The 72,089-nt window shown below is 41.4% G+C and overlaps 1 protein-coding gene and 1 long non-coding RNA gene across 2 annotated transcripts; one reads left to right on the top strand and one right to left on the bottom strand.

Moving 5' to 3' along the window:
• The first annotated feature begins 33,191 nt into the window (after positions 1-33,191).
• Positions 33,192-35,987, top strand: LOC115289281. The gene is made up of 3 exons (XR_003907532.1): positions 33,192-33,274; positions 34,652-34,793; positions 35,794-35,987. It is a non-coding gene; the product is annotated as an uncharacterized LOC115289281 (long non-coding RNA).
• A 6,215-nt stretch (positions 35,988-42,202) lies between these two features.
• Positions 42,203-60,072, bottom strand: SLC10A2 (solute carrier family 10 member 2). Its single transcript, XM_029938410.1, has 6 exons — positions 59,696-60,072; positions 52,614-52,732; positions 48,851-48,939; positions 47,626-47,801; positions 45,501-45,658; positions 42,203-42,447 (listed from the first exon to the last, which is right to left on the bottom strand). Exons 1-6 carry the CDS (start codon positions 60,070-60,072, stop codon positions 42,320-42,322), a joined length of 1,047 nt encoding a protein of 348 aa, XP_029794270.1. The 3' UTR covers positions 42,203-42,319.
• Positions 60,073-72,089: the final 12,017 nt, after the last annotated feature.

Raw genomic sequence — 72,089 nt, 5'->3', positions numbered from 1 at the left:
CATGTCCTGGCAACTGTGAATAGTGCTGCAGTGAATAGGAGGATGCAGAGATCTCTGCTGACTTCATTTCCTTTCACTATAGACCCAGGAGTGGGATTGCTGGATCACATGGTGGTTCTATTTCTAATGTTTAGAGGAGCCTCCAGACTGTCTTCCATAATGATTATACCACCAACAGTACACAATGCTTTTCTTTGTGTCCTTGCCAATACCTATCTTTTGTCTTTTAGATACTAGCCAGCTAACAGGTGTGAGTTGATATCTCAATGTGATTTTGTTTGTATTTCTCTGATGATTAGTGATGTTGAGCACCTTTCCTGTATCTGTTGGCCATTTGTATGTCTTCCTTAGAGAACTGTCTATTCTGATCTTTTCTCCATTTTTTTAAACAGCATTATTTTTTTCTTACTGAGTTTTTGGGTTCCTTTTATATTTTGGATATTAACCCTTTATCAGATACATGGTTTGCAAATATTTTCTTCTATTCTGTAAGGTAGGTTGTTGATTGTTTCCTTTGCTGTGCAGAAACTTTTTGGTGATGAAATATCACTTGTCTCTGTTTGGTTTTGTGCCTGTGTTTCCCAAAAAATATCCAAAAAATCATTGCCTGGACCAATGCCAGGCTTTTTTGCTATGCTTTATTCTAGTAGTTTTACAGTCTTGGGTCTTACATTTAAGTCTTTGATCCACTTTTAGTTGATTTTTATATATGGTGTGAGATAAGGGGCCAGTTTCATTCTTAATGGGTATCTGGTTCCATTATTGAAGAGACTGCCCTTCCCCATTGTGGGTTTTGGCACCCTTGTTGAAGATCAGCAGATGGTGAATGTGTAAATTGTGTATGTGTATGGTGTGAGGTAAGGGTCTGAATTTATTGTGTGTCACATGGATACATAATTGTTCCAGTCCTATTTGTTGAATTCAGGGGGAGTCTCTGTTAAGAATCAATTGATCATAAATGTAAGGATTTATTTCTGGATTCTCATTTCCTTTCCATTGAACTATTTGTGTATCTTTACTCTGGATATATTTTCACATTAGTCTTATTCAGAACTAGGTTATTACCAATCAGTAACTATTTCTAAGATTTGTGACACTGTCTATCCTAAATAGGCATTCATATCTCTTGTATTTTTGTTTTAGTAGCAAAAAACAAAAACAGCCCTTTAGAATTCTCCTCTGTCATGCACTCACTGTATAACATTTTCTAATTTCTGGTTAAATGCATGCATACATACATTTTGAAAGGAGAAGACGTAGGTGTTCAGCGGAAGACCAGGGATTGCTCTAGCAGTTTGGGGACTTCCCTGACCAGGTAAAACAACAGATATCCTGTGAGGACATCTTAGCTGGTTGAAGATTAAGATTAAAACCTCTGGGGTATTGTTAGATTTTCTTTTAATATTGTTTGTACATTTTTTCCCATTATGCCTAAATGTTTGCTTAAGTTTTGAATAGTTGCCTTAAATTCCCAGAATTTGAAATACCCAAATCTAAGGAGGATAAATATTTCATTATGTCAATATGAATATAAACCTTTATTTTTCTGGCTCAAATGAGCCACCACATGCCCAATATATTATAAAAAGTAAAGCAATAGATATGGATATTGAAAAGTAAAGTAATTGACACTGTATATGTTAATTACATTATGCACAAATTATAATGTAGGACCATAACATAATGAAACTGATCTAATGAACATTTTTGTCTTTTGGCACTTATTTTCACACACTTTTGAGAGCAAGGTACATCTTATATGTGGAATGGATTTTAGCTGATAACAATAAGGCTTGGACTGATCTCACCCACTTTTTTATAATTGTCCTCCTTAAAATGGCATAAATTTTCAACAAATTTTCATTGAGTGTACACTGTGTTTTGGGTACATCAGAAGGCTGTGAATACAGCTGTGAATACAACCAGGATCCTGGACTCATAGAATTAACACCCTAACAGGAAAGACAGATAACAGGAATGAAGATATGTGTTATGGTGATAAGTACTATGAGGATACCCAAAACAGGGAGGGTCAGGAAGAGAGAGTAACAGAGTAGAGGTTGCAGGTGGATGTGTTAGAAAGGGTTGTCAGGAAAGGCCTTTTCAAGGAGCATTTGAGTGGAGACTTGGATAAAGTGAGGGTAAGTTGGGTGACTATCTGGTAGTGAATATTATAGTTAGAGTACAATATGCAAGTGGTTGGATAGAAGTTTCCAGGGATGGGCAGTGGATGGATCATGTACGTTGTGCTTGGTCATAGTCAAGAGTTTGGGTTTTATTACTGGAGTAATGGAAGGCCACAGAGGATTTGGTGTGTTCAAGAGTGACATAATATTATTTGAGCTTTTAAAAGTTGCTCTGGGCACTGCGGGAGGCAGGAAATCCAGTTGGGAGACTATTTTTTAGTCCAAGTGGGAGGAGTTAGTATCTTGGACTAGGATGGTGGAAATGAGAAGAAAATGCTGGTTTTGGTTAGGTCTTGAAGGTAGAGTCAACAGGATTTGCGGAGAGGTTGGACATGGAGCATGAGGGTGAGATATCAGGGTTTTGGTCTGAGCAACTGTTGGGGCGATGGTCTCATTTCCTGAGATCTGAAAGATGGAAGAGAACCATATTTGGGAGCAGAAATGAAGAGGTGAGGAACTCTGTTTTGAATGTGAAGAGAGTGAAATTCTGAAATGAAGTAAAAATCAAGCTTAATAATGTGCCCTGAAGGAGCTAATGCTTTGTTTGATAGAGCTTTTGAGAAATTACTCAATGGTGGGATTCCATTCTCAATAAATTGTTTATCTGAAATGTAGTTTATCCTATTTTAAAAGTTAGTACACTTTTTATCCTGTCATATTACAGACTCATTTGTTTATTGGATATTTCACTTTAATAGGATGCTGGTTGCTTGTTTAAGGAAAAAAAAAACTACAAGTCTGGGTTTCTTGGGTCAGTGCTTTTTATGAGGAATATATGGACTTGAGATATGTCAATTCTATCTTAATCTACCTTTATCCTCTTCAGTCCCCTGGAAAACATAATAATAATCTGGAATCAGTGGTGGATATATGCGGTGTTTATTGACTTCTCCTCAGGCTTAGATTTTGTAGGTTTTGGTTTTGGACCTAACAGCATGAATGGCATGAATATAAACCCATAGTTGTATTGAAACAGACTAAGGAATCCTGCCAGATGGAAATATAAAAGAAAAAAATTTTTTAATGTGCATTAAAAAAGAATGCTTTCTGGTGTCTTTTCAATTAGTTTCTTAAGGAGCATACACTCCTTTTGAGTAGCGTGGATAACCTCCCTCCTCATATAGAAGACAGAAAGCCTTGCATTTATCTTGAACGAAGAGTGCTCTGAAAAGATATGTAAAGACCTTAAGGCTAATTATCACTAGAAAGGAGGGCTACAGATCCATATTCTAAAACCGAAGTTACTATTTTGAGTACTCGCTCTTCAACATTTAATTGGCCCACCAAAAATAACCCAACAAGAATTTTATACACTAGAGTGTTCACCTTACAGCTTGTTTCTGAGGGTGCCTCTCATTGCTCTTTGCAAGGTTCAATGTGTGCGTTGCTGACATTTTTCTTTGAGCTTGGTGAATTATATTTAAACCTCCTCGGAAGGCTTCCTAGCCTGAAATGTGACCGGAGAGGAGTAGACCTCTGGGTTCTGGGATGCGCATTTATTTTTATCATTCATAATAATCTTCTAAGGAGACTTTTGGTCCTGCCTGTAGTTAGGCTTCAGCTCAGGTTCTCAGAGAGAAGCAATGGTTTTCTCGTCAAACTCGGATCCTTATCCTCCACAGTTTTTAGAAGGAACATCGGCTTTACCCCCAGCATGCTGGGAAGGCATATGCGTTTGTACCTAAGGAAGAACACAGACTGACTGCCTTGATATTTTTGAGAAACTCAGTGAGGAGTGGATTTTGAAGACTATGCAGCCCATCGGTTCCTTGTGATATCTAAAATCTCTCAGGTTAGTGAGAGCAGCTGTGAGCTGGGTGCCCAGACCTTCTAGTCCTGGCCTCTCTAAAGTTGCTTTAGTATAACTTTGGTAGAAACTCTTAGTCTACCATGATGACTAGCATAAAAGAGAGCCATTTGAAACATAATTATTTCAACAGTAAGGATGGAGTTGAATATCTTTCTCAACATGACACCACGACATTTTCTCATTTTCTTCCCAGCTCCCCACATACACAATTGTTCTCTAATTTCCCAGAAGCCAGAACAGATTTTCAGGTTACAATCTGCTCCCATCTAAATACCTTCAGTTCTGCAGCTCTATTAATTTAAAAAAAATATATATATATTTTTTTTCCTCAGGGGTTCTTGCTTCCATTACATATTGATGTGGATTTTCCCTCCCATTTTGTTACTGTACTTGGGAGAATGAGGGGGTAATTTTTTCTTTTCCTCACTTCTACATTTGGGCAAGAAAGATTGTATTTTCAGGGCACCTGGGTCGCTCAGTCGGTTAAGCATCTGACTCTTGTTTTCAGCTCAGATGATGATCTCGTGGTTTGTGGGCTCAAGCCCCACATCAGGCTCTGTGCTGACAGCAAAGAGCCTGCCTGGGGTTCTATCTCTCCCTCTCTCTCTGCCCTGTCTCCACTTGTATGTGAGCTCTCATTCTCAAAAAATAAATAAACATTAAAAAAAAGAAAGATCATATTTTCTCAGTTATTGTTAAAAATGTCTTGGTTAAATTGCTAAATTGTTTTTTTGTTGCTGTTTTCATTTTCACTTCTTTGCTTAATTACTGAGGTTATTTTTTTCAAATATGTATAAGCCACTATGTCCTCGTTCGTGAATGTCATGTTCATGGACCATTTATCTACTGGATCTTAGTGTATTATATTACATAACCTCATTGTATATCAGGAAGATTATCTTTGGTGCAACATAATTATGTAAATATTTCACTTTGTGTTATATCATCTGATAAGCTTGTATTTTGAGAAATAGAAGGTTTACATTTTCATGTAGTCAAGTCAGTCTATCTTTCCCTTTGTGATTTCTTCCATTGCTTTTATGCTAGTTTTCTTTTCATGCAATTTAAAAAAAAATTTACTCCTTGAGGGTTTGGACACGGTAGTACATAATTTTTCTAGGTTTGTTCCATAAACAGGCCTAGTATAGTGCTTAGGGCACAGAAATGCACAATAAATATTTGTTGATGCATTGATAAGTTTTACTTGATTAATTTATGAAGATTATATTTCCCGCAAAGTTATACTGCAGATTTTAACAGAAACACATATTCATTTGCATCAGCATTTCCTTTTGGACACTTATCGAGAATTTAAACAAAGTCATGCTTTTGGGCAGCATTTAGCAGAAAGCTGCTGCCTTATCACTATTCTTGGTCGAATAGAGGGAGAACTCTTTATCATATCTTTCGATTTGCCTGGCTTACCAAAAATCTCATCTCACTTGTGTGGAGGCTCTTGAGTCCAGCTTTACCATGTGAAGCACCTGGCTCAGATATAGGGAAGGATTAAGCTATAACGTGATTTCAGATTTAGTGAATAGATTTCTATCAGGTTTTTTGTGCATAGCTGTGAGATTGTTGAGCCAGTTAGTATTACATTTGGGGTCCCAGATGACTAACTCCCAGAGAGGAGAGAAATCCTAAAGTTGGACGGAAGACTCTAGTCTTCACAGAATTATGATTCATTGGGGAGCAGAGCAGAACAGGAGGGAACGAGTCCCCAAGAATCTGGAAGTAGAGGAAGGAAATTCACATTTTGTGATGAAAAACAATCACAGTTCCATTCTTCGTCCTCACTTAAGCATACTGGTTAAATGTGAAGAGACGAGAGTTTTAGAGAAACCAGGGGCCCTACTTCTTGCCACATCGTAATAAGGTGTGGAGGCAGAGTAAACTGACACACATATTTTGAAAAATAAATATATTTATATGGCAAAATTCGTATGCCATTGATCAATTGATCATAATAACCTCTAAGTTTGAGAAATGACTATAGAAAACTGAGAGGAGTGCTTATGGATACCCTGTCTTGCCCTTGGCGTCTTCATACATGTCAGATCTTGGGTCTCCTACCAGTTGCCCTCAGCTCCCCTTCGTAGACCAATGCTCCAATGAGAAAGGGCATCTTCTACTGAGTTGACTCTCCCAACAGTGTGAATTCCTTTAAGTACCTTGCATCATGAATTTGGTCCTTATATTCTTCCTAGCTTTTGAATGACTTCTAGCTCCCATCTTACCTGGGATTTGGCCTTTGATTTTCCTTTGCAATTTCAGGGCCATCCTGCCAACTGCCAGTTCAGACTTTACCTCTTGTTTGAGTCTCACTGTCCAAGGTAATGGGGAAGGCCTTGCGGTCGTCCTGGGGCCTCAGAGATGGCTGTATCAGGCAGCCTTGGCTCCTTTGGTGCCTTATAGTTTTGACTCCCATTCATAGCTGGGGGCTGGACAATGGCTGGCAAACTGTCCAAGCGTTTGTCAACTGACCCCTTGCTCTCGTGTCCCATAATGGCTAATTGCAAAGTAGCAGTGGTTACCGGTGTCGTCCAGATCTCAGCCCCTTCCACACATGTTCATTCCAAATGACTGGCGACTGGGCGTTGCCACGTACCTTCAGTCAGAGTCACTGTTATCAATAAGAACCCCGCACATTTTGCATCAACCTTACCATTGCAGACCTAGAGACCCTGTTCTCTGCATCTATTCTCTTGAAAATGAATTCGTGTCAGTCCATGGGATGTACCAGATCTTCAGTGCAGTGAGCAACACTTAGGGTTACTTTCTTAAACTGGACCTTTAGGGGAGCTCTGGGGTGCGGCTGGTGCTATCCCAGTCCAGGAACTATTCAAGGCCACTTGTAGGCAAGCTCCTTTTTGAGTTTTCAAGATTTATTTGTTTATTTTCTTTTCCAGCTTTAGTGAGGTAGGGTTGTCCAATAAGAATGGTATATGTTTAGGTTGTACACCATTCTTCTCAAAGGTACACAGCATGATCATTTGATATATGTATACATTGTAAAAGGACCACCACAATCAAGTTAATTAACCTGTCCATCATCTCACATAGTTACCGTGTGTGTGCGTGCGTGCACACATGTGTGTGTGTATGTGGTGAGGATATCAGATTTACTCTTTTAGCAAATTTCGAGTGTATAATATGGTATTATTAACTATAATTGCTACACAATACATGAGGTCCCTAGATAACTGACAGTTTGAGTTTCTGAATCTAAATGTTATCCCTGCCCCCAACTACTAGAGGACAGAGTTGTGGCTGGTAACACACACGTCTTGGGGAGCCTCTAATTTCCTCCTTCATCAGACAAGGCTGGGAGGGAGGCTCAGTGACTGGTAGATCCCAGTCTGAGAATCCTACACCCTGTATTAATTTCTCCCAAAAAGCACCCTCATAAACAGTAGAGAATTGCTTACCTTCAAGGCTGCTTTGGAGATACAGAGGCTGGTCTAGGGCCAGCTGACCTTCAGTGACAGTGCACCCAGACTGTTGCAGCTTCAGGCAGCTACAGCAGGCTAGACAACATAAAGAGGACAACCTTTCCTATTGCTTTGAGTTTCCGACTCCTATTCTGAGTTGAATAGTGTTCTGCCCAAACTCCTGTCTACCTGGAACCTATGAATGCAACCTTATTTGGAAGTGGGTCTTTGCAGACATACTCATGAACTTTCTTTTTTTTTTTAAATGTTTATTTATTTTTGAGAGAGAGAGAGAGAGAGAGAGAGAGAGAGAGAGAGCGCGCATGTGTGAGCTGGATTGCAAGTGGGGAATGGGCAGAAAGAGAGGGAGACACAGAATGTGAAGCAGGCTCCAGGCTCTGAGCTATCAGCACAGAGCCTGATGCAGGGCTTGAACTCATGAACCGTGAGATCATGACCTGAGCTGAAGCTGGACACTTAACCAACTGAGCCACCCAAGTGCCCTGTAGGCATAATCAAATTGAGGTGAAGTCATTCTTGATTAAGGTGGGCAGTAAGTCCCATCTGACTTGGTGCCCTCAGAAGAAGAAGGAAATTTAGGCACACAGGGAGACCGCCATGGGCAGTGCAGGCAGAGATTGGAAGTGATGCACCTACAAGCCAATGAACACCAAAGATAGCCAGGAATCACAAGACACTGGAAGAAGCAGGGAATGATTCTTTTCTAGAGCCTTCAGAGGGAGCATGATCATGCTGACAACTTGATTTCAGACTTCTGGCCTCCAGAACAATGAAGAATAAATTTCTGTCATTTAAAGCCACTCAGCTTATGGCAATTTGTTGAGGAAGTTAATACAGCCTCCCTCAGCAGATGCTTATCTGGAAAAATATGGTTATTAGTTCAACTGCAGAGAACAAAAGCCACTCATGTCTTTGGCAGAGTCATCTCCAGGTTGACGCAGGTAGCTACTGGAGAGGGGCATGGTGCTGACAAGACTAGGTGATTATAACCTGGCCAGTTACTGTGGCCAGTTATCCATTTAAGGCCATTGGCTATGCATGGCCATGTGGAGTTCTGTTGGCTTTAAGTTAAGGCAAAGTGGAGATGTTGTATTATATACCACCTGTGTCCAGAATAAGGGCCTATAATAAGGAAATCTGGAAGACTGTTAATATGGACTTTTTATCTGGTCCATCCCTTTTGTATGTATAGCTAAATATTCGTTTACGTATTTTCTCTCTGTAGTTCTTACACCCTGGCATAGGGTTTGTCTACCTTTGGTGTTTCTTGCTCCAGGAAAATTCTGTGGCCCCAGGGTGGAAAGAAGAAGCTGTCTCCCAAATTTCTGGGTTTTGTTTTTTTGGTTTTTTTTCTAAGAGCCAAAGTCACAGGGGAAGGAATGCATTGTAGAAAGCAGCAAAGTGACTTGGAAGAAATATGATGAGAGAAGAATTTTCCCTAGACTAAAAGAAGTTCCTCAAGCTGGTATGTGAGAGGGGCAGCAGGAATTTTCTTGATCCCCTGAGTAGCACCCAGGGGATGTCTCCTAAAAGGAATGATTGCCTGCTCTGTCTTGGCGGAGAGAACTCATAAAGAGCTGAGAAGTCTTCACCCAACAGAAGCTGAAGGAGTCTGTTGGAGAACCATGTAGAAATGAAGGACACATCTCGGCTGGCTTCCTGTGGAAGGCACTGAACTGTGCACAGCCCTGGACTACCAGAGGGACCCCTGGGATGACTGAGGTTTCCTCCTAGTGTGGAAGAAAGTAGGTGCACAATTGCAATTAAATTGATTTATGGAGAATAGAGATATGTGCCATTTCTTGCACGGTTGATTTTGTGGACTGAAATTCATGCCTCCCACGTGGTGTGTTTTTCTGGTGGAAGTTGACACCTGCTCGGAAGGCACATTTCATTGGCAGTGTGCTTCAGCCACAACAGATGTGTTCTGTGAGTGCTTCCACAGCCTTCGACTGTGTGCCCAGGTTTCAAACAGCAAGCCCTGTCGGTCTCTTGATGTTGCGGGGCACATTTGTATTCGTTGTTCATGTCTCCCATTTATAAAGAAATGGCCCCTGAAAAGCACATAAAATGGGTACCTGATAAACCCTTATTATGGTAATGTCTTTTAGCTATTGGCCTGTGTACCACAAAATAATGTTAGCTGCACCCCATCCGTTCAGATACTGCTTTGGCATCACCCTTCTCTCCTTCTTCCTCCTTCATAATACTATCAACATCCTGGAGGGTGGCCAGTATCTGGGTGAAATGCAGGTGGCTCAAAGGGGATCTGGAAGTCCCTGGGGGAGGACCCAAAATGCAAAGTGGGCCAGGCGGTGGAATCACGTTTTCTCGGTGCTTCAACACCAGCTTCGTATACCAGAGTTTTAGAGTGTTCTCATGGACTCCTACAGGTGGAAGGAGGTCATCTCTGTGGCCTGTAGATTGCAATTGCCCTTCCTGTTATCCGCTCTATCCTGCTTTTCCTGATGAACCGTGACTCTGCTATGGACTGACAGAGAGAGAACAAGTCCAGACAGTAGTAGACTCCCAGTAACGTAGGACAAGCAGTCCATCAGGAAGACTGCTTCTTGTTGAAGGGATTAGGGGGCCCCCAAGGGGCTGACAGAAGCCCAGACCATGATTTCCATGTAATTGTGGGGTGGGAGGTGTGGTGATGTTTGAACCAACACTCCTCAGCACCTCTTTCCCTCCTTCCATGCTTCTTGGGGGAAATAGTAAACAGAGGCAATTTCATTTCATTTCATATCCTGAGCATATGCAATTGCAGGTAGTGCCTGAATCACATAGTTTGGCTCTGATTCATTCCTTCCTTTATTGTTTATTTATTGGATGCCTGTTATGTACCAGGTACTTTTTCTAGGCCATGAGGAAGCATTAGAGAAAAATATGAATGTTGTCTTATCTCTTCCTTATGGATTGGACATACTTGAACAGTTTCTTACTTTCTGAGGCCACCCTGTCCATATTTGCCTTTCTTTTTCCCTTTGTGAAGATAGGTCCAGCTCCTGAGACTCCAGCCTAGGCTACAGCCCCAGGTCTTCTTGAGCTTCTAGATGAAATGCTTGATAGAACCCAAAGCGTACTCAGAGAAACAAAATATGAAGACATTCATAAGGCATGGTTCTTGCCTTGGGTTTGGAACGCATCTACAGTCTAAATAGTGCTAACTAACTAATTTATTTTTTTCTGGGTAAGATTGTTTAAGAGTTGGACAAGGGCTTTACAGAAGGATCCTTGCTGGAAGTTAACAAAGGCTTCCTTCTGTTGAAGCTTGAGAGCTAAAAACATTAATTCTGTTCTCCTCAGTGTGTCTGTCACCTTAGCACTTAGATGATTTATGTAAAAGCCTTTTGTTGTTTCTCATAATATCACAGAACTTTCAACCCAGAGAGAAAAAGGGAAAGAAAAACAAGGGTACTTCTTGTTGAGATGGCAAGAACACCCAGCCAGCCTTCTCAACCTTCACCCAAATGAGATTTTTTTCCCTTTTAATAAAGTGTATGTACTTTCCTAGTCTTTCGAAGGGGAAAAAAGTATGGGTGTTCCCTTGGGCAAACTTTCTGTTAGAAAAGCAAAAAACTGAAGGAGGCCTCTGATTCGAGAAAAGATTTCACTAGTACTTCCCAGAAAGACCTGCTGTACTGCGGAGAGAACGGAAATGTGAGACTTTGAGGTGAAGGAGAGCATTGTTTGTCTGATGTGTGTTCTGATCTACACATCTGTCCCATCTAAGGGCTTGTTGGGCAACTCTTACTCGCGAATGGCCCTTGGGATAGTTGATAGGCTTGTCTGTGCCTCCTCATTGCTGGGATCTGAATTCCGCCTGGGAAACTAATTTTACTTTTACTCAACAATTATTTATTGAGCAAGTACTGTGTTCCAGGCTTAGTGCAGTTGATAATTTGGAAGGCGAAGCTTTTTTCTCATTACGGTTTATGTGCACATATAAAATGACTGTTGAAATAGTGCAGCTGGTTAAAACCAAATGACCAAATCTGAGATAAGAGGGTTGTTTAGTATCAGATGGACACTTTGTTCAACAGCCTGCCAGAATCCTTGGGTGAAGTGTATGAATAAATTTAAGTGTGAAGATGCACCAAAGAACTAACATTGGATTAAATAGAGACAAAACAATTGATGGAATAATAGACCTAACAATTTCTGAAGCTGCCAGAAGTCAGCACCTCTCCAGCATCATGATTGACATGTTTTTCTAAAGCATCTGTTTTTGAGGTGTGTGAGATGTTCATAAGTTCATGCACGTTTTTCTCTATAATGAGTGCATGATTTAGCACATAATCTGCAGGTGCCCATAGGCAGACAGTTTACTTTAAGCCAGGTGTAAAGATCAAGTTTAAGTATTGCTGAAGAAATCTTTTGTTGATTTGTTTGTGTCTATTCTTTAAAATCTGAAGGTCTCTACATAAGGAGTTGGAGTCCTAGATCCTGAATATGAAGAGGACAGGGGGTGTTGGTAGCTCTTATGGGCCATGGAAGCACCCCAGATTGCAACGAGGGACATTTACTTGGCCTTTCCTGCCCATCATAGACAGGTCTCAGAAGATCTTGGGTCTGAAGACATCCAGTCCAGCAAGGCTCATTCTTTATTTCCCTGCTAATGCTGGTTAAAGACCACTCGGTAGTTCCCAATCTACAGGAAATTTTGAGGGGGCAGAGCTGGGTGAAGAATTTGGGAGTGGATTCTCACTCTCCTTATACCTCCTTACTTATCACTGTTCTTAGAGATAAGCTCAAAGAATGTCAGGCAGCATCTGGTTTCTTCACCTTTCCTTATGAAATGGGAGGCCAAGGGATTCTCACTGCATGAGTCATGCTGGCCAGTGCTCTTTAGTGAAAAGATGATGACTTCTCAATAAACAGGCAACTTAATTGTTCAATTTGGACTTCCTGTTTCACACTGAGGATCCTGTGAGCAAATTTAATCAAATAGTGTTCTCTCCTAAGGAGGAATATATAATATTGAATGTCTATGGGACGACATATGTGGGAAGCAACATTAGTGATGAGGTCAGAGTCTATGGACTGGAAACCACAATGTTCACCTCTCTCTGCTCTTGCTGCTCTTCTACCAAGGCCTCTTGAGAGTGATAAGAAAGGGGTAGAGTGATCTTGTTAGTGGAAAATAGCCAAATGAGAGGTGAGCTGACTGAAGAGAAAGACCAGGGTCAGCAACTTCTCCACAGCAAGAAAACATTTCATGCAACTGAAGGTCTTCATTAAAGTTTCAGGGTTGAAAAGGCCATTCCTGTATTCCTTTATTCTGTAACCTGCAGAAGAATGACACATGGTTACATAAAATGAGGAAGATAGGTATAGTAGAAAACTCCTAAGATTGGGAATAAAAATCTGAGTTTCAATCTCTCTTTTGTCACTTACTGATTGTATATTCTTGGGCAAGTCACATTACCTCATATGAGACCCAGTTTTCTTCTCTGTGAAATGAAAATTTTTAATCACTTTGCAAGATTTTTAAATCATTAAGTATAAGTGTACAGTGCTTTGTAACATAGAGTATCTCCTAAAATGTTTGCTATTCTCATTCTAATAATAGTGATAAAGCCTGATCAAAAGCGTGTTTGAGATAGACCTTGTTTTATTGAAGATGTATCCTCTTAGGCTTCTATTTTATTTAGACCAAACATAAACATCAACATCCATTTCTTGAGAGGTTTAATCTCCTTTACTTCTCAGCCTTATGCAAAGCTCAGTTTAATATCGATGTCATACTAATTGTGTGTAGTGAGTTCAAGAGCGGGGGTTGAAGGCAGCCAGAGTATAACCAGAAGTACTCATCTTGATCAGAATTATTCAAAAATATGCACATAAAACCACTACAAATTTAGGTATATGAGTTAAGAAAGATTCTCCAGTGTAGGAACTGATATGTCCAATATCATGTCAAGATAAACTACTATGTGAAATGAAGTTCCAGAACTCCTGGCACGTATATGTAATTCCAAGATAAGTGATCTCTGCCTGGTTTGGTTGAGTCCTCAGGTGGTGGGCATCAGCCAGAAGTTTAGGAAATTGGAGGATATGGCATTTCAACCATTGGACTTCACAAGGTCAGTCTTTACGTAGGACATAAAGTTTATGTAAACAAGAAACATTGTCAATGTCATTAGATGTTCCCAGCCATATTTCATGTTTATAAAGATCATATTAGGTCTCTCAGCTACAGACTGGGCTCACTTTTTAGTAAATAAGATAAATAAATAATATTTTTTCATGTGTACTAGGTCTGACATATGTATTAGTGATTGGGTAGATATCAGGATCTTCATAAGAATTTGTTTTATGTGTCTGGATTCAGTTTGGATAACCCTGGTAAAAAACCCTAAACACCCAAGAAGCGGTATTAATCCTTTAAGATGTCAATATGTCTCTCATTTACCACCAGTGTTCCATCTTTTTACTCCACAGAATAATCTGCTAGTAAGAACATAGTGTGGTCTTAGAAAGGGTTAAAGTATTTTGCATCTGACATGAATGCCTGACTAAATAATTTAATAACTTCCTTCTTTTAACACATGGAGCTAATTGTGCGTCTTCTTGAGAGAAAGTTTGTTTTCTTTAGCTAGGCTTCTGTGTTTGGCTTTAGCATTTCTGTCACCAGCAGCACCCCACTCACCCAACTATTAAGCAGAAACCCCAGCCACAGCACTCAACAAAGAAGTGGCAAACCTCCAAGAAATATATTTCCCACAAATACACAGCTGAGAACATTAAAAATTGGGTAGGTCTGGTTTATGTTTGGTTCACCTCCAATGTCTCACGTATAACTTTGGAGTTGAATGAGCCAGTGACAATTCAGTAAAATCACTCAGGAGCTCTGGAATTACTGTTCTGACATCCACCACTTCAGCCTTGGTCTTACGTGATAGCCTAGGGTTTGCTGACAGGGTACATCAAAGAATGGGGACCAGGTTGAGGACAGTTTGCACTGTCTTTAATCATTTGGTAAAAGCTCAGGAGGATTTGTTCAAATTCAGCTAAGTAAAAATCCTCCACTTCACCACCTCGTTCAGACAATATGAGAACCAGATGGGTATCCACACGCTGCCTGATTGCTACTGTCTGATGTAGACAATCGGAATTCTGCACATCTGTGCCATGACATCAGGGAACGCCGCAGTCCTTCATTTTGCTGGGTAGACCACACTAGAGCTTTTTTTTTTTTTTTTCTGTTCATGTGGGAACAAAACCGTCATTCAAAAGGCACCTTGTCCTAACCATTTGTGAATTAATTTGTTAATGAAACATTACATCAGGGTAGCACTTTACAGTTTACAAAGTGCTTTCATTTCCTCATTTAATCCTTAAAATAACCTTGAGAAATAGGCAGGAGTCTTGAAAGAGGGCTAAACAGTTGAGAAAATCCAACGTGCTACTATTACCATCTTTAAATGTTTGGTGTTAACTCATATACAGACTAATGTTGACTCGTAGCAAAGAATAAAATATATGTGAGCCCCACTAGAATACGTTTCTTCCTAAGGGACATATCCTTTTCCAAGCATTAATTCATGGAGCCCTGGATTTTCTGACATTTACATTGTCGCCCATAACGGTATCGGAGAATGACTTTGGCTCCTGGGAGTGGGGGGGTTGGGGTGCGTGTTTGGGGAAAAGTTTGAATTAATCTTAAAATATCATGTTGATTTTGAGAAGTATTTACAAGCTTATTTTTGCCACACCGGTCTGAGCAAATTTGACATCCCAGGAGGATGTGCCACACTTATATGCACGTGGGTATCTCAGTTTGCCAAACTTAGGTGATTTGTTCAAACAAGAACAGGTTTTCATACATGACAAGAGGCCAGCTCCCAATATTAGAGTAGTTTGGGGATGGATTTTTCCTTAGATTGTTTGGGTCTTCAACCAGCCTTTGTACCGAAGATGACCATGCTGATACTATGGCTATTGAAACAATGGCGAGCTGGCATCTCCATAGAGAAAAACTGCATATTCTTCAGGCTCTGATGATTAGATGCAGTTTTCTTGAGTCAGGGGTCTGAGGTGGGCTTTGCAGCAGCTTTTCACAAGCAAATACGTTAACAATGCCTCTCTTTGTGCAATTCTTAGTTTGTGGTATCAAGTGCAAATTTCTTTGCAGGGAACACAAGACTTCATTGCCCGCCCTTCCTCCACATGTCTGTTTTCATCTTCTGCCACCTGTGCTTTCTCTCCTCCAGTACTTGAGTTCCTCTAGTCTCTGAACACATGAGAATTTCTTACGTCTCTGTATTTTTGCACATTTCCACATACTGTTCTCTCAAGCACTCTCTTGCCCTGCTAATGAGAATGGTAAACTCCCCATTTTTAAAGTATTACTTCAAGCATGACTTCTTGTTAATCTCTTTCTGATGCCCTAATGCAGACTGAGGTGTTCTTTTATATCTCCCCTACGCTTGTACATCTTCCCCTGGTCCCAAGCACCACTTTTTCATTGCTTTTTTCATTGTTTGTCCATCTCCTGTGTAGATTAGAAAATATGTGAAAACAAGGCATCTATCACAGTATTAGGTGCAGAGTGGGCACTCAAGTGATTGGTGAAGGAATGACCGTGTGATTATGCAGTATTTTATTTATTATTTTATTATTTTTTTAATAGTTTATTGTCAAATTGGTTTCCATATAACACTCGGTGCTTCTCCCCACAAGTGCCCCCCACCATGACCATCACCCTCTCCCTCCCTCCCCCTCCCCCTTCAGTCCATGGTTTGTTTTCAGTATTCAGTAGTCTCCCTTGATCTGTGTCCCTTACTCTCCCCCACTCTCTTTCCCCCTTCCTCTCCCCATGGTCCTCTGCCAAGTCTCTCCTGTTAGACCTATGAATGCAAACATATGGTATCTGTCCTTCTCTGCCTGACTTATTTCGCTTAGCATGACACCCTCGAGGTCCATCCACTTTCCTACAAATGGCCATATTTCATTCTTCCTCATTGCCATATAGTACTCCATTGTGTATATATATACCACATCTTCTTGATCCATTCATCAGGTGATGGACATTTAGGCTCTTTCCATGATTTGGCTGTTGTTGACAGTGCCGCTATGAACATTGGGGTACATGTGCTTCTATGCATCAGCATTTCTGTATCCCTTGGGTAAATCCCTAGCAGTGCTATTGCTGGGTCATAGGGGAGTTCTATGGATAGTTTTTTGAGGAGCCTCCACACTGTTTTCGAGAGCGGCTGCACCAGTTTACATTGCCACCAACAGTGCAGTAGACATTTTAAAGTGGCTTTTTAGAGGTCATCCTAAAATAGCAGTAAGGAAGAGAATATACCTTGTTTTTTTCTCCTGAAGTTATGGAATATATTTTTCACTTAGAAAATTATAATCTTAAATATCACATTAAAAGTTATTTGACTTCACTCTTGGGATCTACCAGAAGGAATATTTTAATGAAATGTCATTAGGAATGTCATATAAGGATAGAGGGTGATAAATATCTTTATAAAACACTGAGTTTTAACAAATCATGATATGTTCACTAAGTTATCAATTAAGTGGATTCATTGATAGTTGGATTTATAGGTTAAGATAGAGAAGGAGAGATCAAATTATAGAAAATATAGTGTCATATAAATAATATGAGTCATTTCACCCAGATTATTTCTTCACTTTATTGTTGTTGTTGTTATGAATGGAGCCCTTGTAGGAACTAGTTTTTCTTAATTCTTCTAATATATTATCCACTCATCTCTCCCCTCTCCATTCTTCCATTCATACATTATCCACCCATTTATCCATCTAGCCAGCCAGCCAGCCACTTTTGTCAGGTATCAAACAAATAGAGGAAAAGATAAGATATACCAAGATTATGGTATATATTCATCCATCCATCCATCCATCCATCCATCCATCCATCCATCCATCCATCCACCCACCCAATAAACAACCTAAAATATCTGTTCTTTTAAAACCTTAAATATCAGGAATAGACGATAATTCTTAGTTGATTATAAAGTCATAAATAGGGAGGCATTTTATGGCATTGGGTAGGATGATGCACGTATTTTTAAAAAGTAGATTAGCCATTGTAGTATTTCTATTTTCCGATAAAACCCTGAATAGTACAGCTTGGAGTTCTCAGAAGAAAGGTGCCAGCGGAACAAAGCACACGACAATTAATGCTCTCAGTGACTTACAGTTATTGCCCTAAAGCAAAAACCGAAGCTGATAATTCAAGTCCAGGGTACTAAATTCCATAATAATCCTCCTGAGAGGAAGAAATGGAAGCAAAGTTGCACCAAAAATGATTTATTCTAAATAAAAAAAAGAAAATTATTTTTGGCTGTGATAGTTTCTTTCTGTCTGTCCATAAGAATGGGGATGGTGGGCCATTATTGGTTGACAGGAAGAAACTGAAGCAAGCTGCTGAATTTACAAGTCGCTTTTCAAAATAAGTTTTACAGCCCAGGGAATTGGAGTCGTTCGTCTACTATTCACGGTCACTGTTGAAACTTGGATACTTAAAAATGCTGGGAAAAGGTGAGGAAATGAAGTAGTTCTTTAGGCTCAGGTTCAGGAAAGAAACCTACCCAGACTCTGGATGTAATGTCTGATAGGAAACAGTGTATTCCCTCACTGCTTGTGGAAATGCCACTTGATAATGAGTTTTGACCTAATTTCTTTCCTCATTACGGCACAGTAATTTAAATCACTGGAGACACGTTCTGAAGCCTTAAGAAAAAGTCATTCTCTTGGATTAAACAAAAATAGCCTCCCTAATCCAACCTAATCTTATACTCAATATATATATATATGTGTGTGTGTGTGTATATATACATACATATACACACATATATATATATTTTAACTTTTAATGTTTTATTTATTTTTGGGAGAGAGAGAGAGACAGAGACGGAGAGAGACAGAGTATGAGTGAGGAAGGAGCAGAGAGAGAGAGAGAGAGAGAGAGAGAGAGAAAGGGAAACACAGAATCCAAAGCAGGCTCCAGACTCTGAATGTTCAGCACAGAGCCTGATGTGGGGCTTAACTCATGAACCATGAGATCATGACCTGAGTTGAAGTTGGACACTTAACCAACTGAGCCACCAGGTGCCCCCCACCCCTTCTCTGTATATTTGACTCAAGATTACAGTGGTCTTGACTCAGAAAATATTAAACCATACACCAGTTGCCTTTAGGGTTTTCTTGGGACTCATTCCTGGATATGTTACATAGTCATGAAAATTCTATGAGCATAGTATTTGTAGACCATTTATATATGTTCACCTAGATTGATTTTTATTTTCCCTTCAGGTTCCTTTCAAGGTAAATTGTGATCAATGGTATTCTTAAGGCAGTCATTTCCTGACTGGAGTTTGTTGAAGTTTTCATTCATTCATTCACTTTTTTGTTATCATTACCAAATAGCAGATGGGGAAAACATTGAGCATTCACATAGTGGGGACAACCAAAAATCTTTACTGATTTGTGTTTTTTTATAAGCCATGTTTTTTAGACTGTGCAGTGTGATTCCCATTTATATGAAGGCAGCAAGGTCAAATTTTGTAAAGAGTCTCCAGTTTTAATTTGAGTTCCTTTGGAAGAAAGTGTTTGCAAGGAAAAAAGAGAACAGATGTGGAAATGTTATCAGAACTAGTGGGATCTGGTGCACAGTGATTAGATCTGAAGGTGGGTGAGAGTTGAGGGCAGGTGCTAACTCGTGTTACCTGTATGCAAAGCCAAGTCTCAACCTCTGAGCCTCCTCTTCCTTATCTGTAAAATGAAAGTGGTAATTAAATGGGCAGGAGAGACCACAGAAATGTTTCCCAGTTTGCAGGTAGATAAAGATGATGAATCAGATGGCTTTCACATTGATTTACTACCAAGCTAAGAAGGAAATCGGAGCAAAGGATACATGCAGTCCTTTGAAGGTCCCTGCTGCCTACATCATGTGAGAAACCCCCCCTTTCACTTAGGCCGGCAGTGGGAGGGAGCTGCTTCCCTAGTAGCTTTTCTTTTCTTTTTTTAAACCTCGGTTCTCCAGCATTCTTCTGGACCATTCCTCAGCCACTTAGCATTTCCTGTCTTCTACTTGTCTTGGCTTCCATTGTCACATACATTCAGACAGCCACGTACATTCAGACAGTGCTCAAATGAACCGTCTGTCCTCATTCTCTGAAGCCGGAAGTTTGGAAATTACCCAACATTCCTCACTGACTTGTCCTTGTTCAGGCTCCCTCTGTGTCCACACTAGCTTGCTCTTCCTTCCTTCCTTCCTCCCTCCCTTCCTTCCTTCCTTCCTCCCTCCCTCCCTCCCTCCCTCCCTTCTTTTCTTTTCTTTCTTTCTTTCTTTCTTTCTTTCTTTCTTTCTTTCTTTCTTTCTTTCTCTTCTTTTCTCTTCTTTTCTTTCAAGTTTATGTATTTTGAGAGAGAGAGAGAGAGAGAGCGAGAGAGAGAGCGAGAGAGCGAGAGAGAGCACTTGCACAGGCAGGGGAGGGGCAGAGAGAGGGAGAGAGAATCCCAAGCAGGTTTCTTGCTGTCAGTACAGAGCCTGACACTAAGCTCGATCTCATTACTGTGAGATCATGACCTGAGCTGAGATCAAGAGTTGGACTCTTAAGTGACTGAGCCACCAGGTGCCCCCTCACTAGCTCTTAAACCCATTCTGTATTGCTGCTGCAGGGATATTTGTAATATTCAGTTTAAATGGTATACTTTCTTTGAAGGGCTACGATGACCCTCCACTACCCTAAGGACAAAGTCCAGATTCCAGGCCCTCTGTAGCTGGACCACTGCCAGCTGTCTATCGCTATTCCCTGACACCCAGTGTGTAACAAATGCTCTGTCCATGGCCAATGAGCACAGTTCCTTGAGCTCAGCATTTTCTCCCTCACTTATGAGCCTTTCTTTTCACCCTGCCTCCTCTGCCTTAAATGTCTTTCTCCATCTTACCCCCATGGCCAACTTCCTCTTGTTTTCAAAACTCAACCCAGGGTGTCTTTCTTGCATTATAGACCCTCCTTGGCCAGAGTTCCTATTTTCCTACAGCATTCTTGAACTACTTCTTTCTTTTTCTTTTTTAGTTTCTTTCTTTCTTTCTTTCTTTCTTTCTTTCTTTCTTTCTTTCTTTCTTTCTTTCTTTCTTTCTTTCTTTCTTTCCTTTCTTTCTTTCTTTCTTTCTTTCTTTCTTTCTTTCTTTCTTTCTTTCTTTCTTTCTTTCTTTCTTTCCCTTCCTTCCTTCCTTCCTTCCTTCCTTCCTTCCTTCCTTCCTTCCTTTCTTTTTTCTCTTTCTTTCTTTCTTTTCTTTCCTTTTCTTTTCTCTTCTTTTCTTTCAAGTTTATGTATTTTGAGAGAAAGAGAGAGAGAGAGAGAGGGAGCAGGTAAGGGGCAGAGAGAGCTGGAGATGGAGAATCCCAAGCAGGCTCCACACTGTTAGCACAGAATCTGATGCAGGGCTTCTACTCATGAACTGTGAGATCATAATCTGAGCTGAAATCAAGAGTTGGAAGCTTAACTGACTGAGCCACCCAGGCACCCCTTGAAATACTTCATTCAAAGCATTTGCCCTACTGTCTTACAGGTGCTGATTAATTATTTTCTCTCTCTCTCCCTTGACTTTCAGTGAACACCTTGACAGCAGGGACTCTCCTGTCACCCATTCGTCCCTAGCCCCAAGCATATTGCCTGGCACACAGTAGGAGCTAAGTAATGTTTTTTAGAAAAGTGAATATGTTTAGTAAAATATCACCCTGAGACATCGCTTGCACCATTGTCTTGCAACTGTGTCATTCTTAGCGTTTTGTTTGTGACAAGGTCGTGTACAAACTATATCAAACGTCTGTGTGAGGAAATAACTGTGGGTTGCAGTTCGTCCTCTGCCCTTGTGACACACCAAGCAGGCTCTCGATTTTTCTTTTTGACGAATGAATGTTAGGTGACTGAGAAAGAAGCAGATAGACGACATCGTGAACTGGTCTGTGGCTTCAGTGAGCTGCCGCCACTCTCTTCTCCCATTGCTGCTGCAGGTGAGGCTGCCTGAGAGGGAATTTCACCTCTGTTTGTGCTGCGGGTCATCTGCCCCCGAAGCTGCAAGAGTAGATGCAGTAACAGAAGAGTAAATGATGGGCTAGGACAATAGACAGTAAACAGGAGGAGACACAGAGCAGGTTGGCACAGGTTTTGCTCCATCCAGCTTTGTATAGAGAAAGCGTCAGAAGCAGTAGCATTTCCAAATAGGTAGTTTAGCATAAGTGAAGGGAAACGGGTACCCCTGGGGTGTGTTGATCAGGCTCCATTTGGCTCAGTTTGAGCAAGTTGCGGGGAGGATGCGGTGTCAGGAGAAAGGGCTTCCCAGGCAGGTGGTGGGGCTGAGTCCCGCAGGAAGCTATGCCGGCCCTTACCAGAGTCCGAACGACACAGATCATTCACATGGTAGGGACTGTTTTCCTAGATCTTTTCAAACACAATTAGGTGGATCTGAAATAGAATTTTAAGCTCTCACCACACTTTGACATCAGAAAACCATGAATAAATAAAATTACAAAATCAAAATGCAATTCAAAAGGATTCCACGTGATAATGCCTTTTTCAATAAACGCTGTGGAAAGAAAACTGGGTGATAAACCATATCGTTTCAGTTTTCTCCTCGGGGATTTCATATCCATATGCTTTTATGTGGAAAAATGTGATTTAAAAAAAGGCTCTGCCACCATTAGTCCTAACTCTCTGGTAGGTGCTCACCATGGGACCAGGCATGGAGGGGCTGCGGAGGGCTGGGCCAGGCTGGCTGAGTTTCCTGAGGACATTTTCTGGGGCTGGAAAGTTCTGCCACTCACTGTTCCCTCAAGGGACTGTCAGTTTCATAAGATTTTCCCTGCAGGGAGTGTGTCCTTGGGTTAAGGTATATTTCTAGGAAGTTCAAGTTAAATGACAAAATGTTAGCAGAGACAAACAGCACTCTAATCCAACAGGCAGAAAGTCCTTAAGGCAAATTTTTCTAAAATGTATCTTACAGAATATTATTCCTGAGAAATGTATACAAACAAAGGAGTCTATAGTCAGATGACCTTTGCAAACGCTTGGTTAAATAGGAACCAACTCCTTTTTACTTTGTTCTTCCTCTTCCTTCTTGTTCTTCTCCACCTTTACCCTCTCCTCCTCCACCTCTTTCTCTTTCTTTTTCTTCTTCTTTTTTAAAGCTATAAATTTTCCAAAGCTTTTAGTATAGGTAGAGTAGATCTCCAAGAAAGAAATATACTCAACAAAATTTCCAGAAATTATTTGAAGTTGAGAAGATTTTTGTTTGTTCAGAGAAACATGGTTTGGAAACTTCTGTCTTTGTTTAATTTTTAAAATAATATATATTTTAAAATTTATTTATTTATCTCGAGAGAGAGATAGAGAGGGAGGGAGAGAATGAGTGGGGCAGAGGCAGAGAGAGAAGGAGAGAGAGACTCCCAAGCACACTCTGAATTGCCAGTGCAGAACCTGACGTGGAGCTTGAACTCACAAACCATAAGATCATTCATGATTTGTGCTGAAATCAAGAGTTGGACGCTTAACTGACTGAGCCACCCAGGCTTCATGGAAAATTCTGTCTTTGTAACAATTACGTTGTCACACTTGGAACCTGAGAGAGAAGATGGGGGAAATGAAGGTTCTGATGCCAAGTGAGGTGGGGGCTTCAAGCATGTCACAGCTGTAGAGGGTGGGCCTGACCGCATCTGCAATCAGGAGGCCCTGGGGCATTGGGAGGGGCACAGAGGAGGGTTCTGAGAAGGCAAGCTTTGCTTAGCTTCCAATTTTACTTTCTGAGGAAGGCCAGAGGAAGGGGCAGGGCGGAAGAAACAGGAGTTAGGTATTTGTTCTGGACTTTAGTTTCGGATCTGCTTTTGACTTCCACTCAGTAACTGCGTAGGAAATCTAATCTGAGAAGTGGGCTTCCAGAGGAGTGTGCATCTTCTCCAAATCAACTGCTCCTTTTGGACAGATGATTGGCCTGGAGTTTCTTGGGGTATTTTAGGCCCAGGGGGGCCTCACCCAGGTCTCCTGAGGTGGCTTTGGGTTCCTAATGTCACCTCCAGGATTATAGGCTGGAGAGAAGACAGGCAGGCAGCATGACATAATGAAAAGAACATGGTTTAAGCTTTGGAAAGGACAAGTTCTAAGCCTGGACTCATGTTTTCGTCTGAGTCCCACCGCTTACCCAAGACATGACCTTGCTAAATTCCTTTAACTCTCTTGACTCTATGCTTTTCTTTGGTGAAAAATGAATCTATAAACTTAGGTCTCAATGGTTTCATTTGTTGGATAAAAGCATTATACTAGATGACATGTAAATCACTCCTAGTTCTAATGTCCTGAGTTAGATTTTATAGATCTGGGTCTGCTATACATATGTGTATATGTACATGTGTGTATATAGTACATGGATAAGAATCAATGGCTCACCAATTTTTTAGAAGAAATGATATTGTAATTTCTTTGCTGTGATGAATATACCATTTTCTTCTGCTTACATCTCAAATATATTTTGAATAACTGTAATAAAAACACAGACTCTGAGAAAGAAAGGTTACTTTATAAATTCAAGATAGTATCCATTAACATGATTTAATTAAGCAGGAAATGTTTAGGATTTAAATATGTAAATTTTAAGTTTATTCTTTGAAGGACTCATGTGTAGCCCAATGATGAAATTCTGAGTTAATGATTCCTAAGGTTCCTGATCAAAAATGCTTAATTTTTAAAGGTTAGTTGCTCTTTTGACCATGAATATTTATTCATAATGGTTGTGTGTCTCAGCATACTAATTTTTATGTTTGTGTGATGATATTTTTGCTGGGCTCCCATTATTCACAAATGCTGTCTCACTCATTTACAGATAAAGTTATGAGAAAGAGAACGGAGTTTTTGGCTGTTCCTATTTTGCTAGATATGGAAGTAGGGCCATGTAGCAGTAACTTTCTAGGAAGCTTTGAAGTTAGAGATAGGACTTGGAATTAAGCCAAACTGAGCATAGTTCTTCCAGCTTCCTAGTCTTAAGCCAGTCCATAGGTAAAGACTTAGCAGTCTATATTAATAATGAAGATGATGATTATCATAATAATGCTCAAGTTTCTTATTTTGAACAATTCAAACTGCTCACTCCAAGCCCCTTATTCTTTTAAAAAAATATGAAGACAGGAGCCAAATTTAGGATGCAAGCTGACTCTTCCCTCCCGTCATTCCCTGTCACTGGGTACTTTTGTGCATGTCTTAGCAATTGCCCATTGGAGTCACCTTCTTCTGCTCAGTGCTAAGTTTCCAATCTTTGTCTTTATCACATTATATATGGATTGTAGAAACAGCTTCCAAGCTTGTCTCTCTGCTTCCAGCCTTATTCCTTTCTATTCCAGCCCGCACATGATTACCAAGACATTACATTCCAAAGACACCCCTTTCATTTTGTCCCTTCCCTTAGGAAACTACAGCCAAATCCTTTTGTCTGATTTTTGAGGCTTTCCATCTTTGAAGCTTGCTTTAGTCAACATGGATTGCCATGCACACACACACACACACACACACACACACACACACACCCATGGTAAATGGGGCAGCTTAAACAACAGAGCTTCTGTTCAGAGTTCTGGAGTCCAGAAGTCCAAGATGAAGGTGCCTGCAAGATAGGTTGTATTCTGAGATCTTCTCGTTTGGTTTAGAGGTGGTACCATCTCTCTGATGCTCACATGAACTTTTTGTGCTCACCTGGTGTCTCTTCTTAAAAAGGCATTAATCCTTTCAGACCAGGGTCCCACCCTCTTGACCTCATTTGACCTTAACTGTCTCCCAAAGACTCCATCTCCAAATACCATCACATTGGGAGTTAGGGCTTCAAAATATGAATTTTGGGAGGATGCCAACATTCAACCATTGACAGGGTGTTTTCAGTCTCTTCAGCGTCACTTCTGTATCTCCTGAGATGTAGCCTTACCTTCAGTTTCCTCCCAGGACCCCTCTCCCAGACCTAGTGCTTTTACCTGTGTGCTTCTGCGTCTTGCTGCCCACCAGCCCCCTCTCCCCCAACCCCTTTCTTACCCCTCTCCTCCAGAAGACTTTCTAATTTCTTTGTACTTCCTCAAACTGGACACATCCTTCAAGGTCTACCTCAAATGGCACCTGCTCTAAGAACACTTTCTAATCCTCTGCGATCCATACAATGTCCTTTATTTAAATGTTTTTTAAAATTTATTTTTGATACAGAGAGAGACAGAGCATGAGAGGGGGAGGGGCAGAGAGAGAGAAGGAGACACAGAACCGGATACAGGCTCCAGACTCTGAGCTAGCTGTCAGCACAGAGCCTGATGTGGGACTTGAACCCAGGAATGTGAGATCTTACATGAGCTGAAGTCGGAGGCTTAACCCACTGAGCCACCCAGGTGCCCCTACAATATCCTTTTCTATTAACTCTTGTAGCCACACCATAATTTAGCCCTTAATCATTTTCTGATTCTTTTATGATAATAGTGAAGTATCCTTTTGGGATTTATACTGTACAGAGTAATTGCATATCTATAATCTTCTGTGATGCCCTCAAAATCCCAGTAAGGTAGAAATTATTGTGATTTCCATTTTACAGGTATGAAAACTGAAGCTCAGTGAGGTTAAATGGCTCACCACTGGTTAGAAATCCAGAAAGTCAGGAATGCAATGCTGTTTTGTGATCTTAAAACTCATGGTCTATTGACTCCATCTTCACTCCATCTTCTATATCTTTACCTGAGTTTTCTTCTCTCTCATCCACTCTAATTTAGGTTATATTGTTGTATTTTATCTATATATATAGGCCAAATTTATTATTTTTCTGAGGGAAAAAATAAATACATTGGATTTCCATGAAGAATCACAGAGTGAATTCCAATTGAGTTTCTTTCCAGTAAATCATAAACTAGGTAACTCTGTGATAAATAGTAGTCTCTCCATTTAATAAATTAAGAAATGGACAGAAAGAAAGACATAATCTCTGCATACTATCTATTGGATTAGGCAATTCCTCATTATTTTTTTCCAAGTAAAAAGTGTTAATGAGAAGCTGTTGGCTAAGATAACATATGTGTTCAACAAGGCAATATATCATTTTTGTTTTGCTCTAATTACAATGTGTAGATATGACTTCCACAGTGCGTGATCTCAGAATATTTTGGCCTCCCACGCAGAAGATGAACTCTGAGGTCACAGCCATTAGGTGGGGGTGAGGGAGTGTGAAATAATTTAATAGTGGAAGCTCACCAATCACACCTGACCCCAATCGGTCCAGACATTAGTGCAAAGAAACCACTTACAAATTCCTTTAGAGTGATACCAAATCAGAAACATTTAATGTGCGCTGAAAAAGCCAAGTTAAGAATCAAGTTCAGACATGCAGAGGTGTGATATCTACAACCAGAGCCAAGTTAGAAAAGGGTTAGTCCTTTCAATGGCCAAATTAAACAAGACACAATTGAGGGTAACTCATCCCTCTGGGCACTTATAAAACCTGCACGTGGGAACGTTTGAAAATGAAGTTAGTGCTGATTGTGCCTTATTTTGCTTGGCGATTGAATGGGCTAACCCTTTAGGAATTTGGCTCTGACTGGAGATATCACACTTTTATGTGTCTGACCTCCCCCCTCAAATCCCCTTTTGTGTGTGTGTCTGTGTGTGTGTGTGTCTGTGTATAGAATTTTAAAAATCAGATATGGTGCTAGATTATTAAGTTTAATAAGAGTGAAAGATAAAAGGAAAGTATGGAAAAGAACTGAATGTGCTGAAATAGAAATTAATTAGACTACCAAGGATATATTGCTTTCCCCCCGTGGTTTCCTTTATATTTAAGGGCCCAGTAGCATGGTACTGGTTATGGTCAACAGTGAAGGTTAAGGTCAACAGTGAAGCTACTTGGGAGATTTCCTGAACCCAACCTCACTGATTCACGGCCACTATTTAGCAAAGCAGGCATACTGAAGAGGGGACTGCTGAGTGAGGGGATGCAAGAAGGCACGCGTAGAGAATCACACAGTAGACAGATAATGGAGTATTTGGACAGTGGAGTCCAAAGACGGCTCCCATTCAGCCTCTGCAGGGTTTGAGGCTAATGGGCTGCATGTCATCGCTGAAGAGCTGGCATTTCCTGGGGCTGTGGGCATAGGTGGGAATGAGGATGTTGATAACATGATGAAAAAAAAATGCTTTCAAGGCTGTTTTCCTACCAAGATGTTCTGTGTCATACCTGTCAGCAAATTCCCCTGCTTTGAAGTTGTAAATTTAAATAGCTACTTGACAATGCAGTGTTAGTTGCGTAGATTATCAAGGAAAAATTTCATGGCATTTGATTAACTTGTACATTTTTATTGTGATGCAATAAAGAAGGCATCTTTAACTGAAATTCCTTAAGCACCCAGTTGTGAGCCACTATCCCAAGGGACCACATAATGAGATACCTTTTTATAGAAAAGTCAATAACCAAGTCCTTATATGTTACCATTTTTTTAACAAGACATTCAGTTGAAAGGAACATGAAGTTTACTAAATGAAGATATATGTTTACCTTTTTGTTTTCTGGAGTTAGGTCCTACTACTAAAAGGGAAAAGGTCTTCTCCCTTTTAACATTTGTTTCTCATCATCACTGGGCCTATGTGAGAAAAAGTCTCAACTGCTTTTCATGGTCTGATTGAAGGTCTTATCCTGGGCTTGATTATGACACAAAACTGGTGAAGTGATCTTTTTTTACTTTCAGACATTATGCAAGATTCAATGCTCAGGAGAGGGCACTATAAATACGTGCCTTTGCCTCTGTGCTCAGTCTTCTGACCATTGTGTAGTTAAGGGTACTTGTCTTAAATATTTGTTGGCACTTTTTATTTGGCAGTTTCATGCTGAGGTCAATGTTGGCAAATGAACAAACAGCTTCTGTTCCAGCTTCCCTGTGGTTCTGTTCCAGGTCAATCCCAGGATTCTGGCACAATTTGAGAAGTTTCTGCTGGTCTCCACCATTTCTGACCAAGCAGACCTCTGGGAGAAGAGTTAAGAACAGTAACTGCTCTGCTGATCCATGTCTGTTGGGTGACTAAATCGTACAGCTGTTTTTCCTATGTGCAAATTTCCTGGATCTATCTGTCTACCACTGAAATTCCTAGACAAAAGACACCAATTTATGACTTGACCAGTCCTTGTTGTGTGTGTGTGTGTGTGTGTGTGTGTGTGTGTGTGTGTTCCTTAGGGAAATCGGGTCTGGTTTGTTAAGCATCTGTTACGTTAGTCTTAGTCTCCATTCTCCAGGACTAACTTCTAAAAATCTAAGACCCCTTTGAAGTGGCTCACACTGTTAAATAACTAAACCTTTCCTTTCTGTTTCCACAAAGCTCACACAATGTTTCTACTACTGCTAATGGTCTTTATAACTTTTGTGTAATTGGTTTCTCTCCATAGCAGAACTGTTGGTGTGCCAAAATGTACACTAATAGAGAATGATAGTGTACTGGAAAGATCTTCATGTAGAGAGATAAAAAAATTAAGGGGAATTTTATGCATTCATCAGATATTAATTATGCAGCTGCCCTGTATAAGGTGCATAGTGAATGCATATTTACATTTATACTTTAGAATCATCTAGCTACTGTATGAGATTGATTGGAATGTCCTTTATTCAAGTGAACATCGTGGCTGAAACTATATATAAAAGGATTTCATAAGAGAAATGAATCTTTTGCTTGAATGTAAGAAAAGCGGTCTCAGTTTGCAGAGATAGAGTAGAAAGAATGTTTTCCAAATTGAAGGAGGGTGGCAGAACATAATGAAATATAGTTAAAAGGGCAAAACCAAGTGAGCCTTTCTGGTATGGAGGATGTGACTAACTGACTTTAGCTAAGGTAATGTAGGTGATGTCTTGAAAGACGGAGGAGGGTTAGAGGATGATGTTGGAGAGGCGCTTTTATAGAACACCGTCAGACGCCATGTCTGGGAAGTCCATCTGACCATATAGCATTGTTTTTTTTTTTAAACTATCTCTCTCTCTTTTTTTTTAATGTTTTATTTATTTTTGATACAGACAGAGACAGAGCATGAGAGGCGGAGGGGCAGAGAGAGAAGGAGACACAGAAATGGAAACAGGCTCCAGGCTCTGAGCCAGCTGTCAGCACAGAGCCTGACGCGGGGCTTGAACCCACGAATGTGAGATCTGACCTGAGCTGAAGTCGGAGGCTTAACTAACTGAGCCACCCAGGCGCCCCCCATATAGCATTGTTGTGAGATTGAATTTAAACTCTTTTCCTCACGTTTAGATTGATTTCCAAGAGTGGCATTGTGTTTCTCTTTGATTTGCCAATAGGATCATCTTAATTAAGAATTGCAAATATAAAAGACAGTATAGAGGATCCTTAAGCAAAGCAATTGAAGGACTCCCAATGCCTAGCACACCACCTGGGATCTAGCGTTTGCTCAATAACTAAGTAAAGTTTAGATGAATGACAGTTCCGGGGTGAGCTCACCTTCTGGGGATGAGCATTTGTCACACACACTGAATAATTACTACTCCTTATATTCTGTAATCCTACTCTTAATCAATTCATAGAGACTCAGAAACTTTTCTAAATAGAAACACTCCATCTGAGCGGTGGTAAACAAGATGTTAAAGTCTGTATAATGGAAAACAAATTATGCATAGGAACTGTGGGCAATGACTTAGAAAGAGAAAAAAAAATTCTGACAATTTTTAGCCCACTCCTGCTTCATTAATTGTTTTGGCAGGTGAGAATCAGAGAGTCACTCAGGCATGCAAATATTAGCATCCCAGAGGACTGCCACTTGGCTGCCCACATCCCTTTTGAGTATACCTTTATGTTGCAGAAAGACTCCAGTGCCACAAAGCAAGCAAATATTGTTAGGTTTGAAATGACTGAACGTGGTTTTGAACCTTTTTGCTGAAGCAAGTGTCATGGGTTAAAGACTTTGACCAAGACTGCAATGAACCCTAAAATCATCTCCAGAACCCAGCATATTGTTCATAACTGAGGCTGGATGCCCACCAGCGATTACAAGGTGATATTTGACAGTAAAGACTTTTGCAGTATCATTTGTTTGGGTTTTAAAGAGTGAATATATATATTATAAATGTTTCCTTTCTTTTCTTATTATTGCTTTCCTTTTATGAATTTGGATGAAAACCTTCAGAAATTTGTAGTGATGAGACTGTGCGTATCTACAGAGGGTTTATTGGGACAGTTAAGTTTTCTTACAGAATTGTCTCTCACCACAACATGGCCATCTTTTGGGTTATGGATGAAAGGGGGCTGCTGGTGACACCACAAGCCTAACAATAGCAAAAACAACACTGAAAATAGCTGATGATACTGCATGTCACATTTGCAGCAACTGAGGCCAGAGAAAGGCAAACAACAGAGCCAAGGTCATGCTGCTGCTGCTGGTAAGTAACAAAGTCATAAGTTGATTCCAAGTCTTTGAACTCTAGACCACTAAGTTGTCTTTATTAAACAAATGTCTACGGAGTGGACATTTCCTATTTCCTGGCATATGTGTGATGCTGCTCATATTGGTGGTTGAGTCATATAATATAGGACATGGCCTTCCCCTTTAGAAGCTTGTTCTATTGTCAGGGGCATGAGAAATGTCCAAGCACAAACTAATAACCAAAATGAAAGTCTCTCAACTACACCTGAAGAGTTAACAGGAGGAAGACCACTTGGGAAAGTGGAAGAGAGACGTAAAGGAATAGGTAGGCATTTCTTGAGAGGAGACATAGCGTTTGCATGAATGCTATAGCTCTGTAGCATTTCTGAAGACTCTAACACAATGCGGGTGGAGACTCCACAAAAGAGGTGGGGCTTGAATGGGACCCCAAAGGATGGGTGAAATCAGCATAAGTAGTGAGGCCAAAGGAAGGCATTGGAGGTGACAGAAATGGTTTATATTGAAGTGGGGAGTCGAGTACCTATGAGGAGTCATTGTAAAATGTTGAGTGGATTGACCTTTCTGGAGAATAAGTTTTTCCCTGGGAAAATGATGGAAGCTAAGTGTAGAAATTTGTAATGACCCACAGTGAGCACCTGGCAGGAAGAGAGCAGCAGAATGCCCAGGAAGGAAAAGATACACATACAGTTCACCTCACAGGATGGCCTGGGGGTGGCTCTGTTCACATGTTAGTATTTTTGTTGGGATCCTTCCTCAAAAACTCTTAATTTTGATTAAGCACCAAGGTCCAATGAATGCTGGGATAATTATCTGAAAAAACAGGGGATAAAGATTGGAGAATTACTTCCATAAACAGCAGGGTATTTCCTGAGGCCAAAAAAAATGTGAGTTATTTCCTTTATTATTTTTAGTACTTGAGGCGTTTAATACTAAACACCCGCTAGACTTTGGAGGGTCAAAAAATAAACTCCATTCTTCAGTTGTTCTTCTTATCTTTGAAACTTATCTGATAAGAGCATTTTAAACTTTTGAGTTGTAGGAACAAGCATCCTTAATAAAATTATATGGTGCTTTCTTTGATATTTGATTTATATCTGTGTTTATTGTCTTTCTTTTGGCAGTGCTGTTACTGGATGCTTTTAAAAAACAGGTTGCACAGATTTTTTGTTCCTAAGTACATAGCAAACCATAAAATTAAACAAACAGCTCTACATATGTATTATATAAGAACAGGAATAAGTCTATATATAGGTATATTTTTTCCCACTTCAAACTGATTACTAATAAATAGCAAGTCAATTTGGCTTTTCAGGAAGTAACAACAAAAAAGCAAGGCATTTTGTTTCTAATTTTTATTTTGTACTTCTCCACTCTATTTCCTGGCTATGAGTGTAAGCATTTAGGAAGCTCTACTTATAAGCTTCTCTTGGGTTATATGCTTCATGTTAATCAATTGGTGTAGAACACGCAGTGCTCTGTCTTTTCAGGAACATGTTATGTGTAGATTTTGTTCTGCTTTAAAATTTGTTTCCTTTTTATTCTTCACAGGAAGTATATAAGAGCAAAATGAAGTATGTAGAGAGCTAAAGAAATACCTAGTCCTTTAAATCACTGTAGTCAGTCAAGCAAAAAGACCTTAAGACATAGTGTCCAGGATTATGTAAATTTAGCTGAAGGAAAAAGACATATGTGCAAGAAATAGTGCAGTGACAATGCAGATTAGAATGCCCAAATTTATTACTATTGTGTAGGGAATGTTATAGGAATTCAGAGAAGATGGATGGCTAATGGGGGACACAAGTCATTCTAGACATCTATTCAGCAAGTAATAGGGCAAACTTTGCATGTGTGAAAAAAGGGTGGAGGTGTTTTCAGAGCTAGAGAAGCTTGATTCTGGTATGCTTAGGGAAAGCTACCCAGGACAGTGAGACACTAGGGACCTAGTAGACAAAATCTGGAGTCAGATTATGGACAGATTTGAGGTCTTGAGTTGAGACGTATTAAGACACGGGTGGCTGGGGACATTAAGACTGGACTGGCTTGGAGAATGCCATTGATGAAAGAATGGGATTAAGTACGTGGCTCAACTTTGGTAGGAAGAGCACAGACATCATTTTACAGTGGTCATTCCCTCCCTGCAATTAGAGATGCAGGACTGGAGCTCAAATTAGAGCTCAGGTTGGAAAATAGGCATTAGAATCATTAACAGGGTACAGTAAAATTCATTGCATTTCACTTAATGAGACATATTGCTTATTTACTGTGGTTGATGATCATAGGGCCGAGAAATACATATTGGAGATGGCCACAGCTGGTACGGGCACCACTGAAAGATGAAGAGAAGACTCATCAGGAGCAGAGTGATTGGAGGAAATGGGAAGAGCAAAAAGTTTCACAGGTCAGTATTTTCAACAACAGATTTTCATAGACTTTTATTTGACAAACATTGTTAAGCACCTATTATGAGCTGGAGAACTTTAGGTGCTAAGGTTATGTAGCATCGAGTATTAATGTCCCTGACTTCATGGAGGTCATGTATCGATGAGGGGAAATCAAGGGAGGTTGAATATTCTAATTTCATGTGATACAACACAGACATTTTAAAGAACCAATATGCAATATGTTATGAAGATTCAAAATATGGGCGTAACCCCCCATAGTATAAAAGATATTTTTATAAAAGATATTTTTAAATGGAACATTTTTTCCCCTTTAGGTTTACGATTCAGTAATCCCAATGACAGTAAAATAGAGTCATAAAAGAGATAAGGTGGAGCGTGGAATGAGGAGAACTTTAGGATTATGACTGATGTACATCATCGTCATTAGATATAATACAATTTCTTTACAAGTCTATAAAATGCTCAAGTCCTTGAAAAAGGGAGTTGCAGAAGAGGTGGGGCAAGGACTAGGTACATAAGGCAAATTACCTTGGAAATGAAGCTGCTGACCAGATTTTAACTACAAGACACGGCCTTTTCTGAACTGTCAGGACAGAATGTAATAAACAACAGGAAGTGAGCTTCGGGAGAGGACAACACCTACTAAAGTTATAATCAAAGATCTCTCCTTTGCAAAAATGTATCTTGCTTTTGCAAAGGTAGGGTTTCTTGTGGAAGACACCTTCCCCATAATATCAGGATCCCATTTGTACTAATTAGACACATAAAGTGCATAATCACACAGCTTGCCCTTTGGTAACGGCTGTCATTACTTGTAGGTCTTTCCAAGGATTTTGTAACTTAGTTAAGAGATACCGGCTGTAGGTAAGTGCTTGTTTGTTTAGCCAGGAAACACTGGGGATGAACCAGAAGTTATAACTGTAAGTGGGCTGCAGATACTTACTCGTGAAGCCAGTGTATAGTTCGTGCATTATGAAATAATATGCTATAGGACTAATGGTTTTTGAAACACACAAATAAGAAATCTTTGGCCAGGTGGTATGAAAAAGGAATAAAAATACTTTGAATTTTTAAAAAAGATCTATAATACTTTAAAATATCCATTATTTAATGAATATTCATCAAACCCTAACTCTTCATGAGGCTTCAAGAAGGAGAAAGAAGACTAACCAAGCAAGTCTTTGGAATGTGCCAAATGATAGCACAGATCATAAGATACTGTGAGAGTACAGAGTAATGAGGAGTCAACCAAGTCTGAAAATTAAATAATTTTCACTGTCGTAGCTGATGTGGTGTGTGTTATGTGAGATAAAATGATTCCTTTAGAGATGCTGGTTCATGGTGGACAAGTGCTTTTATTTTCACCTCCTCAGGCTCTAAGTAGACGGAGCATTCTTCCCAAGGGAGCCTGGATTTCATAGCAGCTTCAAGAAGAGGACTTTGCCCAGTGGCCTGCAGAAGGCATCAGTGTTTGGTTTGAGGAAAGTTTCTCAGATTCAACAGGGGAATTTCCAGGTGAAGAAGAAAGAGACCAAGTTTCTGGTGTAAATGGAGAGGTGGGGGCTGGAAGTTTGAGAAGACAAGGGATGGGGCATTTAGAGACCAAAGGTAGCAAAGCTCTTTATAATGTTGGTGAGTCATTCATGGCCCTTTTTATGTCATGAGAATTAACACCTGGGTTATAAAGTTAATCATATTTTATCACTTCAGCATTTTGGAGAACATCATTTGACACAGAACATTAAAAAATCCCTGACATAATGAATACATGACTTTGGGATTCTAGCGAGGTCTAATGAATAAATGTAACACTTAAACACATTCCTAAGAATCTAATCTAGATTCACTTGATAAGCCAGAGCGACTCCTCTTAATGGGCTTATTCTGCTTGGAGTTAATACTGGGTGCTTAAAATCATACCTAATGTGTATTTACTCAATAGTCAGAGAATAGACTGAATCATCACTCCATGAGCAGCTGGAAACCCAATGTAATACATCTGTGTCTGAAAGCTTTCAAAACTACCCCTGCACGCTAGAACTATGCAATTTTAATTTTTTGTTTTCTATCCTTCCAACCCCACCTGATTACTATATGGTAGGATTTTGTTTTTGTTACAGTAAACAAATAGTGTAATTATCCTTTAAAAATTTGCACAAGTTGGGGAGAATTAATAAAAATTATAATCATGCCAGGTACCAAGTAAAATATTACAACTCATAGCTTGGGAATAACTACTTGGAAGTAATAAAAAAAATTTCCTATTCCCTGTATCTGCAACTTCTGTTTATTACTTTTAGATTTAAGTTTATGGGGAAGATTCTTTTGGCGTAAAAATAAGCAATATTTTTCATAATCTGATACAGGGCCAATATATTCAATTTCTTAAGTATGTATTGAGTTGCTTTTGTGGTAGGAGATATGGCAAATTGAATGTTATTGTCATTGTCTTTATGGAACTTGTCACCTTGTGCCCTGGGCAAAACTTTTCATGATGAAACTTTTATCTTAACAGTGCTCTACAACTATTAGCCTCCTCTTGCCCACCACCACTGCTTCCTCAGATATTTGCATGGGGACCTTCTACCCAAGACATCTCCAGTTATGTTAATCACCAGGTGTGTAAGTTAGGAATGCTTATAGATGGTTCATATGTTTGTGTTTGTGTGTGCATGTATTTTATCTACAGAAAGGATGATCATTTCTTAGCTTCCCCTACCATCTTCATAACACTGACTAGACTTTTATTTTTATTAAAAAAATTTTTAACGTTTATTTATTTTTGTGAGAGAGAGAGAGGGAGAGAGTGAGTAAGAGAATGCAAGCATGAGTGGGGGAGGGGCAGAGAGCAAGGGAGACACAGAATCTGAAGCAGTCTTCAGGCTCTGAGCTGTCAGGACAGAGCCCAATGTGGGGCTTAAACTCATGAACTATGAAATCATGACCTGAGCCGAAGTCAGATGCTAAACCGACTGAGCCCCCCAGGGGCCCCCCAATTTTTTTTTAATGCAAAGGTTGACACCCAAGAGCCTTTTTCAGTTTTGTTGAAAGAAAAGAATTGGAAATGCCTGTTTTTCAAATGTTTCTGGGACTTGTGCTTTTAATTTCTGGGAAGTATAGGAGAAAAGGCTTAGTAGACTTGTCTGGTTGCTCTTAAAATATGTTATTCTTTCACTTAGTGGCTCCAAATTTAACTCCGTATTCTCACAGAGAGTGAGGGAAAATTTCAAACATTTCCCTGCTACATCTTGGGCAATAAATTTTTTTATTTTTTTAGTGTTTATTTATTTTTGAGAGAAGAGAGAGAGAGCAGGGGAGGGGCAGAGAGAGAGGGAGGCACAGGATCTGAAGCAGGCTCAGGCTCTGAGTTGTCCACAGAGCCCAATGCAGGACTCGAACTCATGAACCATGAAATCATGACCTGAGTTGAAGTCAGACACTTATCCAACTGAGCCACTCGGGCATCATTCATTTTAGCTATTTATTGGGCATGCAATGGTACCTCATTGTGTTTTTCATCTGCATTTGTCCAACTATTAATGATGTTGAACATTGTCTCATGTATTCATTTGCCATTGCCATGTGCATATTTGCTTCATTGCCATTCTTTGCTCATTTGTTCAATTTTTTTTTTTGCTCATTTTAAAAATTGTGTTGCACATGTACCCCAATGTTCATAGCAACAATGTCAACAATAGCCAAAACATGGAAGGAGCCTAAATGTCCATCACCTGACGAATGGATCAAGAAGATGTGGTATATATTCACGATGGAGTACTACATGGCAATGAGAGGGAATGACATATGGCCCTTTGTAGGAAAGTGGATGGATCTTGAGGGTGTCATGCTGAGTGAAGTAAGCCAGGCAGAGAAGGACAGAAACCATATGTTTGCAGTCATAGGTCTAGCAGGAAAACAAGAGAGACCTAATGGAGAACCAGGGGGAGCAGAGGAGGGAGAGAGAGTTGGGGAGAGAGAGGGATGCAAAACTTGAGAGACTATTGAATGCTGAGAATGAACTGAGGGTTGAAGGGGAAGGGGGAGGGGGGAAAAGAGGTGGTGGTGATGGTGGAGGGCACCTAAGGGGAAGAGCACTGGGTGTTGTATGGAAAACAATTTGACAATAAAATATTATGGAAAAAAAATTATGTTGCTTTCCTTCTTCTTATTGGGTTGTAAGAGTTTTGGTTTATTCTAGATCAATTATTTTTAAAATACGTTTTTGAAGACAGCCTTGATAACAAATGGTGTTGGGAGAACTGGACAGCAACTTGCAAAAGAATGAAACTAGACCACTTTCTTACACCATACACAAAAATAAACTCAAAATAGATAAAGGACCTGAATTTGAGACAGAAAACCACCAAAACCCTAGAGGAGAAAGCAGGAAACAATTTCCCTGACCTCAGCCACAGCAATTTCCTACTTGACACATCTCCAAAGGCAAGGGTATCAAGAGCAAAAATGAACTATTGGGCCCTCATCAAGATAAAAAGCTTCTGCACTGCAAAGGAAACAATCAATAAAATTAATAGGGAAAAGATAGTTGCAAATGACATATCAGTTAAAGGGCTAGTATCCAAAATCTATAAGGAACTCACCAAACTCCACACCCAAAAAACAAATAATTCAGTGAAGAAATGGGCAGAAGATATGATAGACACTTTTCCAAAGAGGACATCCAGATGGCCAATAGACACATGAAACAATGCTCAGTGTCACTCATCATCAGGGAAATACAAATCAAAACCGCACTGAGATACCACCTCACACCCGTCAGAGTGGCTAAAATAAACAAATCAGGAGACTATAGATGCTGGTGAGGATGTGGAGAGACGGGCACCCTCCTACACTGTTGGTGGGAATGTAAACTGGTGCAGCTACTCTGGAGAATGGTGTAGAGGTTCCTCAAAAAGTTAACAGTAGAACTTCCCTATGACCCAGCAATGGCACTGCTGGGGATCTACCCAAGGGATACAGAAGTGCTGATGCATAGGGGCACATATACCGCAATGTTCAAAGCAGCACTTTCAACAATAGTTGAATCATGGAAAGAGACTAAATGTCCATCAACTGATGAATAGATCAAGAAGTTGTGGTTTATCTATACAATGGAATCTATATGGTGATGAAAAAGAATGAAATCTGGCCATTTGTAGGAAAGTGGATGGACCTTGAGGGTGTCATGCTAAGTGAAATAAGCCAGGCAGAGAAGGACAGATACCATATGTTTTCACTCATAAGTCTAACAGGAGAAGCTTAACAGAGGACTTTGGGGGAGGGGAAGGGGGAGAATATTTGGGGAGAGGGAGGGAGACAAACCATGAGAGACTCTTGAATACTGAGAATAAACTGAGGGTTGATGGGGGAGGGGGAGAGGGCAAGGGGGAGTGATGGGCATGGAGGAGGGCACTTGTGGGGATGAGCACTGGGTGTTACATGGAAACCAACTTGACAATAAACTATAAAAGAGAAAAAAATACTTTTTTATATTATCATACGTTTTAAATATATTTTTGAAAAACTCAGAGCTGCAGATTTAGCTCCTCTAATTTAAGACGAATGCCCTTTATATTTCCTAATTAGCAAAGCAGGGACCCTTGTCATGCCCATCCACCAAATCAGACTTTCTCTCTGTCAGCAAAAAAACTGACTTTATTTTTCTTTTAAAAAAATGTTTATTTATTTATTTATTTAGAGAGTGTGTGAGAGTGGGGGAGGGATAGAGAGAGAGAATGACAGAAAAAGAGTCCCAAGCAGGCTCTAGCACTGTCAGTGCAGAGCTCAATGCGGGGCTCAATCTCACAAACTGTGAGATCATGACCTGAGCCGAAATCAAAAGTTGGATGCTCAACCAACTGAGCCACCCAGGCACCCTTCAGTTTTCAATTCTAACGAATATGTCAGTATGAATTTGGATTACCCTCCAGAGTGATGCTTTTTTTTGGGTAAAAAGTTGAGGATGGAAGGGCTAGCATGTTCACAGAAATCTGTCTCTACTCCTACCGTATGGTGAGTGTTTCTATATTCGAAGTATTCCAACACAGGTAAAAAAAAATCCCGCTTCTAAATTTTTAAATCAATACATAATCAATGAAAAAGATAAGCAGCCTTTCAGAGACACTAATATTCTGAATTGTTCTTTTAGATGGTGTTGGAAAGTCTTTCCCCCTGGTCTATCCACCACAGGTAGATTCGAGGGGTAGATTAGGGTTTTGCTTTTCAAGGGGGAGAGCTTTGCCAGAGGACAGAGAACCCAGCACCAGTAGAGCACTGAGGTATCCCAAGCAGGGAAGTTTTGGGAAAGTACACATATAGAAAGTGAAGAAATGGAAACAGATTCCCTACCTATGCCTGTACATTCCTTAGACCATTTCCTGAACTCCCAGGAGTACTCATAGCCGATTAGGAAGACTCTTGTTCTAAACGAATGTGGTTTTTGAAGAAGGGAATGCCTGACAGGCAATGGATTGTCCAATATTCCAAGAAAGATAAATGTTTCCTACTGGAGGAGAGTAAGGTTTCCTAGAGGGACAACAGGGGGATGTCTTTGAGGAGTCAGATGAGGCTCATTTATGGAATTTCTTCAATTCTATTGGTGAAAGATTTTAGTGCACTAGCATCACCATCACTGAAATGTCTACGTATATATATGTTTATGTATATATGTATATGTATGTGTATATAGATGTGTTCATATAGAATATATATATTACTCTATATTTTTCATAAAAGGTGATGGTGGTTTTATTTATAAGTACATGTCATACTTTTATTATTATTTTAAATTGGCTATCATTGTCACACTGTTTTTAAGTCTTTGATTAATGTTCACCCAGTATGATTTGCTTAGGGACAAACCTCAATCTGTATCAGTGGGAGACCTAATTATTAGAGTATTTAATTAAGAGTTTCTTTCAGGGACTTTGCAGAGAACAATTTCACAGTAGAGAAACTCCGCCTTATTTAGATCTCTACAACTGAACAGTGAGGAAATCTTGACAGTTGTCACAAGGACTCAAATAGGCCAAACATTACAAAACTTATTTTCATTTATTCAAGGCTTTACAATAAAATATTCATTTAATATGATACAGAGGCAATAAAATACATAATTTAATTGGCTTTTCAAACTCATTTAAAAATAGAGAGCTGTCCTTTTACAAAGCTCAGCTCTTTTTCTTCCCTCTAGCACATTAGGAAAAAACCTCCACAACTCACACGATGTAAGAAAGCCAAGTTTTGTCTCACGTATTTGGATCTACAAGCAGGAAAATCCTGGCTGCTGCAGCTGCTGGCGTCGGGCCCTGGACGCTGGGTGTGCTGATATGATGACCTGAATCCACAGTGGCCTTCGTGCACCTGCCTGCTTTCCATTTGATGAGGAAAGCATAGGTGGCAATTAGCAAACAGACTCAGTCTTCCTTTGGTGCTGTCGGAAGTATCTTCTTTGACACTCCATAGAAAATCTACACCATCTCTCCCGTACTGGCCTCTAATACAATTGTAACCTGTAGTCCCTTTTCATATATTTGTCTAATGATGAGAAAAAAAAACATAGGAACTTTATTCAATTATAAATGTGTACCTCCTCTAAAAAGGCATAAATGTTATGGCATTAGAGCAGGCTCCCTCACCCTCTGTTGAAAGCTGGGAGTTAACGTTCATGTTCTTGTGATTCTGAGGAGCACCAGCAGGATATGAACTCACAGCATCCAAATGCCAAAGGCCCTTTGGAGCCAAAACATTTGAAAGGAAATCTAGGAGGCAGGGAAAATGTCCAGATGGAAAATGGAACTGAACCACCGTAATCTGTATTAAGAATGTGTCCCCATGTTGCAGCGGAATAAAGGAAAGGAAACTAAATCAGCTCTAACATGCAGCCAGTTGTTTCCCCCTTGACATCAAATCCTAGTGCCATTGATCCAATCCTGCCTGGATCCTCTTGTGACACTTACTTCCAGCCTCCAGAGAACTCACTTGGCAGCGCTTTGCCTACTTCTGGGCCCTGGGCATGTCCTCTTCTTCCTCAAATACTCTTTAATACTCGCTTCCCGGTCTTCTTTCTTTTTATTGATACTCATTTTTGCACATCTGGTTGACTCTTGTCATGCATTGCAAGGGGGTGTTTACTATTTGTGCTTTTTCTTGCATTCCCCATGAGCTCCCATTGAACTGAACTCACCCACGGAGCAGTGGGGTTTTTTTCCAAAACTTCCGAAACCTCCCCGCTCCATAGTTGTCACACTAGCCAACATCGACCTGTCTCCTGCAGGTTGACCTTGAGGAGGTCCCTCTCCAGGGCTTGAAGAGCTCTTTGCCAAATTCAAGCCATTGGAAAGAATTGTTTTTCCTAAAAAAAAAATCTAGTGACGTTACTGGACTCCTCAGGCAGAGCAACCAATGTATACTGTTGCTGATGCGTTATGGACTTGATCCTAATTCGACGATTGATTTCTATTTAGTAACTCTTTTCTCTTATTTTTGCTTTTGAACTGTCACTGGAGAAGGCTAATATTTTTTTAAATATAGGAAGTCCATGTTGCACTACAAAGTTACATAAATAAGTAGGTTGTGACATTTTCAAAATAAGAATTAATATGTCAGTGGAAGATGTTCATTGCAGTCTTCTTACAATCATAAATACTCAAGAAAATCTTGATCACTTTATAATAATAATTCATTGCATCTATATTAAGATACATAAAGTCAGGTGCTCATCTCTGCGTTTTGAGATTCTGGGTAAGAACCCGGTTCAGGAGTTACAAGGTTCTCGGTGTTACCAGTGTCAGGGGTAGTCTGCAGTCTGAGGATATTTCTTGGGCACTTTTCAAAGACAGTACATATATATAAATATAAATATTTGTCACATTAAGGATTTGGACCACGAGTCACTTGGTACCAAAACCAACATATGGGTTCAATGGGAATCTAAATTTTCACTTTAACCATTTCCCGCCAAATATCCGATCAAAAACAAACAGATACTGTTATCGCAGAACAGTGTACTTTAGAATTCTTCTTTTTTGTCCGCTTGGTGTCTACTTGTCATCTGGCTGAAATCCTCTGTTCACCTTAGAGAGCGATGACTCAGAGACTGTTCCGATGTCTTTGCTGTCTGGAATTTCCACATTGTTTTTTCCATGACATTTCTTGTACGCCACATAAACTAGAAAGCAATACACAGGAGGTTAATCAAGGTTCTTATTAATTAGTTGCAAACTTTCTTTGGGCAGTGATCATAATCTATGGCTCAAATATCAGCTGGTACTTCCTGTAGCTCCCGGCTGCTTGGAGAAGGCACAAGGCATTCTTGAGTTGTACAGCCACTCATGGTGAGAGCGATGACTGCATTTCAGGTAGACCTGGAGCACAACCAGGGGGAGCACCTGCTCACACGGCTTCTGGAGGCATCAGCCCTGCGGGGGGTGCTCACCAAGAAGGACAGCGGACAGTTATTCTGGACCCACTGCCTCCCAGTTATTACCGTCCTCAGTATATAGGGTCCATGCTAAGGTGCAGGGTCCAACACCTCGGTCTAGTGCTCTGTGTGGGAGGACTTGAATTGGAATCACACTCTGTCTCTCCCACACTTCACTCCTTCCTTCCCATGAAGCAGGAGCTGTGGCTGATCTGGGGTCAGCCGTCCTCTCTTCCAGCAGCCATGTCTATCAGCATATTTTTGCGGCCAGCTCACCTGCGTAGACGCTCCCACAAGGGGAGTGGAGCCGTGTATATGTATAGGCGAGTGCTATGGGAGCATGTTCGGGGCAGTGGAGGGGGTGGTCTTAATAGGCCCATTGAGTTTTCAAGCTTTGTTTTCTAATTAAGTTTTATCTGTAATAAGAGTACTATTTTGTTATCTAAATATCGCCACTTCAGATAGCTGTGAAATTAGGTGATTAACTAGTTGTTACATAACCTTCTAATTTCTGTATAAGTCTAATTACATGAAATAGAAGTTGGGGTTTTGATTTTTTACTTTGCTTTTCTGTTTGGAGTGTAATTGTAACTACTGTAGTGTAAATGATGGAAAATAATTGCATATGTTAAAAAATATCTGATTTTTTTCCTTCTATGTCTCATTGGTTACAAAGTCAACAGAGGAAGAGAAAGTATTATATTATTGGGACTTCACACTTAAAATCGGTACAGTAATAATGTCTATCTCAGAGTACAATTGTGAACATTAGGTGAAATAAAATAGTAAGGTGCCTAGTGTGGCCATGGGAGAATAGTTCCGCTCAGGAGATGTCAGCCATCATGATGCACAGCTGAGAAAGACAGTGTGCGGCTTCAAAGGTCTTAGAATGTCAAGACTCACGTCTCCTTGTTGGTCCCTGCGCTGCTAGTAATATATTAATTTTGAAGCCACTGAGCTATTGAAGCTATTGACTTAAGCTTGTGGTTAATTAAAATACCCCAACAGTTTTATTACAAACGGTTTTCAGCTGGGACCCTTTCAACGTACTTACACCACTAATTTTTATTTAACCAAATTGTTTATTCTCTTTCTTCTTTCCTTCCCTTCCCTTCCATTTTCTGTCTCCTTCCTTCCTTCCTTCCTTCCTTCCTTCCTTCCTTCCTTCCTTCCTTCCTTCCTCTTTCCTTCTTTCTGTACTTCTCTTTTTCCTTCTCTCCTTCCCCCATTTCCTCCTTTCCTCACTTTCTTTGTTCCAAAAATTTTTAGACTTCTAATCCTTTTACCAAAATGTTTCCGGGCATTGTATGTAATCAATAAAGATGACTTCCTTGTCTGTATTCTTACTGATAAAAATGTGGGAAAGCATAAGACCAATACCAGTACCTGCCTTCCCAACATTCCTTCCACTTATCTACTGATCCCTTTTAAGTTAGTTATTCAACCAGGAAATTCACTTAATTGTTCTATCAGCCAGTTTGCTTTCTTTGGCTTCCTAGTAGACATCACTAGCTAATTATGTTGGAAAACCTCAAGGTGCACCAAATTGGGTATATGTCTGTCATACAAGGCAACAGGGTAATTAGGCCATGGGCTCCTGTCTCCTGTGTCAGTGATAAATCAGTGGAAAGTTTCGAATGGACCCAGAGAGTCTTATACTAGAAGGAAAACTCTGCTTCAAGGGCAACATTCAAGACAGTAGTACAGAGAGCGATTAGCACCCACAGGCAAGTTGAGAGCCAAGTGAGAAAGTAAAACCAAACCAAACCACACTGGACCACCAGGCAGCCTATACCATAACATTCACATTATTTTTGTCATTCACCTTCACAATATAACCTTTCTTAAAAGGCTACAAAGCTTGAAACATCAGTCTCTTTTTAAAGAGATGATAAAATTTAAAACTAGATGTTGGACATCATGAATCCTTGGAGAACAAAGTGTAAGGAAAGCTTTGCCTAGGTGAAAGCCAGCCGGTGGCAGGGGCCAGGAATCAGAGTTGTATGCGACAGCAGAGAAAAGTTAAAAACCAGGTTAGGGACACCTGGGTGGCTTAGTTAAGCGTCCAACTTTGGCTCAGATCAATGATCTCATGGTTCATGAGTTCGAGCCCCACATCAGGCTCTCTGCTCTCGGCACAGATCCCACTTCGGACCCTCTGTCCCCCTCTCTCTGTCCCTCCCCAGTGCATTCTCTCTCTGTCTCAAACTTCTAAAAAATCAGATTAGCTATCCCTGGTCCTTAAAATAGAGAACATGTTTGGTTTAACTGTTCCACTCACATGCACACTACATAATACATGTACACACGCACACGCACATGGATCTGTATTCTAATGTAACTTAGCTTGATAGATAGCCCTTGAATGCCACTTTTTTGGTAAATATCCTACATTTACAAGCATAGCAAGATGATGATTTGGAAAAAATGACCAGTCGGGGTTCTTAGAAGCATATGGAAAGACACACAATAAAATGGCCCTACGAGGTTAATATGCCCCCCTAATTAGTGAGAGAAAGAAAGTTGGTGGAGATGAGAACCAACTTCTATTACTTTTCACTTCACAGTCATCTTTACTAGAACCTTCTGATAAAACTACCACCTTTTCATCAGCTGTGGGGAAGTCATGATAACAGTAGAGGTGGCTTTTCCCACCCCTTTGCTGCCAGCAAAAAGGAATTTAATTTAACTTCTACAATCCACCACCAAAAAAGGGGATTTAAAGCAATGCCAGCTTAGCAACGCGGGGGTTTCTCGAAGAGGAGCGTCATGTGTGACACGTGAGGGGTATGGCTCCTTACTGCCTAAGAAGATCCCTGCAAAGGCGAGCTGGAAGATGCTGTAGATGAGCGGGAAAGTGAACACGAGGTTGAGCTCCTCCTGGGTGAAGGAGAGCTGCACGATGGTGGAGCACAGCTGGGTGTTCTGCATCCCCGTTTCCAGAGCAACCGTCCGGCACCTGCAAGACGCGTTGAGAGGAGTTAGGCTTTTATTGTCTTTATTCTGTGCTGTGTGACTGCATGACATGGAAAGCAGGTGCAATTAGAACAAGTGCTTAGTATGTGATTATAGCTATGTATCTGCTTAAGGGACACATTTATTCAACGTGTTCTTTTACTTACACTATATGGATACATAGCTTCCTAGGATATAGTAGTATATCCAGCATGCATAAATATCTATATATACATAGATAAAATCTTGGCTTGGTCACCTTTTATGTTTGTTACGATCATGGAAAAAGGGTATAAAACATCACAGAAGTTAAAAAAGCATACGCCAGCAAACACCACTGTTGTTGTAGTTTTCGCCTTTCCACGTTAAAGAACATTTAGAGATTATAACATCCTTTTGTTCAGAGAAACACAGAACACCGACTAGCTCATTTTGCCCACTGAGCAGTGGAATATATCTATATGTGTGTATATAATATATACATGTAATATGTATATAATATATAACATATATAATATGTATGTATATATCTTGTATACATGTATACATGTGTATATGTATGTATACAACCTTATATATAAAGATAATATTTATTTATATTGCATTATATAATAATCTTTATTAACAAATAATATATTCAATATACATAAAATTACATGTTGAATAAATATATACATTTATCTTATTTTTTTAGGTGAACATATTTTTAAATTTAAATTTTAGTTAACATACAGTGTTATATTGCTTAATATATATTCATTTAAAGCAGATATGTATGTAAATAAAAATACACATATGAAAACAGCAGGATCATTTATATTAGTGCTCCATAAATTCAAAGGGGGCTCATTTCATTCTTTCAATTATGCCCTGGGTAACAGTGCAGAGCACAGAGCAGAGGCTGAGAAGACGCTCAAGATAGAGTCTTTGTTACAGTTGCTTTAATTGTTAAATTGGTTTTGTTTTTCTGCAGAGATCTGGATAAATGCTCTGCCAGGAAGGTGGCACTGCCCCCGTCCTACAGATGAGAGAGGTCAGAGGAAGAGTGCAAGCCCAGAGCAGCCCGACGCCAGGTAATATCCCTCACTACCCAGCCCTGCTGCTCTCTTTCTCAGCCTCGTGCACGCTCCAGCTCTGGCACCTGCTTTTCCTTCTGCCTGTCTGTTCAGATGGGCTGGCAGGGCGGGAGCAGTTTTTCCTGGGTACCAGATGCGTCCACGCTAAACCTGGTTCTACCATGTGCACGTTGGGGTGATGAGCTCAGCCTGCTGCTGGATGGAGGGCCCCTTTGTGTGTCACCAGGCCAACCTAAGTGCTTCTGTTGAAGTCATTCTGCCTGGAGAATAAGGATGTGAGCCAACGGATGAGCTCATTCTGCATCGTGTGGGGAATGGTCCCCAAGAATTTGAGCCAAAGAGGCAGGCAGTAGTCTATTTCTGGGGGACCTGAGTCTATTTAGAATGATGGGGTGAATGTTATTCTGGGTGAAAGATTTTGAATTTCTTATCAGTATTTACAGCTGTCATGGGTTGAAGTGTGTCTTCCCAAGTGCATATGCTGCAGGCTTAACCCCCAGGACCTTAGAATGTGACCTTAGTTGGGAATAAGGTCCTTGCAGATATTTTGGTTAAGATAAAGTGATTAGGGTGAGCCCTAATCCAGTGTGACTGGTGTCCTTATAGTAAGGGGAAGTTTGGGCACAGAGACACTTCTAGAAGAAAGACAATGTGAAGACAGCCATCTTCAAGCCAAGGAGAGAGGCCTGGGACAGATTCCCCCTCACGTCCCCCAGAAGGAACCATCTTGCTGACATGTTGATTTTTGGACTTCTAACCTCCAGAACTGTAAGACCATAAATTTCTGATGTATAAGCCACCTTGTCTGGGACACTTCTCTAGAACAACCTTAGCAAATGAACACAACAGCCATTACAGAAGGAAATTCCCAGTCTGATTTATCAAAACACTGTACCTGTGCCAGGACTGACCAGCTATTCTAGCCAGTAAAAACCCTAGAGAGTAACCGGCCAGAGGAAATAACATTCCTATAATCCACAGTTTGGGAGCGATGATCCAGGCGCTCTGATATAGAATTCCTCCAATGACAGCTATGAGCACGATGAGGATTGCACCAGTGATGGAGCCAATCTGGAAGGAAGACACAAAGACCTGACGGTTGTGATAGAGAAGTCACCGCTCTGTGCATTCCTGTCCTGATGACTGTGGTCAGTCCCCCAGACACTCTGGTGCTTGTCCCCTGTTCTCCTTTTTAAGGAAATAACAGGACCTGTAAAGTCTGCTCTCTGGGAGCCTGAAGAAGATGTTCTAGCTTGCAAATTATCCTTGTCAGAGGGGGACAAAACCGACTCAGAAAGAACTAGAAGACCCGGCTTCCAGATGGAAATCTTTCTGCTCTCCTTCCTTTGGTAAGTCTTACCACTTTTCTTAGTCTTGCTTTCCTCATGTGTAACTGAGGATAAAATCTTGCTCATGACACATTTTGTGAGGATGATCATGAGAAAAGGGATATGAAACTCTACAAAAGTTAAAAAAGCATATGTAAACAAAAGTCTCGGTTGTTATTGTGTTCTTATTTTCCAGTAAGAAAATTTGGAGTTTATAATGTTTCTTTTTTTTTAATTTGTTTGTTTTTTTTTTTGGTCCAGAAAAATGAAGAACACCAGCTAGCTTATATTGTCTTCTGATCGGTGGGCTACATGTACATGTACATCTGTATCTCTCTGTTCCCCTGTGTGTATTTATGTCTGTAGATTTATATCATCTGTGTCTATGCCTGTACCATTTTATCCATATCTATACCATCTAGCCAGAATATAGTTCTTGAATGAGGATGAATGGTTATTAATGAATAGTTACTGATTACTAATGGGTACTAATATCTACCAATTGCCAGATACTGAACTGGCCATATGGATGCAGAGATCAGAAGCATCTGATCTATTTCTGAAAACAGCTGTCTAGATATGTCTTATGATGCAATCCCACAGAACAGAGATCAGAGCAAACTGCCCTGGGAGTTTGCGTAAAAGCAGGAGGCGGTGTATGAGTTGGATAGAACTCTGTCCTGTACGTGGGACTGGCAAGGGCGTTCTGGATATCCTGAAAGAGCCAGTTGAGTACCAATTATTGCAACTCACACTGTGGAGCATTTGCAGCCTATGGCACAGGGCACTGACCTTAAGAATGATCTTGGCTTTGTGGGGCCATTTGTGATTAACAAATATTCCAGCGGAAACAGGAACAACGAGAGCGACCAAAGACGTACCTGAAAATAACAGGAGAGCAATTTGATCAGTAAACCAGGTAGGGCAGAAAAAAGGAAAATAAAACAGTAGGCAGCCTGCAAAAGGCTTAGGTAGTGTCTGTCTCCCTTCTCGAATCCACAAAACAGACTCAAGCAAAACAGCAATTAAACCCTCCTTTACCCACCCCGGCAAATGATTTAATCTCCCTGGTGGGGCATTGCTAACATGGGTGATACAGATCCCTTTCAGAGTTCTGTGTACTGCCAATCTTTTACTTTCAATTCATCAAAATCTTGGTGTCTTTGGTCTATGGATCTTGATATCTTTGGAAAGAATACCTTTTTAAAGTTTGTGTGTGTTTTTGTTCTTGGGGTATATGTGGATATTTTACGTCTGCCTGTTATGTTACTTCACGGCAGTAGAAATAAAACAAAAAGTTCAAAATTCTGCAGGCGTTCTGTGGGCTAATGACTTCTGGTTAGGACCGAGTTTGGTTCTCCAAATCTACAGCAGAGAGGTGAGGGAAGGGGTTGAAAAAGCATGCTTTAAATTTTCCGTGAGATAATATATTTGGCGACCTCTCAAGGAATTACAGTTCTTTGCAGGAACGTGCTCACCCAGCAGAGAAGAGAGCCATACTTCAATTTCCCTGTGTTAAATTTACTGCTGTCCCGTGGCATGACGGTTTGTTACTCCATGTTATTTAACACTTATTTGTCCAATCACTGCTTTTATAGAATAGAGTACCAGCAACCTCAACTTCTCATGGGCTGTGTCTTTGTCACATATCCGTTTCAAGCAGTAGGGGAAAGTGCTATCAAATCATGAAATTTCGAGGGCGGTTGTGGCTTGGCATTGGAGTAGATTCGATGAGGACCGGAAAATGGATTCTAGATCCCAGGACTGTAAACATGAATTTAAAATGAACACAACAGTGATGAAAACGTAATTTCTTTGTAGCCTTCCGGTCCCCCTGGAAGTATAAAGGTTAGCAGTTACTTTGTCCCAGAAATTACTCAAAGGGGATAAGCAACGGCCAGAAAACCTAAAGGAAGAAGAAAAGATGGTAGGCGAAAATGGTGGAAGACAGGCTATGGAAAAGGGTGGTTGATGGCTGTGCTGGAGGAGCTTCCGGAAAACCCCGTTTGGGAATCCTTACATCCCACTCCCGCGGGAGGAGCCTTCTTCCCTGGGGTGTCCAGACTCTTCCCTGCATCGCGGCAGGTTTGCAGACCGTAAATGGAAACCACCTGATCCTACTGTTGTAACTTATATCTAGCTGCAGATGCTGCGCTAGGGATGCCAGTGTGGTTAGAGTCCGGTAACTTATTTTTAACGTGTCAGTTCTGTGAAAGGGGCTCCCTTCCGCCGCCTGCCCCACCACGTGGGGCCCTTCCTGCTGAGAGCCTTTACCTCCTCTGGGGTCCCAAGGATCCAGGATGAGTGGGCAGACCACCTGCCCAAAGTGCGTTTCCTCTCCTGACCAGGTGAGGCCAGAGACCGTTTTTCTGGGACCAGAAGTGGTCTGTTAAAGACCCTCTTCACCCCACCCGGAGAGCTGGGTTGGTGGGACGCTTGACGCCCCCATGTGGTAAAGGTTCTCTCTCCTCCCCCTTCCTTGGGTGCCCGTCCAGTTTGATGGCAAAGCATCTGCTCGCAGTTAGGCCACTGGAGCCGAAACGTGGCCCTTTTTGAGGTCACAGAGCAGGTCCGAGGGGAAAGAAAGGTGGATCAAAGCAAGAGGAGGACGTGGAGCCAGGTGGACTGGAGGCCCGACCTGACAAACCGGGAAGGCCGCAACGTGTACGGCCCCTCTGCGCCCTGGTTTCCCCCTTTGGGATGCGGGTAGAATTACGAGTAGCTCACGCAGCTGCCGTGGGTATTAGGTGATGAGACGGGTGTCCGGTTCACAGTGCTGGGCACTCTCGAACAGACAGCGGAGGGGGGCAGGGTGAGCAGCCTGTGGCCATGGTTCTTGGGGGCACCGGCGGGGAGCCGCCCTCCTCTGCCCCGACCCCCCTGGGAAGGGCGCCGCCCCAGTGCTGTCCCCGCAGAGAGCCCTGGGCACCGCGTGGAGCCCGGGCGGGGCCGTGCTGCCCACAGAGCCGGTGTGCCGACCAGGGGGCATTTCCAGCTCACTGCTCATCTGGGACCAACTAAACCTTTACCCTGGGCCTTGGTTTTCTTGTCTAAAAAGTAACGAGCACAGCTTGTGGAGTGATTGGGTTGTTTTCTTAGAGGTCTAGGAAAGCCAATAGCAAGAGGGTTAGGTTGGAAAACAGGCCTGGGGAAAATGGTGACTAAGCAGAGTTAGTATCTTAGGTTTCCTAACTCACTTAACATTTAAAAAAATCTTGTCCTTTTCTTAATGGACTGAGCCACCCAGGCACCTACCCTGATGAGTGTGTTGAAAGTTTGTTCTGATTCAGTTGTGCAGACCTCATATTTTTGTCATGGAAACAATCTTTCTTAGAAATGGAAAAGGGTTTTAATGCCTCCAGTCCAGTGTCCCGTGCCAACAGCAATTCCTTGAGAAATATCCTTCTGAGTCACTATTTAGCTTTGCTCACAGGCTGCCTTCAGTGGACACCCACATCCTGAGGCAGGGGTCAGCTGAAGAAACACACCTGTGATGTGTACTATCGCACCTCTGTCTCATCTTCTATGACTACAGCTCTATGGGAAATCCCTGATTTGAAGGCCAGGAGCTGCCTCATCCTACCCTTGACCCCATGTTACACAAAGGACTTAGTTTCTCACTGTTCTCTGTTGAGCCGGAAACTAGAAAAAAGAGCTCCTTTGGGGTGGGGGTGAACATCTGGGAGCAAAATGAGTGGAGACAGAGTCATGACTAGCAGATTTGACTCCTGGGACATCATATACAACCTCTGCCAGTCAGTGAACTTCTGAATCAAGATGTGGGTTACTGTTGGGTGTTACCTATAATACGTTTCGTCTGGTAGTTTCCCAGCTCACTAGGTGCCCAATTTTTTTGAATTTTTTAATGTTTTATTTATTTTTGAGAGAGAGAGAGAGAGAGAGAGAGAGAGAGCGAGAGCGAGAGTGAGAGCGAGAGAGAGAGAGAGAGAGAGAGAGAACAAGCGAGCAGGGGAGGGTCAGGGAGAGAAGGAGACACAGAAGCTGAAGACAGGCTCCAGGCTCTGAGCTAGCTGTCAGCACAGAGCCCGAAGCGGAGCTCGAACCCACAAACCGTGAGATCATGACCTGAGCCAAAGCTGGATATTCAACCGACTGAGCCACCCAGGCGCCCCAGTAGGTGCCCTAATCTTAAATCATTAGTGAAATAGATAATATATATTTTATATTTCTTCAATCTGCGTGTCTGGGAGCAAACTCATGTTCCCGTGAACTATGGTCCTGAGGGTTATGGAAAGCTCAGAGCCTCTCGTGCGTCAGCAGTTTTGGCTTTCTCAGGCCCAGACGGCCGTGCCTTGAGTCAGTCCTCTCTCTGGTGCCTTCAGTGGAGGAAAACCAGGTTCTCTCTTGCGGGTCAACGTTTGGGATTTGGATTCTTCCCGGCCCTCATTCAATCACAGGCATGACCTGTAACGAAACCCTGATTGAAATCTGCCGCTCATTGGAGAGGTAAATGCTAGCTGGGTCTGAGCCTGGCCTGAGGGTTGACAGAGAACAGGAGGGGTGATATTCAGAAATCTTGCAGAGGATGACTTACCTATGTTATCAAAGGGAATTATGATGGTCCCAGAGTCGACCCACATTTTGGTATAGATAAAGAGGCATAGCGGCATCATTCCCAGGGCGAGCAGCGTGGAGCATGTGGTCATACTGACGCTGAAAGGAAACGGGTAGGTTGATACATCCGCCTGGGTTTTCTAGGGGGAGACTTAGCTTCATCGTGCAATTCATGATGAGGAAATCCTGCGAAAGACTCAAGCAGCGGCATCCTCTAGGCTGATGGATGGACGCATGCATGTGCCCATCTTTGTGCGGGTCCCGGCTTGGCGGGGAATGCTGAGATCTGGATTTGTTGTTTTCCTACTCTGTCCTGAGCCATTCCTCCCTCTCCACTGGATCTTGAGGATCAGAGCAGAAGGTTAATGACTGTTTAAATTCATTATCAGAAAAGATACAAGGTGCTTGGACACACCACGCTTTGGACCTCCAGCCAAAACTTTAGTGGCTTTGCCCAGTCTGTCTGTGTTGAGAAGAGATGGGCCTCCCTGGTCCCTTGGAGGAGAGCACGTGTCCAAGGGAAGGAGCCTCAGTGTCTTTTTTAAGGCAGATTACTGCCCTGATGCCCTGTAGCTTAAAAAAAAAAAGAGGAAGCTGACGTTAAGAACTAAAAAAAATATGCAAGCAGTGAGGGTGGGCCTGGATTCTATTTCCACTGAGAAATTTACCCTGTGTGTTTGTTCAGAAGGACTATTCCTCCTGAGAGCATCTATGTTACAGTGAGTGGACTGGTTGGGTAAGTGGACTTTGGCTTTGAACTTGAAGGAATTCGTATGGAATGGTGCTACAATGTGACAGTGGGTGGTGGGTCTTCCTGGTTCCTCGCAAGGGGTCATGTGCACAGAGGCACATTGTCTTCCTGGGTAACCAAGCTGTTAAATGTCTGGGCCAGACACTAAAGCCAGACACTGCCTGGGGTGGAAGCAGGCGTAGCCACTTGCTACATAAGTACTACGTTCTTTGGGTAATTTACTTGACTTTTCTTGGCCAGCTTCCTTATCTGTGAAATGAAGATTATAACTATCACCACCTCATAGGCTGTGAGGACTAATGATCCAACGAGTCCAGTGCTTAGAATAATGCAAGGCTCTCATTAAATGTCAGCTACTGTATTAGCTATCCAGTCATAGTGTGTGTGTGTGTGTGTTGTGTGTGTGTGCGTGCACACATGCACGCGCGCACATGTGTTGCGTTCCAGCAAAATACAGAATCAAGAAACTGGAGACATTTTTGCCTTTTTCCAAAAGCAATAGCATTGAAACCATCAGAGTCATAATTTCTTAAAGGCATTATATGTGGACTTGAAGGAAAATGTGAAATTATCTACATCACCTGTGTGCTCGTCCTGCAGTCTGTCCCACAAACACCAAAATCACACTACACGATGCTAAGCAAAACAGCTAGGGGTGAGGAATTTCATTTTAATGCATACAACTAAGCACAGTTTTGGCAAAAAATAAGGGGGTGGTGGCAATGCTTAAAGGGGGCTTAACTTGCCTAATAACCATTTTTTTTTTAAACTGGGGACAGCCTCACTTAAAATGTGTTCAAAGATTTTAGGATCAAAGTACTTGTCTTTGTGGAGCTCAAATAAATAATATAACACCAACAAGTGCTGGAGATGCATGTGAAACATTTCCAAGAAGTTCCATCTATTATAGGACAGATGAACTTGATTTATATACAAAAAAGGGATGCGAACTCAGCATCCTAAACCAGAATAATAATTTTCCGAAATAATCCTACTTATCATTAAAATACTGGAGTCTCTACACTCTCTCCCTTCCTTTGACATTCTCTCTTTTATCTTTTATTTGAAAAATAAATTAGAATGGATTTAGAGTTATCACCATGGGGCGCCTGGGTGGCTTAGTTGGTTGAGCATCTGACCTCAGCTCAGGTCATGATCTCATGGTTCGTGGGTTCAAGCTCCGCATCGGACTCTGTGCTTAGAACTCGAAGCCTAGAGCCTGCTTCAGATTCTGTGTCTCCCTGTCTCTCTGCCCCTCTGCTGCTCATATTCTGTCTCTCTCTCAAAAATAAATAATAAAAACATTACAATTAAAGTTATTGCCATAATAAAATAGTTTTTATTCCAGTATGTCCAACATGCTTTCCAGAGTGGAGAGGAAGGGAGGGGGTGAATGGGGGGAGCAGTGTTTTCTACCTGGATCATATAGTAAAGAGAAGGCCGAGGATTTTTGTTTTATTTTTATTTATTTATTTTTAAACAATTTTTTAACATTTATTTATTTTTGAGAGACGGAGACAGATCATGAGCAGGGAGGGTCAGAGATAGAGGGACACACAAAATCAGAAGCAGGCTCCAGGCTCTGAGCTGTTAGCACAGAGCCCGACGCAGGGCTCGAACCCACAAGCTGTGAGAGCATGACCTGAGCCGAAGTTGGACGCTCAACTGACTGAGCACCCAGGCGCCCCAAAGGATTCCTGTTTTAAACTATAAGGACAACGTTTAGAAGAAAGTTGGGGAAATTTCAATTTTAAATTATTGCTAAGACAGTTTATGAAATTGTGTTAGGGTTTTGAGTTTGGCAAGAGCAGTTTCTTGAGGACCACGAGGAAGGACACGTCAGCAGCTGGGGAAGGGAATGGTTTAGCTTTAATGGGCCACCTTGACCATGAAGCACTGCAGAGGGGCAGGAGAACAGGTGGCCGAAAGTTGATGCCATTTGAACTAACATGAGAACGATATCAGACCACTCAGCATGAGATGAAAAATAATTTGCAGGTAATAATTTTTGGGAGCAATGTAGGGGAATATATCAGCAAAAGAAAACAAGTCCTTTTATGAATGAAATCTCAAGTTTTATAAGAAGCATAGATGTCACAATAGAAATGCTACCATGAGTTTATACTGGAATGGGGAAAATGTAACAAAAGAAAAAAATTTCTTGTCTTTAATTTGTGACTAGCTCTATTAGCCATCAGGGAAAATTGTTTTTTTTTTTCTTTGTGGAGATAAAAACAAATGAGAATTCAGTAGTTGAGGAATTTGGTGAAGTCAGTGATGAGGAATGTAAAGGCCGTCACCATATTAGAAGTGAAACACCAAATATGACAAATCAACTGAAGCATATGTAGGTGGTGCTAGAAAACGGGAACGTGATAAGTGATAGAAGCAATGTTGAACAAAGATTAAGAGACCGGATAAGGATACGTGGATAGGTCTGGATTCAAATCAGGCTCCAACACGTACTGCCTCTGTGACCTGGGTTAAGGTTATGAGCCTTAATTGTATCATCTGTCAAGTGCAGAACATAATAGTACTGACCTCCAGAGGATTGTCTCAAGGGCTAAATACACCAATGTACGTGGAATACTTGTACTGTGTGTGGCTCATAATAGTGCCTAATCAATACTAGCTAGTAAATAAAAATAAATGTTGCATGAGAGAAACAGAGCTTGGTTACTTTAAGGGGGAAAAGAGAAACAGTCAAATACAGTTGGATTAGTTCTTAGAGTAGAGAGAAGTTGGACATTTATGTGATTTAAATGGGAGAGATTGCTTTAAATTTGTGGTAAGCCAGAGGGTGGAGTATCTTGAACAACTAAAATAACAACTAACACAGACCTGGAAGACGAAAAATGTAGCAATCTTTAGCCAGAGAACAAAGGATGTGGACAGAAAACCTAGAAATGATTAATACTGGAAAGTAGGAAAAGGGGATGTGGCTAGGAGATGGCAGCGAAGGAATTGAGGGAAGTGGAGGAAAGCACGTAAGCAGGAATCCCTCCGAGAAGAAGGCAGAGAGAGGAAAACAAGAAGGAGGATTCCTTGTGCCGTGTGGCGAGCCCAGTGCTAAGAAAGGAGATTCGAAAATGGGGATCTCTGGGAACAGAGCCTCAAAGGAGGCAGGCGTCTGTGTGTCCTCTGGACTGTGGGTCCTGCCACCAGCAGATTTGCCTGAAAACGTCACCTCCATTTCTCTCAGAAACATTTTGTGTGTAGGACGCCCACAGCACAGCTAGAACAGGTGAAAATACCTGTTCGCTACTCACATTCCTGTAACACGTTGGAGCGGTCCGAGAAGGAGCTCAGATATGACTTGCTGTATTTCAATGAGCAAGGTCTATAATTTCGTGAAGGGGAACTGTCTTCTAAGTTTCTTATTGTTGTCTGTTATTATTATTATTTTTTACTGGGCAATGGCTTGCCATGTTCCAAAGAAATGGTAAGGGGAAAGGGGATGAGGGGATGAAGAGGGGGGGACAATGGGGTGCAGGGGGAGGAAGTGGGAGGCGGCGGGGGCTGGGGGCTTGATTTGATTTCCTCTCCCAAGAAACAACATCCTGGAGAGCCACCATAGATGGAGTTGTTTTGGACACACCGGCGTGGTGTGGTATCTGTTCTAGTGACTGGTAACAGTTCAGATACCTGTTGTAAAATAATCATATCTTGGAAGCCATTGCTAGAGTTCCAGTGGAAAGTTCTTTTTTTTTTTTTTTTGTAAATTTATTTATTTATTTAGAGCACATTAGTGGAGAAGGGGTAGAGAGAGAGAGAGAAAAGAGAGAATCCTAAGCAGACTCCGGACTATCTGCGTGGAGCCCAACGTGGGGCTTGAACTTGTGAATTGTGAGATCATGACCTGAGCTGAAGTCGAACGCTTAGCTGACTGAGCCACCCAGACTCCCTGAAGGTAGAGTTCTTAGAGCACAGAACTGACTCTGGAAGAATAGAAAGTGTTGGAAAACTGTTTCACAAAAGCTGAGGTGATCCTCTCTTAACTTACTTTTAAGAAATATTTGAACAGTCTTTCCTTTAACATGTGCAACACATAATGTCATTATTTTACAGAGTGGCATAATTGAACTGCATTCAATGATTATGAGCCATTGTGATACACATTTTTATTTGCTCTGCTAAAATACAGTGCTCTCTCCCAGGTGGCTGTGTTTAGAGAGCTGTCTGTCCCTAAGTTAAGTGACACAGAGGCTGCTGTGATTTTGAGTTGCCTTCTTTGTGCTGTGGGCATTTTTGGTTTTGAGGTCAGGCTTTCGGGACCACTTGCTGCTGGGGGACAAAGGCTCGCCCCTCTAGCACCTTGCTCTCCCCCCGCCCTTCTTATTTCTCATCCTTTGTGCTGAGAGATTGCACAACAGAGCTCTGGGATTAGGAGATTAACACGTCCTGTGCGAGGCACATGTAGGACAATTAAGCAGGATTGGGTCTTTTCCTGGGTTTTGTTTGAGGTCTGGATGATGGCATTTGCTAGCAAGCTGACTGCCGGATCGTAGGGTTGTTGGTGTTATTCGCAAGACAAGGGGGATCTGCAGAGATGACACTTTCTAGAATGAAAATGAGAAGTTTCTCTGTCATAGGTCCTGTTTAGGGATTATTCTGACTTGCTGAAGGATTCACATAAGCGGATGCAGGTGGCTGTTTTCCACCACGGATTCACATTTCACTTTGGTTCTTTCTCTTAAATATCTTTATTTTTTACAGGAATTGTTATATGAGGTAGACAGGATTGCATACTCATCTGTTTCAAGACAAAAAAGATTTCCTTGACACCACAGAAAAGTGTCAGCTCAGGTCCCTACAGTTTTTGCCTACAGAAAGAAATCCTTTCCAACAGTCACATAATCCAGCATCGTGCATTCTTTTCTATCTTACAAACTGATTACACATGGGGCAGTATCTTGAAATATAGGACTCTGCCATTTTGTTGAAAAGTTACAAACATTCTGTAAAAGCTGTTTGGGGGAAGTCAAAGTCCTATATTCAATTTGGGTCACCCGCCTTGGTTTAGCGGGTGAATTGTCACCTCTGTGTGCTTATGTCCAGATCAGACTAAGTCGAAGTCTAAAAGGACCTTATTGCTCTATGGTGGTTCACAGATTAACTAAACCTGAACAGCACTCACCATCCTTTGTTCTTTACAAGACTTCCTTAGGGGGGAAAATCTATTGCAAGGAGGTATGGTATTTCCTTAGGTGAAAAATACGTGAAGTCAAGGCACATAGTCTGTGTGCCTTTTCTAAAGCTTGGGGGGATCAGCACCAGCTGAGATGAATCGGCAGGCTCCCAGTTGCTCCGTGGGCCCTGTCTCAACGTGGAGTACAGTTTCACATTTTGCAGTGGTTACATTTCTACACCTTAAGCTTCTCTCTTCTGAGCATCGTAGCTGGTGATTAACAGAGCCGATTGCCTACTGTACAGTATTTAGTAAGCACACCTTACCTCAACACCTGGCTGCTCTGCAGAAATGCATACCTTTCCCAGGAAATGAGGAATTGTCAGGTAAGGAAAAAGACATTTTTCTATTCAACTTGAAGCATTAAAATTCTTGGTCTCATCACATTAATGCTTCGTCTTATTTCGATTAGTTTTTTTTTCCCCAGTGCTAGTTCAGACTGGCACAGGATGAATTGGGCAAACATTGCAATTTAGATTACTCTGTGGGAAGCAGAGAAACCATTTTCTGTTTATTTTTTAGTAAGGAAGCATAATTTAAAAAAAGCTGCTGCGGGGTTTTTTTTTCTCTCTCTCTTTTAATGCCAGCAGAAATGAAGCGAATGTACAAATTCTTTCTGAGGCTTTCTACCAAGAAAAAGCTGGTTCAAAGGACTGGCTGTGTTCGTGGACCTGACCATTCTCTTAGCACTGATTCTAATGTTTAAGGAACAGTTGGATTGTGTGATTCCACTTGGAGCTTCTCATCACCACAAAGAAAGGTGTGTTGGTTTCTCGTTTTGTTTTTGTTGGTACCAACAAGGCAAACTCTCTTGGGTGCACTTGTGGCTTGGACAAGTTTCTTTTCTGAAACACTTCAAATTTTTCCCCAAAGATAAAGAACAACTATCCAGCTCCCTGTTTGCTGAGTTAGATTAAAACCCACAAATATAAGATATCACCCCCAAATTCCAGTAGCTAAAGGGTTGTACAGGAAGTTGAAGGAAAGCATTCATTCTCTTCTGTTTAATTCCTCAGTTGTACCCTAGATCAGAGCCCGATCAGATGGACGTCACAATGACGTGGGCCTGTGACAAGATTAATTCAATGGGATCACACAGTACGCAGAGGTTTAGATATCTTACCTCAAGTCCATGTCCCCATCGACCCAGTAGGCCAAGATATTGGAGGCAGTTCCTCCAGGACAACATCCCATGATGAGCACCACTACGGCTTGGACGGGAAGGACGTCAAAGGCCACTGACAGGATGAATCCCGTGAGGGGCATGATTCCGAACTGACAGAGGAAGCCGACGCAAATGCCCCACGGCCGCTTTATGTGTCCTAGGAATTTCTTGATTTCCACATTGCATCCCATAGAGAACATCACCATGGCCAAGAGGACCGTCAAGACAGTGCTCAGGACCACACTGAGAATGTTATTGAAATTGCTCTCAGGCAGTACGCAGGACGACCCGTTGCAAACCGTTGCATTGGCCGAACAGCCTGTTGAATTATTCATCCCTGGAGATGCTGCCCAGGTGGCCACAGACATCCACAGAAGTGCCACTCTTCTGCTGCTCACTCGATAAATAATGCCTTGTCCAGCCACGTCCAACTTTTAAACCCTTCTCAAACACGTGTCACTTGGTGTCTCTTTCAAAAGCCACCTCAGAGGCAATAAAAAAAACAATAAATGCCAGTATGTCAGTTTCCAGAGGTAACATTACAACACAGCACGAATTGTGAATCATAAAACCCTGCCAAATTATTGGTCCGCCGGAGACTTACAATTAATCATTTATTGGCATGATAATGAATCGGACCATATAAAAAGAGCTGTGTTAATGTTTAATGCCGGGGAGGTTTGTGAAATAATTTCAGTTAAGTGACACTTAAAAACAACTAAGAAAATGACAGAACATTGGAGGGTGGAAGCCATAGGAAAGCACGTTGTTCCCTCATTAGGGGGATTGGGTCCTGAAAAAGTCAAGTGTCTTGTGCCCAGTTAATTGCAAAATAGTGTCAGGCTCTGACCCAGACCTTCCATGTCCTTTCCCAAAGTCTTCCTACTGTACCGACTGGTCTGCTTGTATTGGTCTAGAGTATTCCTTAAGTACAAGTAAGTTTCAGAAATGTGTAGGGTTTTGATGCAAACCTATGGAAAAGTAACATACAGGAGGGTAGAATGTTCCCTATGTGGTCTGGTGGGAAGGGGCTGATGAGCAGAGCCGTCCTCAATTACACAAGCCGTTAAGTGTGTGTTGCCATGGCAACCAAGTGCTTTTTTTTTTTTTTTTTTTAGATAGAGACAATATAATTATTTAGAGGGAGAAGCCTCAGAGGATTAGGTCAAGGTGACAGGAGCTCTTTGTTCTTGGAGTCAGGAATTGAAATCAGATTTTTAAAAAAAAAATCCGTGGTGGGGTTGGTGGTTGGAGGTTTCAAGGGAGGCTGATTTTTGTGAATGTCAACTACTTAACCTCATTATAGACAGCACGCGGTACTTGGTGTGTAAGAAGACAAAAGAGAGGCAGAGAAGGGATTGTTCCCGTTCTCAGAAGTTTACAATCCAGTGATCATGTCAAGATGCAGCATAAGGTTAAAATGGCATGTTTCCATCAGGATTCTCAATCTGTAGGACAAAGTCGAATTTGTTGTCTAATTTAATCATGTTACATTACAGAGAATGAGCATCCCCACTTTACAGATGAGGAGTTGAGGGTGAAGGAAATGAAGTGCTTTATTCAAAGCTACCCCACTGATAACTCGACACCCCGAAACTCAGCCTCGCCTGGTGAAAATTAGAAGTACCTTAGGACAGAACTTCTGGAAACTCAGTGTGCACCTGAACCCTCCAGGGTCTTGTTACAGCACTGATCCTCGTCTGGAAGTCTGCGGTGGGGCCCAGGATGTCTGCATTTCTGACAAGTTTGGGGTTGATGGTGAAGATGCTGATCCAGAGGACCACACTGTGAGCATCAAGGCCATAGAATGCCGTGGCACCCAAGGTCGCGGAAATTGAACTTACCGGTCACAACTGAGAACAGCATTTAGCGAGCAACTGGATGAGGAGAACGGCCCTTCTCACCGCTGAGTATACCTGAGCCGTGCACACCCAGCAAAGGAATCCATTTGTGTCAGAGGTCCCGCCTGCCGGCGGCCTGGTGGCACTGTCGCTTTAATCTGGAATTGAGCTGCAGGGAAAACGTCGAGGAGCAGTAGTATCCTGAAGGGGTGACCACGATTCCCACTCCTTGCTGCTGCGGCTCCTGTCCCAGGAGTGGTCCTCTTTAGCTGTCACGCCTTTGCTGGCGTAGGTGGGCTGCCCTGCTGGCCGCATGCCAGTACCCGGGAAATCTTCCCGACTCTGTCACTACCCTTCCTGCTCCCACAGCTGAATGATTAGCTAGGGAATTCCCACAAGGGCTCCCTTCCCACTTCTGTGTGTGTGGAATGACCTTCCAGGACTGACCTCTGACCCACTTCTTGGCTCAGGTCCCCCACCGCCCAGGGAGGGCGGGAACCGACCACGCCCCCTGCGGCCGCACCTGTCTGCCAGGCTCCTCCCTGTCCCCCCAGGCCTGGGCTGGGCGGTGCTTGCCCGTGGGGCCGGAGATCAGTCCCAAGCACCTGTCCCGCCTTCCCCTCCCACAGCCCTGGAGAGTCAAAAAGCTAGCCTGGGACCTACCCACCACCAGCCTCTCTCACTTCCCCAGGCCTGGTCTGCGAGGGGAAACTCCAGGGTGACTGGGATTCCCCCAGGGTGGGCTTCCCCTTGGGGACCTGCTGCCCAGGGTCGCCGGGGGAAGCCCCCGCTTAGCCCTTGCTGCTGGAAGCCAAGGAGACAGAGTGCAGAGAGTAGACAGCGGCTTCAGAAACAAAGCTGTTCTCAAATTTCAGACGACTTGCTAAGGAGAGTTGAGGCTCCCAGGGGCAGACTGCTTTGCATATAGACAAGTTGCAAATGAGCAGTCTGTTTGACTAGACAGAAAGATACAGTTCTGGCTAAAAAAAATGTGCCAATGCATTTCTAATTTTCACATTGTTTTTACATAAATTTGCACATTAGGCTCGAGAGGCTTCATATTCAAGTATTGAAGGGATTCACAATTAATTAGTACCCTTAACTTCAGCTGCATTCAAACTCAGGCATCAGACGGCGATACATGGAAAATATCTAAATAGGTAAAAATGATTCTTTTTAATTACAACGCAGGATCAGGGAACAGATGCGCGCTTGAGTGTCACCGTCAGGAGGCTGGGCTTGACTTCCACTGTCCCCTTCCCCCATCTATCCTGCTCACTTTCTCCACGCACTGGGCTCAGCTAGAGACCATTTTCAAGACACCAGCCACGTACTCCTGCTTCGGCCCCCACAGTGGAGACACCAGCAGGTTGGGGGGGATTTCAGTGGCTCACGGTTCCATTTGGCTCCCCCATATAGCCATGCGGGGGAGTGAAGGTTGAATACCTTTCAGAGTGTTTGTGGTGAAGATCACAGGCGAAAGGCACGCTCTCTGTTTCCTATTGTGTTTCATCAGGGCAGGCTCTAGTGAGATCAAAGGTGGCCTGGGGGATTTGAGGGACTGTGCTGAACTGCTCCTCCGGCCCAGACGACCTCCGTCGCTCCTGTCCCCCATTCCTCCCTGCAGACTGGACTTCTACAGAGCCTGGAAGTTCCACAGTCAGGGTTATTATTTGGAGTCCCCGCTGACCCTCAGAGAGTCTCCTACGATCGGACTGGCTGGCCATCCGTCTGAGTGGGATCAAGGGCTTGGCCACCACACTCCAATTGTACCTCTGTCACGTAAGGAAGCGAGTGTTCAATGGCACTTGGTAAAGCAAAGTTCAGGGCCATAATCTCTCTAATAGAACCTATACCGTCCAAAACCTCAGCGGTGGGATTCTGGTCATAGATCTCTCCAAAGCGGCAGGGCATGGGGATGTGCCCTTTGATCACGTCTCGCTTCTCAGACTGTGTCCCTTTGGATAAAACGGATACTGTAGCCTCACGGCCTCTTCGCCGTCTCCAGGTACTGGACCTCCTGTCCAGCTTCCGGCTCGAGGGACAATGCACAATCCGCCCTGTATTTCCCCCCGCACTTCTGACCCAGGTTTGGCTTTTCAAAGGCATCTTTATTAAATACTTAGAGCAGAAAACAAAATTAATGAAAGGCAGGAAAGCCTAACATCAGGCAAGATGTCCAGGCTTCTTAATGATGCAGCCTGGTGGGGGCGCCTTGGGATTCTCAGTTGGTTAAGTGTCTGACTCTGCTCAAGTCATGATCTTGCGACCGTGAGATCAAGCCCTGAGTCGGGCTCCGCTCTGGGTGTGGAGCTTGCTTGGGATTCTCTCTCTCCTTCTCTCTAACCCTCACCTGTTCTCTCTCTTTCTCAAAATAAATAAGTAAACATTAAAAAAAAGAATGAAAGCCTGGTTTCTAGGCTCGGGAGAGATAGGGACTGAGAGAAAAGGAGATCAAGGGTAGGTTCTTAAGATGTTTGAGTGATGTGTGAAGGAATTTGGAGTTCCTCCTGGTAGGGTGTTTGATGCAGCAATGGAATCGAGGAGCAGAATGGGATTTGAGACACTAATTAAAATTAAAAACAGAGAAGTCTTGATAACAAGACTTAACAAGATGCCTTGTTAAGATAGGAGTCAAAGATAAATTTAAACTTCAAGTTGCAATTTGATAAGCATGCCTCATTCTTGGTGATACACACAGGGAAACAGGCAAAACGGATAAGGCCAGTCCTTTGTCTTTCTCTTTCTCTTTTTTTGGTGCATGTTGAATATCAGCTACTTTTGGGACATTTGGGGTAGAGATAACTCATTAAAGAAGTAAGTAATTTATCTTTTAAATTTCACTGTAAAATTTTTACAAGTGATACATATTTATGACAAAAATTTCAATGAATGCAAAAGAGTTTGAAGAAGGAAGTAAAAACACATCCAAGTTATTGGACATTTTGTTAATATTAGGTGGGCGTCAATCCAAACGTGTCCCTAAACAGATAAACGGAGGGAATGGAAAGGTCTTTCCATCAGCATAAAAAGACCAGCTTACAACAATGGCACATGTCTGCACACTCTGGTAAAAATTAGATGTATTAAAATTATTTTATGTGAGTTTAATAGCAAAATACCAAATAAGGCCTGATAGAGCTTCAGGTAAATATTGAGAGGGCATTATGGAAAGCATAAGATGTTGAATGCATTATTTAGTTGAAAAAATTTTTTTGGTAATGTTTACTTTTGAGAGAGACAGAGCGAGAGCAGGGGAGGGGCAGAGAGAGAAGGAGACACAGATCTGAAACAGGCTCCAGGCTCTGAGCTGACAGCCCAGAGCCTGGACACGGGGCCTGAACCCACAAACTTCAAGATCATGACCTGAGCTGAAGTCAGACGCTTACCTGACTGAGACACCCAGGCGCCCCAGATGTTGAATGCATTTAAAAACATACATTGAATTTTATGCAATGTTAACTCCCTAACATAAAATATAGGAAAATGAACATTCCCACATTTCATCTCTGCCTGCCCTCCAGCTTCTAAATTGTATTTGTTCATCTATGTTGGGTACCTATTAGGCATCAGAAACTGTTTTAGGTGGTTGGGATTCATCTGTCAATAAAATGGACAGATTCTTGCTGTTGGAACTCAAAGTATAGTCAGGGGGAGACAGGAAATAAATAATGAAGGCGAACAAGATAATGATTTAGTAAATAAAAAATAAACACATAGAAAAACAAAGGGTAGAATGGACCAAGTGTGCCAGATGTGAGACTGAGAGAAGAGAGTTGGACTCAGATCACTCATTATGAAGGTGAGGTTGAAGAAGAGGGCAAGGGGGGTTGGTCAGGTGTCTGGGGTAACCATTCAGGGCACAAGAAAGCTGAATTGAGTCCCTAAGGAAGTCCTGGCAGGTCCTGGCGCAGTGAGGAGGCCAGCGTGATTGGAATGGGGTGAGTGAAGTGCAGAGTAACGGAAGAGGAGAGAAGGCATCCTGGATGGAAGGGCTGATCAGTTAGGTCTTAGAGGCCATTGTGAGATGTGGGTTGATCCCCAAAGTGAAATGGGAGCCATTATTAGATACAGTGTTCTTTTTCTTTCTTTTTAATATATTTTTAAAGGTTTTATTTATTTATTTATTTTGAAGGAGATAGAGACAGTGCAAGTGGGAAGGAGCAGGGAGAGGGAGAGAATTCCAAGCAGGCTCCGTGCTGCCAGCGCAGAGCCCAATGTGGGGCTCGAACTCACGAACCGTGAGATCACGACATGAGCCAAAATCAAGAGTTAGATGCTTAACCGATTGAGCCATTCAGGTGCCCCCACAGCATTCTTTTTCTTATTGCAATCATGATAATAGTCACATTATTCTTTGTAACTCTAATCTTTACAGAATGTTCTGTCTCTTACAGTGAGTCTAGTGCTTATTATCATTCCTTCTGTTAGAGTTTTAGTTTTCTAGTGCTGTGTAACAAAACACCCTAAAGCTTAGTGATTTTAAACAACTGTGGTATCACCTCCCATGATTCTGTGGGCTGACCAGACCCCGTCAGATGGCTCTCTCGCAAGATGGCAGCCCACGATGGCTGGTGGCTGGACGCTCAGTGGGGGCTGTCCACTGGAACAACTATGCATTGTTCTCAGAATGGCTGAAAGTTGCCAGTTGTGGAAGGCTGAGCTTGAAACTGGCATTGCACCTTTTCTGTGGCAGATTTCACCTGGAAGAAAAAAAATCCCATCCTACTTTGGAGAAAAAAAAATTGTAGCCAGTTTTAATTCATCATAGATGACTTCTCTATTTTTGAATTCTTTTATTTTTTTTTAATTTAAATATTTGATTGTATATACTCCACTGACTAGTTTTATCTAGAAAGACTCCAGGGGTTTTTATCTCCTCTGCTTTCCTATTTGTAAATGTTTATCTTTTTGACTTTCACTTGGAAAGTAAGATTTTTTTTCCCTTTTAATGTTTATTTATTTTTGAGGGACAGAGTGTGAGTGGGGGAGGGGCAGAGAGAGATGGAGACCCAGAATCTGAAGCAGACTCCAGGGTCCCAGCTATCAGTATAGGACCCCACGTGGGGTTCAAACCCATGATTGGAGAAATCATGACCCAAGTCGGACCCTAAACCGACTGAGCCACTCAGGCACCTCAGAAAGTAAAATATTCTTATTTCACATTACTTCTTAGACCTTTATGAATATTACAGTATTGTCTGCTGGCACTGAGGATTGCCATAGAGAAGGCTCAGGCTAGATTATTCTTTCTCAGTGTATTTATTTTTGTTTCTTTTCTCTACTGAATACTTGAAGTATTTATTCTTTTACTCTGAAGTTCAGGACTCCAATCAGAATATGACTCTGGGTTGGTCATACTATATTGACATGTCTTAGAATGCTGTATACTGTGTGTTTCGATTCAATATTCCTTTTGATTCAGAAAGTTTTCTTATGTTTTATCTCTGGAGACTTTCCCTATTTCATATTTCAGCTTTTATGTTTAAAGAAAGGTCAATTATTTAATTTGGAATAAGTATGTTGGCTCTCCCTTTCTGTTATCTACTCTAGTTTTTATGGGGCGCCTGGGTGGCTCAGTTGGTTGAGCGTCTGGCTTTGGCTCAGGTAATGATCTCACAGTTCATGGGTTCGAGCCCCACATCAGGCTCTGTGCTGGCAGCTAGCTCAGAGCCTGGAAGCTGTCTTCAGATTTTGTGTCTCCCTCTCTCTCTGACCCTCCCCCGGTTCACGTGCCTCTCTCTCTCTCTCTCTCTCTCAAAAATAAATAAAACATTAAACAAAACCAATAAAAATATCTCCCTCCCTCTTTCTTTTAATTTATGGTGATTATCTCCAGTCTTGTATATATTGGTTTGATTCCTTATCATTTCCAAATTATTTTTCACCATGGAAATGATGTACTTTTGTCCTTGAATTGTTTACTTTGTTCTGGAATGTCCATTATCATCAAAGTCTGTATTTTTAGCATTGAATCTGTTAAATTTTATTTCATTGAATTAACTTTTAGTTATTCTGAAGTGTAGATTTTATTCCAGATTACATTTTTTAATCTATGTTTTGCATGCATTATTCTTTTCCTTTCTCTTCTTTTTTCCCTTTCTCCTCTACCTTCCTGTCTTCAGCCCTCTCATATTTTCATATTTAAACATTCTGTTTACTTTTCAGATTTTGCTAAATATCTTTGCCAGGATTTTATCCACTTTTTAAGGAAGGTATATTCTACCTTTGAACTGTGGGTTGTTCTCTAGCAAATTTAGAGTGTACACTCTCAAATACACATACTGCCACAGCCCCTCTTGGTTCATGTCCTCATATTCCCTTATTGCTCTTGATTAAAAATATCTCAAGAGAAGGCACCAGGGTGGCCCATGCCCAGTCAGGTTGAGCATCTGACTCGTGATTTCGGCTCAGGTCAGGATCCCAGGGTCCTGGAACTGAGTCCTGTGTTGGGTTCTGTGCTGAGGGGGTGACCTGCTTGAGATTCTCTCTCTCTCTCTCTCTCTCTCTCCCTCTCTCTCTCTCTGCCCCTGTCTTTGTCTCTCTAAAATAAAATTTTAAAAAATCTAAAGACAAAAAATATATAAGGATATCACTTCAGCATGCTTGGTTCCATATTTCAGAATATTAGTGACCAGTTTTAGGCTATTGCCTTGTTATTATGGGAGAATGGATGACGGTCAGGGAGCAGGATTAGGAATCCTGTTACAACAGAATGTAGAGTCTTCTTTTTTTTACCCTGGATCCAACAGGTTGGATTTCTTAGCTTTGGGTTATGTATCTCAACTCCTTTGTTTCAAGATTTTGTTTTTGGAGGGTAGGTGCTGGATTTTACTAGTTTTTGAGGTAAAATGTGACATTTTGAGGTCTGTTCCTAGGCATCATTATCTTTTCTCTTGAGTATGGGTCACATTTTCTTGTTTCTTCCCATGTCTTTTTGGTTTCTTAAGTGTATGCTGGACATTGTGTACTGTGGGTTGCAGAGACCCTAAGTAAGGAGTCCTCCTCTGCACAGGTTAGTGCAGTTGACTCAAGTGACAGTTGACCCAGAGAGCAGTTAAATTACCAGCTTATTACATTGAACTTATATGGGCTTTTTAACTCTGTGAGGATGAGCCTTTTGACTCTGCACTGATCTAGTCTTCTGGTTAGACCCTGAGTCCTGAGACATAGGTTTTATTCTTGAGGCATGACCCCTCTTTCATGAATAGTCTGAGTGTCTGAGTTATTTACGAAACCTCTCTAATTTGTAGGGATTTAAATCTAAAGGTGTGTCTTCTCTGCTGTACAGGAGCTAAAATCCATGGTCAGCTCTTTCTCTCTGCTTCGCTCTTTGGAGTCTTCTCTGCATGTGAGCTACTCAGAGTCCAGCCAAGGATTTAGGGGAGATTATATGCAATTGGGGAATGCCCTTAGATCTTCTTTCGCCAGGGATTTCTCCCTCAATTTTTAGCTTCTCTGGCAATTGCAAACATTTTGCTCTGACATCTTAAGTGTGTGTGGATTTTTGCTTTAACTCCACCACAGCATGGGGCATGGGCTGATGGCTGCCTTGAGGGGGAGAGCTTTGCAATCATAAATCTCACTCAGAGTATTTCTCTCTTATCAAGGATCAAATACCTTCCAGTTTCTTCCTGCCTTTGGTGGCTATTCATTACCTTCAAATCATTCCTTTTAATATTTTTGCCAGAGTTTATAATTGATATCTGTAAGAGGCTGAATTCACCATCCACCACTTGCCATTACCAGAAACAGTAGTCTGTGATTCCATTCATTTAAAAACAAAACAAACCAAACCGAACAAACTGCGGTCTTTGGGGAAGCATGCTTAGGTGGCAAACTACTAATGAAAAGCATGAATGTGATTACCTTGAAAATCCCAAGAGGTAGGGAGTCGCAGTTGGGAGAATCCACAAAAGGTCTCCTCTGTGCTGGTCATGTTGTGTTTCTTAACCTGACCAGTAGTTTATAAATTTTCACCACTGAGTTGTGGGGGAAGGAGCCCTAATCTTGTCATGAGAGCCCACCCTACCCCCAGGACCTCATCTAAACTTAATTACCTCCCAAAGGACCCGTCCAAATACCATCACATTGGGGGTTAGGGCTTCAACATATGAATGTGGAGTGGGGAACAAAAACTTAAATTCCATAACCCAAAGGCATAGACTAGTGAAACGAAAAGGATGGAAGATATATCAGACTACCAAGTGTAAGAAAGCTGGTGTGGATCTATTAATATCATATAAACTAAAGTTAAGAAAAGGAGCCGTATTATCAATAAAGGGAATATTGCATAATGGCAAAGATCCTATTTATCCTGGAGATGTAACAATGCTGAATATATATACATCTATTAACAGAAGTTCAAAACATGAAGTAAATATAAAACGAAAGGAAGAAATACAAAATCATACTTGGTAATTTTTAATATCTCTGTTGGTAATTAATAGAACTTGTAGCCAAAAACTGAGTAAGATTATAGAAGATTTGAGGAATATTATCAATCACATTCACCTAGTTGGCATTCTTAAATACTGTACCTAACAACAACACAACACGCATTTTTACTTCCTAGTGCACATGGGACAGTCACTAAGATCACATAACAGGACAAAAGATGTGTCAATAAATATGAAAGATCAAACCACATGATAAGTAAATACCAATAAGAGCTAGAAAAATTTCAAATATTTAGCAATAAAAAAATTCTAAATTATCCATGGGCCAAAGGAGAAACCACAGGAAATATTTAAAGCATTGTGAAATGTATGCAATTGAAAACACAACATCAGAGATAAGAGTGCAGCAAAAACCGTGGAGTTACTAGCTTCGAATGCTTGTAATAAAGAGAAAAAGTTTAAAACCAATGATCCAAGTTTTAATATAAAAAGATAAAAAATAAAAATACCATAAGTAATAAGATATTTATGAAAGAAAATAAAACAATGGAGAAAACGAAATTGGTTTTTTGAAAAGATCACTAAAATTGATAAATGGCTAGCATGTCTGATCAAGTTAGAAAACAACTTGATGATAAATATCAGGAATGAAAGATACAACACCACTGCTAATCCTGTGGACATTAAAGGGATAATAATAAACAGGAAAAATTTTAAGCTAATAAATTAGACAGTTTGATGAAACGGACACGTTCTTTAAACAGAACTGCTTATCAAAACTAGTGCATGAAAAAAATGAGAAAATATGATTAGCTTTATAGCTACTAAAGAAATTGAGTTTGTAATTAAAATCTTCTCACAGAGAAAACTCCAGGCCCAAATGGTTTCACCGATGAATTATCTTCAATACTTAAAGAAACGCTCTCCAAATATAGTTTATGAAGCAAGAATGAAAGTGGCAGTAATTTTCCTACTTTCTTAATTTTTTGTCAGCTTTTTTATTTTATTTCTCTGCTTTTTCCTTGTCTCTTGAGATGGATATAAAACCCTTTCCTAACATACACATCTTCACATCTTTAGTTGCATTCCACAAGTTTTGATATGTTGCATTTTTAATATTAAGTATTTAAACATTTTTCCAGTTTTAAATTTCTTCTTTGATAGCAAGATTTAATTAGAGCTACAGATCATAAGTTGCCAAACATATAAAGTTTCCTACCTATAATTTCTAGAAATTGATAGCTTGAATTGTGGTTAAAGAAAGTATTTGTGGGGTGCCTGGGTGGTTCAATTGGTTAAGCGTCCGACTTTGGCTCAGATCATGATCTCACAGGTCGTGATTTTGAGCCCCGTGTCGGGCTCTGTGTCTGACAGCCTCGGAGCCTGTTCTAATTCTGTCTCCCTCTCTCTCTGTCCCTCCCATGCTCATTTTCTCCCTCTCTCTCTCAAAAATAATTTAAAATAAAAATAAAAAAGAAAACAGGAACTATTCACTTTTGTTTAAATCCTTTGAAATTTGAGATTTATTTAATGAATTAGCATGCACTTTATAAGAATGTATTTCCTACCATTTTGAGCACAATGTTATTTGAATAGCATTTGTTGGGGAGGAGCCAAGATGGCGTAGAGGAAGGGAGCTCTGTAAACTTCGTCTGCCCCATCTATCGAACTGAGATGGACAGTACTCTCATCTACAAGAGCAGAAGGAGAAAATACGGAATCCAGAAAGAAGACAACTTCAAAGATACCTGAGTGAGTGAGTGAGAACTGGGGAGATTGGAAAACGGGCCAGCCTGAGATGGGCAGGGGAGGTGGGAGCCCCAGCCCAATGAGGGGCAAGCATGCGCGGAGCCTGAGAGACAAAGGGAAGATACAGAGAAACTGACCACACTCATAGTACTGTCTCAGGGGAAGAGATAAAGAACGTTTAACCATGCTCGGAGAGAGAAGCTCTCACTCCATATATAATGGCTGGGTAGCCCAAATCCCAAACCCAGGTGGCACAAGGGAAAGAACAGCTTCCAGCCCTGTGCCATCTGGGCCGGGAGTCAGCAGCCGTGGCAGCTGCAGCTTCAGGGGCGCTCAGTTTGACCTCGGTTTTGGGAGTGGGAG

Source organism: Suricata suricatta, chromosome 4 (genome assembly GCF_006229205.1).
Source record: "Suricata suricatta isolate VVHF042 chromosome 4, meerkat_22Aug2017_6uvM2_HiC, whole genome shotgun sequence".
Taxonomy (NCBI): domain Eukaryota; kingdom Metazoa; phylum Chordata; class Mammalia; order Carnivora; family Herpestidae; genus Suricata; species Suricata suricatta.
Note: the sequence above shows the minus strand (reverse complement) of the source record. Positions and strands in the feature narration are given on the sequence as shown.

Bases quoted from the DNA above. Each gene is read 5' to 3' on its own strand.
- SLC10A2 (XM_029938410.1), bottom strand. From the start codon at position 60,072: ATGAATAATTCAACAGGCTGTTCGGCCAATGCAACGGTTTGCAACGGG. The intron at 52,733-59,695 runs GTAAGATATCTA...GTTTCCTTTCAG, and splicing joins GATGGGGACATGGACTTGAG to CGTCAGTATGACCACATGCT. The intron at 48,940-52,613 runs GTAAGTCATCCT...TGTTATTTTCAG, and splicing joins AATTCCCTTTGATAACATAG to GTACGTCTTTGGTCGCTCTC.